Consider the following 70,600-nt stretch of genomic DNA (forward strand, 5'->3'; position numbering starts at 1 on the left):
GTGAATACGCCCTGCCTATCCATTTTCAGTACATATTCCATCTGTCATCATACCATATTTATCCATTCAAATGTTGTTCTTGTGTATCAGACGTTCAAAAGGAAGAGGGCGATTGCTGATCATGGAGGAGCACAAGCAAAGTATTTGGAAAAGGTAGTGGCAACTGATAAATCAAATAGCCCATTAGGTGTAGTTGCAATATCACCTGACCCACAAAATACCCCAACTCTAGCAGACTCTAGCCCTACTACACTGGTCATTTCTGATGCCCCAACTCAGCAGACCCCAGCTGCAGCAAACAGTATGATTATGCCAGTTGACATAGCACCAGTTGTACGACGCAAAACCCCCATTCCAGCAAAGAGTACACCAAATCCAGTTGCCAAATCCCTTTTCGAACCAGAGAGAGCCCCAATTGCAGCAAATAGGACCCCTGTTCCATTTCTTCCCAGTTTAGAAGAGGAAGCTTATGTTGTTGTCAGGAACTTTGTGCGCATCTTCCCTTCATGGAAAGATTATACCGCAGACACAGAACAATTTCCAGTCTTCCTCCGCAACTTACGCGTAAGTAATGTACTAATGTTATTCATGGTCATTACTGCATATGTTTCTGCTGACAGAAGACACAAGATTTCATTCTTTTTAAATAGGCGAGGCGCAAACTGGATTGTGATGACGAGCAAGGGTTGGTTGCTCTTTTCAAGCACTCGTTGGTGAAGTATCGTTCCTACCTGAGGCAAGCGCACTTCGATGGCAAGCCTCTAAATGAAATTTCTGTAAAGTCTCCGGTGCTACATTTATTCGACGGTGACTGGAATAATCTTGTTACACATTGGTCTCGGCTGCAGCGTAAGGTACTGTCTATGATATCACATCACAATTTGAACTACATTTCTTCATTTTCCTTAATGTCTCACTTGTACGAAAACTGTTAGCAGAAGAACATTCGTTCTCAAGGGACCACAGAATCTCGCAACTATACTGCACACTGCATTGCTCTTGTGAGTATCTCTTGCCCTGTATGACCATACTTACTTTCATAGCTGTTTGATTATGTAGCATCGCTGCACATGTTAGCCCCGTAATCATCCATTTGGTGGACATTAGAAGATCCGTATGGACTCTTACATCAATTTAGAATCAACCCAATGCTTTTGAAGAGGTTTAGCTCTGCAGTCCTCTTGTAAGGACTGAACGTGGTCTATCACTGTACTTACATTAACAGCTACTCCCTCCGTCCCATAATATAAGAACGTTTTGTACAGTACACCAGTGTTCAAAACACTCTTATATTATGGGAAGAGGGATTGGTTCATTTTGTAGCATTCTGCATCTTATCTCCCTCGCTCACCATTTACTAAAAAAGATCAGATCTATATTTAGTCTTACCAACAAGTAGAATATACAGAGAATGCCAGTGTAGAAGTGTAGCCCATTGCTCTTGTCAGTACATTTTGTCATGTAACACTTGTACTTCCAGGGATTGGTAGTTGATTATGTAGCATCAATCTGCATCTACTCTTCATTATCCTCTATCCCTTCTAGTATTATCATATCTATAATTACTCTCTACAAAATGTAGAGTACAGGCAATGCTTATGAAGAATATTCTGTGCTGAAATTCTTGAGTTATCCTTCCCTTGCCATGGAGAAGGGCATTATAAAGCCGGTGTTAACTGTTAATGTAAGTCAGTCCTTCTAAAGCCTTTATCCTCAACTGCTGTTTAATTTGCTCATACTCCCTATCGTTTACTGCTGTTTAGTTTGTTGTTTCTACCAAAATGCATGTTCGTAAGAACCGTAAGTTCTAAGTTTTACTTGTAAAACCAAATTCCTTATTCATACCATGCACATTACTTAATACTCCCTATATGTATGCTTGTTTTTGTGGATCTATAATCTAGTGTGTGGTGAAGCAGCCCACGTTTGCACCTTGTCATCTCCTATTTTATCTTATTGATGTGGCTGATGATATGAACAACATGCCATGCACATTATCCAAAATATATACAATGATTTTCTTTGCCCTTCATCTATGCTTGTTATGTTAACATGGTAATCCAGTAGTGTGGTGAAGCTCCCCGCATTATGAACAATGCCAAATTATGCTATTGATATTTTGAACATACTCTTTATTTTCTAATTTGAAATTGGATAGAATTGACAGAACAGTTATCATCTTTGTTTATACACGTGCAAAACCTGTCATCTCTCTACTTTGTTTCAGGGTGATATGCCTGATGGCATGCACAAGTCTGCTGAAGGCTGTGAGACAAACCCAACATATATTGCAACAAAGAAGGAAAAACATCTTGAAGATAGCGAGACAACACCAAAGTCTTGTCTTGATGCAGTGTTCAAGTTACTTGAGACTAACAGTCAGACAAGCTCACAAAATTCATTGTCTGAATCAGTTTGCCTTCTTCAGTCCCAAGTTCTAGCAGAAAGGCATTCTGCAACTCAACTTCGACTTGAAGTCCTATCTCTAAGAAAGATTGCGGAGAACACCAATGAGAACCTCATCGCTAAACAGCTACACCTGGAAGCTATGACCGACATGCTAGGCCAGTCTCACAGCCTTGCTCAGCAGCTTGCGCATCAGTTCCCTCGCAAGGCTAACCTTTCTTGAACTTTCTTGGAAGTCGTCTCGGTTCAGTATTATTTTGTTACGCTGCAATGGTGCCCAGTTTTTGTAATCTGCTTCTTTGCTGCGCTTTATGATCACTGGTGGCGAACTTTGATGTCCAGTGGATGTAATATACCTTAAATCCTTTATTGTGTAGTGTAGGTTTATTCTTAGTTACTATGTCGTAATTTCTTTATTGTATAGAGTAGGTTTGTTCTTAATTCCTACTAGTTACGCAGCAGCCCGAAATGAACCCCGGCCCATGATTGTGCGAATCAAATCACGGGCTTTTAACAGGCCAAAATTGTCTAGGTCCTTGTTTGGCCCAATCAGATATCGGCTGCGAGCAGGCCGGATGCAAACCGGGCCGTAGTTAGGCCCAACTATATGACAGGCTTTTAACAGGCCGAAATTAATATAGGGTCGAAATGTTAAACGGGCCCTTAACAGGCCAAAACTAATATCGGGCCGAATTACTAAGTGGGCCTTTAGCAAGTGGGCCCAAAAGCATAGTGTCCAGTTAACGGGCCAAATCTGATATGGGCCATAATTGAGCCCAAAGCCTCTTAAAGGGCCGGACCTGATCTGGGCCGTAATTTGGCCCAGAACGTGGTAGGATTTTAACGGGCCGGATCTCATATGGGCCACTATTAGGCCCGGAGCGTGGCACGCCATTAATGGACCGGATCAAATATGGGCCGGCATTTGGCCCAAAACATGGCAGCCAGTTAATGGGCCGGCCTACTAGGGTCCTCAAAATCTTATGGGCCTACAGCTGGGCTGGCCCATTAATGTCGGCGAAATCTCGTGGGCCTTTAGCTGGGCTGGCCCATTATGACCCGCAAGAATCTTGTGGGCCTTTACCTGGGCCGGCCCATTATGGCACACAAAAATCTTGTCAGCCTTTACCTGGGCCGGCCCATTATGGCCTGCAAAATCTTGTGGGCCTTTAGCTGGGCCAGCCCATTATGGTCCGCAAAATCTCATGGGCCTTTAGCTGGGCCGGCACATTATGGTCCGCAAAATTTTGTGGGCCTTTAGTTGGGTCGGCCCATTTAAACTTGTTGGGCCGTGCCACGTGTCGACGTATCATAGGCGCCTTCTATCCAGTGAGTGGATGACATATGTCCCGACGATGAGCCTACACGTGTTTCCTCTAGCCAATGATGATTTTACACATGGAAAATCCCCATTGGTCGGGGCTGTTAACGGGTTATCAGATCCAAAACCTGACCCGATAGCTTAACAGCGTTCCGTTACGGTGGATGCCACATGTCGGTCACCCTTGACGAAAGCACTTCTGTGACGCGCGATTTATCGTCATGGAAGTGGACACTTCCGTGATGATAATTTTGGTAATGTCATGGAACACTTCTACGACAGCACAGGTATGACTATCTTGATTCTGTCATAAATTTTTCATGGATGTACATGCATGACAAAAAAAGCGACCTACTGTGACAAACATGTATCATCACGGAAGTGTATTTTTTTTGTAGTGTTAGGTCCAGACTTGGGCTTCTTCACTTGAGCACCAACTTGCTTGTCGTTCTTCTTAAAGTTCCCCTTCTTCCCTTTTCCCTTTTCTTGAAACTAGTGGTCTTGTTAACACTTGATGCTTTTCTTGATTTCTACCTTCATCGATTTCAGCATCACGAAGAGCTTGGGAATCATTTCCGTTATCCCTTGCATATTATAGTTCATCACGAAGTTCTAGCAACTTGGTGATAGTGACTAGAGAACTCTGTCAATCACTATCTTATTTGGAAGATTAACTCCCACTTGATTCAAGTGATTGTAGTACTCAGACAATCTGAGCACATGCTTACTGGTTGAGCTATTCTCCTCCAGCTTGTAGGCAAAGTAATGTCAGAGGTCTCATACCTCTCGACACGGCATGAGTATGAAATACCAATTTCAACTCTTGGAACATCTTATATGCTCCGTGGCGTTCAAAACATTTTTCAAGTCCCGATTCTAAGTCGTAAAGCATGGTGCACTAAACTATCAAGTAGTTAAAATACTGAGCTTTTGTCAAAACATTCAAAACGTCTGCATATGCTCCTGCAATAGTTCTGTCACCTAGAGGTGCATCAAGGACATAATACTTCTGTGCAACAATGAGGATAATCCTCAGATCACGGAGCTAGTCCGCATCTTTGCTACTAACATCTTTCAACTTATTTTTCTCTAGGAACATATCAAAAATAAAACAGGGGAGCTAAACGCGAGCTATTGATCTACAACATAGATATGCTAATACTATCAGGACTAAGTTCATGATAAATTAAAGTTTAATTAATCATATTACTTAAGAACTCCCACTTAGATAGACATCCCTCTAATCATCTAAGTGATCACGTGATCCAAATCAACTAAACCATGTCCGATCATCACGTGAGATGGAGTAGTTTTCAATGGTGAACATCACTATGTTGATCATATCTACTATATGATTCACACTCGACCTTTCGGTCTCAGTGTTCCAAGGCCATATCTGCATATGCTAGGCTCGTCAAGTTTAACCCGAGTATTCTGCGTGTGTAAAACTGTCTTACACCCGTTGTAGATGAGCGTTGAGCTTATCACACCCGATCATCACGTGGTGTCTCGGCACGATGAACTTTGGCAACGGTGCATACTCAGGGAGAACACTTTTACCTTGAAATTTAGTAAGGGATCATCTTATAAAGCTACCACCGAACTAAGCAAAATAAGATGTATAAAAGATAAACATCAGATGCAATCATAATATGTGACATGATATGGCCATCATCATCTTGTGCTTTTGATCTCCATCTCCAAAGTACTGTCATGATCTCCATTGTTACCGGCATGACACTATGATCTCCATCATCTTGATCTTTTATCAACGTGTCGCCACATGGTCGTCTCACCAGCTATTGCTTTTGCAACTATTGCTATCGCATAGCTTTAAAGTAAAGCAACTACATAGCACTTGCATCTTATGCAAATAAAGAGACAACCATAAGGCTCCTACGAGTAGCTGATAACTTTAACAAAACATGATCATCTCATACAACAATTTATATTTCCTCACGTCTTGACCATATCACATCACAACATGCCCTGCAAAAACAAGTTAGACGTCCTCTACTTTGTTGTTGCAAGTTTTACGTGGCTGCTACGGGCTGAGCAAGAACCGTTCTTACCTACGCATCAAAACCACAATGATAGTTCGTCAAGTTAGTGTCGTTTTAACCTTCACAAGGACCAAGCGTAGCCACACTCGGTTCAACTAAAGTTGGAGAAACTGACACCCGCCAGCCACCTATGTGCAAAGCACATCGGTAGAACCAGTCTCGCGTAAGCGTACGCGTAATGTCGGTCCGGGCCGCTTCATCCAACAATACCGCCGAACCAAAGTATGACATACTGGTAAGCAGTATGACTTGTATCGCCCATAACTCACTTGTGTTCTACTCGTGCATATAACATCTACGCATAAACCTGGCTCTGATATCACTGTTGGGGATGATACGTCTCCAGAGTATCTATAATTTTTCATTGCTCCATGCTATTATATTATCTATTTTGGATGTTAATGGGCTTTATTTTACACTTTTATATCATTTTTGGGACTAACCTACTAACCGGAGGCCCAGCCCAAATTGTTGTTTTTTGCCTATTTTAGAGTTTCGCCGAAAAGGAATATCAAACGGAGTCCAAACGGAATGAAACCTTCGAAAACTTGATTTTCTCAACAAACGTGACCCAGGAGACTTGGAGTGTGCGTCAAGAAACAAACGAGGCGGCCATGAGGCAGGGGCGCGCCTACCCCCCTGGGCGTGCCCTCCACCCTCATGGGCCCCTCGTTGCTCCACCGACGTACTTCTTCCTCCTATATATATCCATGTACCCCCCCAAACATCCAGGAGCACCACGAAAACCTAATTCCACCGACGCAACCTTCTGTACCCGAGTGATCCCATCTTGGGGCCTTTTTCGGAGCTCCCAGAGGGGGCATTGATCATGGAGGGCCTCTACATCAACTCCATGGCCTCTCCGGTGATGTGTGAGTAGTTTATTTCAAACCTTCGGGTCCATAGTTATTAGCTAGATGGCTTCTTCTCTCTCTTTGGATCTCAATACAAAGTTCTCCTCGATTCTCTTGGAGATCTATTCGATGTAATCTTCTTTTGCGGTGTGTTTGTCGAGGTTTGATGAATTGTGGGTTTATGATCCAGATTATCTATGAACAATATTTGATTCTCCTCTGAATTCTTTTATGTATGATTGGTTTATCTTTGCAAGTCTCTTCGAATTATCAGTTTGGTTTGGCCTACTAGATTGATCTTTCTTGCAATGGGATAAGTGCTTAGCTTTGGGTTCAATCTTGCAGTGCTCGATCACAGTGACAGAAAGGGAACCGACACGTATTGTATTGTTGCCATCGAGGATAAAAAGATGGGGTTTATATCATATTGCATGAGTTTATCCCTCTATATCATGTCATCTTACTTAAAGCATTACTTTGTTCTTATGAACTTAATACTCTAGATGCATGCTGGATAGCGGTCGATGTGTGGAGTAATAGTAGTAGATGCAGAATCGTTTCGGTCTACTTGTCGCGGACGTGATGCCTATATACATGACCATACCTAGATATTCTCACAACTATGCTCAATTCTATCAATTACTCGACGGTAATTCGTTTACCCACCGTAATACTTATGCTCTTGAGAGAAGCCACTAGTGAAACCTATGGCCCCCGGGTCTATCTTCCATCATATTATTCTTCCAATACTTAGCTATTTCTATTGCCGTTTATTTTACTTTGCATCTTTATTTCTCTTTATCATAAAAATACCAAAAATATTATCTTATCAGATCTCACTCTCGTAAGTGACCGTGAAGGGATTGACAACCCCTTTATCGCGTTGGTTGCGAGGTTCTTATTTGTTTGTGTATGTGCGTGGGACTTGAGCGTGATCTCCTACTGGATTGATACATTGGTTCTCAAAAACTGAGGGAAATACTTACGCTACTTTGCTGCATCACCCTTTCCTCTTCAAGGGAAAACCAACGTAGTGCTCAAGAGGTAGCAAGAAGGATTTCTGGCGCCGTTGCCGGGGAGATTCACACCAAGTCAAGTCAAGATTTCACTCCCGACAGCGAGCCATTACTGGCACCGTTGCCGGAGTCTATGCACAAGTCAAGACATACCAAGTACCCATCACAAACTCTTATCCCTCGCATTACATTATTTGCCATTTGCCTCTCGTTTTCCTCTCCCCCACTTCACCCTTGCCGTTTTATTTGCCCTCTCTTTTCCTCTCTCCTTTCTTTCGCTATGTCAGAATCAAAAAGAGTTGGGGGTTCTCTCCCGAGTTTTAGCACTTTGGACAATCCTTCTATTCTCTCTAAACTCATAAATAATGATGCTATGGAAAGACCTACCGGAGTTACCAATGAGAATCTTAATAATTTTGATGAAGATGATTCCGGAATTTTTCGTTATTTACTCGATGAATCTTTGAAAGATGCTTGGGATATACTATTAAGGATCCGGGCTAGCTATGTGCCGCAATACCAAATTGAAATTTACTTGAAGAGCTTTTATGTTGCCCTACCTTCGTCGTTTAAGCATGTCTTAGATTCTATGTTTGAAGAAGGTTTTATTGAAGGGGATGCCATAGACACTTATGAAAAGATGAAAACCATATTTGGGCACCCCATGAATGAGAAGGTTGAATCCACATCTCTTTTGCTCTCCTACCAAAACGAATCTATGAAAGAGATGAAAGCCAGCTTAGATGCAAATTTCCGTAAAATGCTTAATCTTTCTTCTACCATTAACGGCCATGTGCTTCATCAAAATAGAAAGATTCATGCCATAGATAATAAGTTTGCTCTTTTCTTCCCTAAAACCAAAGATGACAATACCTAGATCTATCCTTGCTTTTATGCCTAGCTAGGGGCGTTAAACGATAGCGCTTGCTGGGAGGCAACCCAATTTTATTTTTATTCCTTGCTTTTTGCTCCTGTTTAGTAATAAATAATTTATCTAGCCTCTGTTTTGGTTGTGTTTTTGTGTTTAATTAGTGTTTGTGCCAAGTAGAACCGTTGGGAAGACTTGGGGAAAGTCTTTTTGATCTTGCTGTAAAAAACAGAAACTTTAGCGCTCACAAGAATTGCTGCCATTTTTATTTTGAAAGTGATATTTAGTTAATTATTTTTGAAAATGATTAATAGATAAATTCATCACGTCCAGCAATTTATTTTAGAATTTTTGGGGTTCCAGAAGTTGCGTTAGCTACAGATTACTATAGACTGTTCTGTTTTTGATAGATTCTGTTTTTCTTGTGTTGTTTGCTTATTTTGATGAATCTATGGCTAGTAAAAGATTTTATGAACCATAGAGAAGTTGGAATACAGTAGGTTTAACACCAATATAAATCAAGAATGAGTTCATTATAGTACCTTGAAGTGGTGTTTTGTTTTCTTTCGCTAACGGAGCTCACGAGATTTTCTATTTTGAGTTTTGTGTTGTGAAGTTTTCAAGTTTTGGGTAAAGATTTGATGGATTATGGAACAAGGAGTGGCAAGAGCCTAAGCTTGGGGATGCACATGTAACCCCAAGGTAAAATTCAAGGACACCTAAAAGACTAAGCTTGGGGATGCCCCGGAAGGCATCCCCTCTTTCGTCTTCGTCTATCGGTAACTTTACTTGGAGCTATATTTTTATTCACCACATGATATGTGTTTTGCTTGGAGCGTCTTGTATGATTTGAGTCTTTGCTTTTTAGTATACCACAATCATCCTTGCTGTACACACCTTTTGATAGAGACTCACATGATTTTAAATTTATTAGAATACTCTATGTGCTTCACTTATACCTTTTGAGCTATATAGTTTTTGCTCTAGTTCTTCACTTATATCTTTTAGAGCACGGCGCTGGTTTTATTTTATAGAAATAATTGATCTCTCATGCTTCACTTATATTATTTTGAGAGTCCTTCAGAACAACATGGCAATAATAAAAACTTTCATACAAGTGCATTGAATACTATGAGAAGTTTGATACTTGATAATTGTTTTGAGATATGGAGATGGTGACATTAGAGTCATGCTAGTTGAGTAGTTGTGAATTTGAGAAATACTTGTGTTAAAGTTTGTGATTCCCGCAGCATGCACGTATGGTGAACCGTTATGTGATGAAGTTGGAGCATGATTTATTTATTGATTGTCTTCTTGCTACCTCTTGAGCACTGCGTTGGATTTCCTTGAAGAGGAAAGGATGATGCAGCAAGGTAGCGTAAGTATTTCCCTTAGTTTTTGAGAACCAAGGTATCAATCCAGTAGGAGGCTACGCGTGAGTCCCTCGTACCTGCACAAAACAAATAACTCCTCACAACCAACGCAATAAGGGGTTGTCAATCCCTTCACGGTCACTTACGACAGTGAGATCTGATAGATATGATAGGATAATTTTTTTGGTATTTTTGTGATAAAGATGCAAAGTAAAATAAAAGCAAAGGAAAAAGCAAAGGAAATAACTAAGTATTGGAAGATTAATATGATGAAGATAGACCCGGGGGCCATAGGTTTCACTAGTGGCTTCTCTCAAGAGCATAAGTATTTTACGGTGGGTGAACGAATTACTGTTGAGCAATTGACAGAATTGAGCATAGTTATGAGAATATCTAGGTATGATCATGTATATAGGCATCACGTCCGAGACAAGTAGACCGACTCCTGTCTGCATCTACTACTATTACTCCACTCATCGACCGCTATCCAGCATGCATCTAGAGTATTAAGTTCATGAAAACAGAGTAACGCCTTAAGCAAGATGACATGATGTAGAGGGATAAATTCATGCAATATGATAAAAAAACAGCTTGTTATCCTCGATGGCAACAATACAATACGTGCCTTACTGCCCCTACTGTCACTGGGAAAGGACACCGCAAGATTGAACCCAAAGCTAAGCACTTCTCCCATTGCAAGAAAGATCAATCTAGTAGGCCAAACCAAACTGATAATTCGAAGAGAATTGCAAAGATAACCAATCATACATAAAAGAATTCAAAGAAGATTCAAATATTTTTCATAGATAATCTTGATCATAAACCCACAATTCATCGATCTCAACAAACACACCGCAAAAAGAAGATTACATCGAATAGATCTCCACAAGAGAGGGGGAGAACATTGAGATCCAAAAAGAGAGAACAAGCCATCTAGCTAATAACTATGGACCCGAAGGTCTTAGGGAAACTACTCACACTTCATCGGAGAGGCTATGGTGTTGATGTAGAAGCCCTTCGTGATGGATGCCCCCTCCGGCGGAGCTCCGGAACAGGCCCCAAGATGGGATCTCGTGGATACAGAAGGTTGCGGCGGTGGAATTAGGTTTTTGGCTTCGTATCTGATCGTTTGGGGGTACGTAAGTATATATAGGAGGGAGGAGTACGTCGGTGGAGCAATAGGGGGCCCACGAGGGTGGAGGGCGCGCCTGGGGGAGTAGGCGCGCCCCCTACCTCGTGGCTTCCTCCTTTATTTCTTGACGTAGGGTCCAAGACTCCTGGATCATGTTCGTTCCGAAAATCACGTTCCCGAAGGTTTCATTCCGTTTGATATTCCTTTTCTGCCAAACTCTGAAATAGGAAAAAAAATAGCAATTCTGGGCTGGGCCTCCGGTTAATAGGTTAGTCCCAAAAATAATATAAAAGTGGATAATAGAGCCCAATAATGTCCAAAACGGTAGATAATATAACATGGAGCAATCAAAAATTATAGATACGTTGGAGACGTATCATCTTCCTTATGAGTGGCGGTCGGGGACGAGCGATGGTCTTTTCCTACCAATCTATCCCCCTAGGAGCATGCGCGTAATACTTTGCTTTGATAACTTGTAGATTTTTGGAATAAGTATGTGAGTTCTTTATGACTAATGTTGAGTCCATGGATTATACGCACTCTCACCCTTCCACCATTGCTAGCCTCTCTAGTATCGCGCAACTTTCGCCGGTACCATAAACCCACCATATACCTTCCTCAAAACAGCCACCATACCTGCCTATTATGGCATTTCCATAGCCATTCCGAGATATATTGACATGCTACTTTCCACCGTTCCGTTATTATGACACGCTTCATCACTGTCATATTGCTTGCATGATCATGTAGTTGACATTGTATTTGTGGTAAAGCCACCGTTCATAATTTTCATACATGTCACTCATGCATCATTGCACATCCGGTACACCATCGGAGGCATTCACATAGAGTCATATTTTGTTCTAAGTATCGAGTTGTAATTTTTGAGTTGTAAGTAAATAAAGTGTGATGATCATCATTATTACAGCATTGTCCCAGTGAGGAAAGGATGATGGAGACTATGATTCCCCCACAAGTTAGGATGAGACTCCGGACAAAAAAAAGAGCATAGCCAGACTATATGATTTTCATCGGGGTTGATAAATCAATGTAATTATGCCAACTAGCATTCCACATCAGAAGCTCCGGACAAGAATTGCTTGGCTTTTCATCGGGGTTGTGCATGATTTAAATATTTTGTGTGGTGGAGATAGAGCATAGCCAGACTATATGATTTTGTAGGGATAACTTTCTTTGGCCATGTTATTTTGAGAAGACATAATTGCTTAGTTAGTATGCTCGAAGTATTATTAGTTTTATGTCAATATTAAACTTTTATCTTGAATCTTATGGATATGAACATTCATGCCACAATAAAGAAAAATTACATTGAGAAATATGTTAGAAAGCATTCCACATCAAAAATTCTTTTCTATCATTTACCTACTCGAGGACGAGCAGGAATTAAGCTTGGGGATGCTTGATACGTCTCCAACGTATCTATAATTTTTGATTGCTCCATGCTATTATATTATCTATTTTGGATGTTAATGGGCTTTATTTTACACTTTTATATCATTTTTGGGACTAACCTACTAACCGGAGGCCCACCCCAAATTGCTGTTTTTTTGCCTATTTTAGAGTTTCGCCGAAAAGGAATATCAAACGGAGTCCAAACGGAATGAAACCTTTGGGAACGTGATTTTCTCAACAAACGTGATCCAGGAGACTTGGAGTGTGCGTCAAGAAACAAACGAGGCGGCCACGAGGCAGGGGGCGCGCCTACCCCCTGGGCGCGCCCTCCACCCTCGTGAGCCCCTCGTTGCTCCGCCGACATACTTCTTCCTCCTATATATATCCACATATCCTCCAAACATCCAGGAGCACCACGAAAACCTAATTCCACCGCCGCAACCTTCTGTACCCGAGAGATCCCATCTTGAGGCCTTTTTCGGAGCTCCACCGGAGGGGGCATTGATCACGGAGCGCCTCTACATCAACTCCATGGCCTCTCCGGTGATGTGTGAGTAGTTTATTTCAGACCTTCGGGTCCATAGTTATTAGCTAGATGGCTTCTTCTCTCTCTTTGGATCTCAATACAAAGTTCTCCTCGATTCTCTTGGAGATCTATTCGATGTAATCTTCTTTTGCGGTGTGTTTGTCGAGATCCAATGAATTGTGGGTTTATGATCCAGATTACCTATGGACAATATTTGATTCTCCTCTGAATTCTTTTATGTATGATTGGTTTATCTTTGCAAGTCTCTTCAAATTATCAGTTTGGTTTGGCCTACTAGATTGATCTTTCTTGCAATGGGAGAAGTGCTTAGCTTTGGGTTCAATCTTGCAGTGCTCGATCATAGTGACAGAAAGGGAACCGACACGTATTGTATTGTTGCCATCGAGGATAAAAAGATGGGGTTTATATCATATTGCATGAGTTTATCCCTCTACATCATGTCATCTTACTTAAAGCGTTACTATGTTCTTATGAACTTAATACTCTAGATGTATGCTGGTTAGAGGTCGATGTGTGGAGTAATAGTAGTAGATGCAGAATCGTTTCGGTCTACTTGTCGCAGACGTGATGCCTATATACATGATCATACCTAGATATTCTCATAACTATGCTCAATTCTATAAATTGCTCGACAGTAATTCGTTTACCCATCGTAATACTTATGCTCTTGAGAGAAGCCACTAGTGAAACCTATGCCCCCCGGGTCTATCTTCCATCATATTGATCTTCCAATACTTAGCTATTTCTATTGCCATTTATTTTACTTTGCATCTTTATTTCTCTTTATCATAAAAATACCAAAAATATTATCTTATCATATCTATCAGATCTCACTCTCGTAAGTGACCGTGAAGGGATTGACAACCCTTTATCGCGTTGGTTGCGAGGTTCTTATTTGTTTGTATAGGTGCGTGGGACTTGAGCGTGATCTCCTACTGGATTGATACCTTGGTTCTCAAAAACTGAGGGAAATACTTACGCTACTTTGCTGCATCACCCTTTCCTCTTCAAGGGAAAACCAACGCAGTGCTCAAGAGGTAGCAGAGAACGTAGTAATTTCAAAAATTTCCTCCGCACACGCAGGATCATGATGGTGCATAGCAACGAGAGGGGAGAGTGTGTCCACATACCCTCGTAGACCGGAAGCGGAAGTGTTTAGCACAACGTGGTTGATGTAGTCGTACGTCTTCACGATCCGACCGATCCAAGTACCGAACGCATGGCACCTCCGAGTTCAGCACACGTTCAGCTCGATGACGTCCCACGAACTCCGATCCAGCAGAGCTTCGAGGGAGAGTTTCGCCAGCACGATGGCATGATGAGGGTGATGATGATGCTACCGACGCAGGGCTTCGCCTAAGCACCGCTATGATATGACCAAGGTGGATTATGGTGGATGGGGGCACCGCACACGGCTAAAAGATCAATGATCAATTGTTGTGTCTCCAAGGGGTGCCCCCTCCCCGTATATAAAGGAGTGGAGGAGGGGGAGGGCCGGCCCTCTCTATGGCGTGCCCTAGGGGAGTCCTACTCCCACCGGGAGTAGGATTCCCCCTTTCCTAGTAAAACTAGGAGCCCTTCCAAGTAGTAGGAGTAGGAGAGAAGGAAAGGGAAAAGAGAAGAGAAGGAAGGAGGGGGCGCCGCCCCTACCCCTAGTCCAATTCGGACTAAGCATTGGGGGGGCGTGCAACCTCTCCTCTCTCTTTCCCCTAAAGCCCAATAAGGCCCATATACTCCCCGGCGAATTCCCGTAACTCGCCGGTACTCCGAAAAATACCCGAATCACTCGGAACCTTTCCGATGTCCGAATATAGTCGTCCAATATATCGATCTTTACGTCTCGACCATTTTGAGACTCCTCGTCATGTCCCCTACCTCATCCGGGACTCCCAACTATCTTCGGTACATCAAAACACATAAACTCATAATATAAATCGTCACCGAACGTTACGCGTGCGGACCCTACGGGTTCGAGAACTATGTAGACATGACCGAGACACGTCTCCGGTCAATAACCAATAGCGGAACCTCGATGCTCATATTGGCTCCTACATATTCTACGAAGATCTTTATCGGTCAAACCGCATAACAACATACGTTGTTCCCGTTGTCATCGGTATGTTACTTGCCCGAGATTCGATCGTCGGTATCTCAATACCTAGTTCAATCTCGTTATCGGCAAGTCTCTTTACTCGTTCCGTAATACATCATCCCACAACTAACTCATTAGTTACAATGCTTGCAAGGCTTATAGTGATGTGTATTACCGAGTGGGCCCAGAGATACATCTCCGACGATCAGAGTGACAAATCCTAATCTCTAAATACGCCAACTCAACAAGTACCTTCGGAGACACCTGTAGAGCACCTTTATAATCACCCAGTTATGTTGTGATGTTTGGTAGCACACAAAGTGTTCCTCCGGTAAACGGGAGTTGCATAATCTCATAGTCATAGGAACATGTATAAGTCATGAAGAAAGCAATAGGAACATACTAAACGATCAAGTGCTAAGCTATCGGAATGGGTCAAGTCAATCACATCATTCTCCTAATGATGTGATCCCGTTAATCAAATGACAACTCATGTCTATGGTTAGGAAACTTAACCATCTTTGATTAATGAGCTAGTCAAGTAGAGGCATACTAGTGACACTATGTTTGTCTATGTATTCACACATGTATTATGTTTCCGGTTAATACAATTCTAGCATGAATAATAAACATTTATCATGAAATAAGGAAATAAATAACAACTTTATTATTCAGGCTCGTCAAGTTTAACCCGAGTATTTCTGCGTGTGCAAAACTGGCTTGCACCCGTTGTATGTGAACGTAGAGCTTATCACACCCGATCATCACGTGGTGTCTCGGCACGACGAACTTTGGCAATGGTGCATACTCAGGGAGAACACTTGTACCTCGAAATTTAGTGAGAGATCATCTTATAATTCTACCGTCAATCAAGCAGAATAAGATGCATAAAGGATAAACATCACATGCAATCAATATAAGTGATATGATATGGTCATCATCATCTTGTGCCTTTGATCTCCATCTCCAAAGCACCGTCATGATCACCATCGTCACCGGCGCGACACCTTGATCTCCATCGTAGCATTGTTGTCGTCTCGCCAAATATTGCTTCTACGACTATCACTACCGTTTAGTGATAAAGTAAAGCAATTACATGGCGATTGCATTGCATACAATAAAGCGACAACCATATGGCTCCTGCCAGTTGCCGATAACTCCGTTACAAAACATGATCATCTCATACAATAAAATATAGCATCATGCCTTGACCATATCACATCACAGCATGCCCTGCAAAAATAAGTTAGACGTCCTCTACTTTGTTGTTGCAAGTTTTACGTGGCTGCTACGGGCTGAGCAAGAACCGTTCTTACCTACGCATCAAAACCACAACGATATTTCGTCAAGTTAGTGCTGTTTTAACCTTCAACAAGGACCGGGCGTAGTCACACTCAGTTCAACTAAAATTGGAGAAACTGACACCCGCGAGCCACCTGTGTGCAAAGCACGTCGGTAGAACCAGTCTCGCGTAAGCGTACGCGTAATGTCGGTCCGGGCCGCTTCATCCAACAATACCGCCGAACCAAAGTGTGACATGCTGGTAAGCAGTATGACTTGTATCGCCCGTAACTCACTTGTGTTCTACTCGTGCATATAACATGTACTCATAAACCTGGCTCTGATACCACTGTTGGGGAACGTAGTAATTTCAAAAAAAAATCCTACGCACATGCAAGATCATGGTGATGCATAGCACCGAGAGGGAAGAGTATCGTCCATGTACCCTCGTAGACCTTAAGCGGAAGCGTTATGAGAACGCGGTTGATGTAGTCGTACGTCTTCACGATCCGACCGATCCAAGTACCGAACGTACGGCACCTCTGAGTTCAGCACACGTTCAACTCGATGACGTGCCACGAACTCCAATCCAGCAGAGCTTCACAGGAGAGTTCCATCAGCACGATGGTGTGATGACGGTGATGATGTTGCTACCGATGCAGGGCTTCGCCTAAGCACCGCTACGATATGATCGGGGTGGATTATGGTGGAGGGGGGCACCGCACACGGCTTGGAACAATCAACTTGTGTGTCCTAGGGTGCCCCCCTGTCCCCGTATATAAAGGAGCAAGGGGGAGGCCGGCCGGCCCTTGTAGGGCACGCCAGGAGGAGGAGTCCTCCTCCTAGTAGGAGTAGGACTCCCCTTTCCTACTCCTACTAGGAGGGGGAAAGGAAGGAGGATAGGGAGAAGAAAAGGGGGGCTCCGCCCCCCTTTCCCTAGTCCAATTCGGACAAGAGGGGAAGGGGCACGCGGCCTGCCCTGGTCGGTCCTCTCTCTCTCCACTAAGGCCCATGTGGCCCATTACTTCTTCCAGGGGGTTTCGGTAACCCTCCGCACTCCTGTTTTCTACGAAATCACCCGGAACACTTCTGGTATCCGAATATAGTCGTCCAATATATCAATATTTATGTCTTGACCATTTCGAGACCCCTCGTCATGTCTGTGATCACATCCGGGACTCCGAACTACCTTCGGTACATCAAATCACATAAACTCGTAATACCGATCGTCACCGAACATTAAGCGTGCGGACCATACGGGTTCAAGAACTATGTAGACATGACCGAGACACGTCTCCGGTCAATAACCAATAGCGGAACCTGGATGCTCATATTGGTTCCTACATATTCTACGAAGATCTTATCGGTCAAACCGCATAACAAGATACGTTGTTCCCTTTGTCATCGGTATGTTACTTGCCCGAGATTCGATCGTCGGTATCTCAATACCTAGCTCAATCTCGTTACCGACAAGTCTCTTTACTCGTTCCGTAATGTATCATCCCACAACTAACTCATTAGTTGCATTGCTTGCAAGGCTTATAGTGATGTGCATTACCGAGAGGGCCCAGAGATACCTCTCCGACTATCGGAGTGACAAATCCTAATCTCGATCTATGCCAACTCAACAAGTACCATTGGAGACACCTGTAGAGCACCTTTATAATCACCCAGTTACATTGTGACGTTTGGTAGCACACAGAGTGTTCCTTCGTAATCGGAAGTTGCATAATCTCATAGTCATAGGAACATGTATAAGTCATGAAGAAAGCAATAGCAGTAAACTAAAACGATCAAGTGCTAAGCTAACAGAATGGGTCAAGTCAATCACATCATTATCCTAATGATGTGATCCCGTTTATCAAATGACAACTCATGTCTATGGTTAGGAAACATAACCATCTTTGATCAATGAGCTAGTCAAGTAGAGGCATACTAGTGACACTCTGTTTGTCTATGTATTCACACATGTATTATGTTTATGGTTAATACAATTCTAGCATGAATAATAAACATTTATCATGAAATAAGGAAATAAATAATAACTTTATTATTGCCTCTAGGGCATATTTCCTTCAGGTAGGTCCCAAAATATAGATTTCTTCTTCCACATAGGTGTGGGTCCCTCAGCGTCATTCGGAACAGATAGTCCGCCGGGACCCTTTCCAAGGATTACGTGTAAATCATTGACCGTAGCAAGTACGTGATCACGGTACGCATGGCGGGCTTCTTCCGGTGATCTGCCTCGCCTTTGAAATGCTTGCCTTTCTTTCGACATTGATGGTTGGTCGGAAGAAATCGATGATGGCCCAGGTACACATTCTTCCTGCATTTGTCCAGGTATATACTTTTGGTGTCAGCTAAATAGTGCGTGCATGCGTGGTAACCTTTGTTTGTTGATAACCCACAAGTATAGGGGATCGCAACATTTTTCGAGGGTAGAGTATTCAACCCAAATTTATTGATTCGACACAAGGGGAGCCAACGAATACTCTCAAGTATTAGCAGCTGAGTTGTCAATTCAACCACACCTGGAAACTTAATATCTGCAGCAAAGTATTTAGTAGCAAAGTAATATGATAGTAGTGATAATGGTAACAAAAGGTAACAGTAGTAAAAGTAATGTTTTTGGTTTTTTGTAGTGATGATAGCAATAGCAATGGAAAAGTAAATAAGCAAAGAACAATATATGGAAAGCTCGTAGGCAATAGATCGGTGATGGATAATTATGCCAGACGCGGTTCATCATGTAACAGTCATAACCTAGGGTGACACAGAACTAGCTCCAGTTCATTGATATAATGTAGGCATGTATTCCGAACATAGTCATACGTGCTTATGGAAAAGAACTTGCATGACACCTTTTGTCCTACCCTCCCGTGGCAGCGGGGTCCTTACGGAAACTAAGGGATATTAAGGTCTCCTTTTAATAGAGAACCGGAACAAAGCATTAACACATAGTGAATACATGAACTCCTCAAACTACGGTCATCACCGGTAAGTATCCCGATTATTGTCACTTCGGGGTTAACGGATCATAACACATAATAGGTGACTATAGACTTGCAAGATAGGATCAAGAACACTCATATATTGATGAAAACATAATAGTTTTAGATCTGAAATCATGGCACTCGGGCCCTAGCGACAAGCATTAAGCATATCAAAGTCATAGCAACATCAATCTCAGAACATAATGGACACTAGGGATCAATCCCATCCAACCCATCACTGTCCAGCAAGCCTACGATGGAATTACTCACGCACGGCGGTGAGCATTATGAAATTGGTGATGGAGGATGGTTGATGATGACGATGGCGACGGATTCCCCTCTCCGGAGCCCCGAACGGACTCCAGATCAGCCCTCCCAAGAGGTTTTAGGGCTTGGCGGCAGCTCCGTATCGTAAAACGCAATGATTTCTTCTCCTTGATTTTTTTCTCCCCGAAACTCAATATATGGAGGTGGGGTTGGAGTCGGAGAGGCAACAGGAGGCCCACGAGGTAGGGGGGCGCGCCCCCACCCTCGTGGCAAGGTGGTGGGCCCCCTGGCCTTCATCTTTGGCCGGTATTTTTCTTATTTTCTGAAAAGTGTCTCCGTGAAGTTTCAGGTCATTCCGAGAACGTTTGCTCGTGCACATAAATAACACCATGGTAATTCTGCTAAAAACAACGTCATTCCGGGTTAGTTCCATTCAAATCATGCAAGTTAGAGTCCAAAACAAGGGCAAAGTGTTTGGAAAAGTAGATACGTTGGAGACGTATCATTTGTCTGTCCTGAAAGGTTACTGAGAGCGGGCCAATCGCTGATGGTTACAAACAGCAACGCGTGCAGGTTAAATTCCTCTTGTTTGTGCTCATCCCACACATGTACACTGTTTTCATTCCACAGCTGTAAAAGTTCTTCAATTGATGGCCTTAGGTACACATCAATGTCGTTGCCGGGTTGCTTAGGGCCTTGGATGAGAACTGGCATCACAATGAACTTCCGCTTCATGCACATCCAAGGAGGAAGGTTATACATACATAGAGTCACGGGCCAGGTGTTGTGATTGTTGCTCTGCTCCCCGAAAGGATTAATGCCATCCGCGCTTGAACCAAACCATACGTTCCTCAGGTCACCTGCAAACTCAGCCCAGTACTTTCTCTCGATTTTTCTCCACAGCGACCCGTTAGCGGGTGCTCTCAACTTCCCATCTTTCTTACGGTCCTCTCTGTGCCATCGCATCAACTTGGCATGCTCTTCGTTTCTGAACCGACGTTTCAACCGTGATATTATAGGAGCATACCACATCACCTTCGCAGGAACCCTCTTCCTGGGGGGCTCGCCGTCAACATCACCAGGGTCATCTCGTCCGATCTTATACTGCAATGCACCGCATACCGGGAATGCATTCAAATCCTCGTACGCACTGCGGTAGAGGACGCAGTCATTAGGGCATGCATGTATCTTCTGCACCTCCAATCTTAGAGGGCATACAACCGTCTTTGCTGCGTACGTACTGTCGGGCAATTCGTTATCCTTTGGAAGCTTCTTCTTCAATATTTTCAGTAGCTTCTCAAATCCTTTGTCAGGCACAACATTCTCTGCCTTCCACTGCAGTAATTCCAGTACAGTACCGAGCTTTGTGTTGCCATCTTCACAATTGGGGTACAACCCTTTTTTGTGATCCTCTAACATGCGATCAAACTTCAGCTTCTCCTTTTGACTTTCGCACTGTGTCCTTGCATCAACAATGACCCGGCGGAGATCATCATCATCGGGCACATCGTCTAGTTCCTCTTGATCTTAGCAGCTTCCCCCGTTGCAGCATCACCGTATTCAGGGGCACATAGTTTTCATCATCCTCTTCTTATTCGTTGTCTTCCATCATAAGCCCTATTTTCACGTGCTTGGTCCAAACATTATAGTGTGGCATGAAACCCTTATAAAGTAGGTGGGTGTGAAGGATTTTCCGGTCAGAGTAAGACTTTGTATTCCCACATATAGGGCATGGACAACACATAAAACCATTCTGCTTGTTTGCCTCAACCACTTCAAAAAAATTATGCAGGCCCTTAATGTACTCGGAGGTGTGTCTGTCACCGTACATCCATTGCCGGTTCATATGCGTGCATTATATATAATTATGTGGTCAAAAACCATTACAGATTCACATGGATAGATAAGTGACCAAATTAATAGAAGTTCATCATCACATTAAAACCAAAGTATATACATAGTTCTCATTGAACAACATATAGCTCTCCAGAGCATCTAATTAAACCATACATTGAAACTATGTAAAACCTTTCAATGCAACAACAAATGCGATCATAATCACAACCAAGGTAACAATTGATCCAACGGCATAATGATACCAAGCCTCGGTATGAATTGCATATTTTCTAATCTTTCTAATCTTCAACCGCATTGCATCCATCTTGATCTTGTGATCATCGACGACATCCGCAACATGCAACTCCAATATCATCTTCTCCTCCTCAATTTTTTTATTTTTTCCTTTAAGTAATTATTTTCTTCTTCAACTAAATTTAACCTCTCGACAATAGGGTCGGTTGGAATTTACAGTTCACATACCTCCTAGATAAATAAAATCTATGTCACGTTGGTCGGCATAATTGTCATAAACAATAAATGAACCAAATAGTTATAAAAATAATATATATACCACATCCGAATCATAGACAGGACGAGGGCCGGCGGGGGCGGATACCAAAACCATCACACTATATAATAACAAGCAATAATAAAAGTAATAAAATTAGAAAAGTATCTATCTAAAGTAAGAACTTTTTTTCTTTTAGAAAGAAGATAAGAACAAGAGGCTCACCACGGTGGTGCCGTCGACGAGATCGGCACGGGCGATCGACGGCGGTGAAGCCGGGGACGGGACGTGACGGACCACTAAACCTAGAAAAATCTCGGGGAAAATGGAGCTTGGAGGTCGAGCTTCGAGAGGAGAAAGCTTAACTAGTGTGGTTCGGGCATTTCATCGAACACCTCATGTGCATAGGAGGTGAGCTAGAGCACCACAAAGCTCTCCCTTCGCCGGCCAGAAAAACAGAGCACCGTGGAGTGCTCTGCCGCGGCGATGGGGTATATATAGCACCTCATTGGTCTCGGATCGTGGCTGGAACCGGGACTAAAGGCCCCCCTTTGTCCCGGTTCTAGGCACGAACCGGGACCAATGGTTGTGGGCCAGGAGCGAGGACCATTGGTTCCGGTTCGTGCTTAGAACCGGGACAAATGGGTCCACACGAACCGGGACAAATGCCTCCCGAGACTCGGCCGCCCCCCTGGGCGCATGAACCGGGACGTATGCCCCCTATGGGTCCCGGTTCGTGATAGAACCGAGACTAATGGGATAGCCAGGCCCCAACCAAAGCCCTGTTTTCTACTAGTGAAGAGAATGTAGAGAGGATCGACGCCGGTGTGCTAGTGCAATAGCACGCGGGAGAGGAGGTCGAGAGGAGCAACACCAGCGGTGACACGTGTGTAGTAGGACACCGGAGAGGAGACTGAGATTAAGGAGTGTCATTAAAACCATACATATGTGTATATACTTTTCACGAGGAAGAAGTTAGATCTAATCGTCTACGATCGTTGAAGCAGAAAATGCGCAACATGAAAGTCATGTGAAACTATAACATCGTTATGCATCCAAAATAGCAAAGGAGATTTCGAACGGTCGACCATGCGCGACGAATTTGAAAATATTCATCCAAAATAGCTCCAAACATGAACACGAAATTGAATATTTACGGTCGACGAAACTTTCAACCGATCGCAAAAATGGAACCATAATATTGATATGCATCTTTTTCATGTAGAGCTTATCTCGATTTGATGCACCGTTGTGTAGATTAGAAGGGACTAATAAGTGAACAAGGTTAGAAGTTAAACCAACACACCACGTGCAAACTCACGTACACCTAGTGCAATAACACGCGGGAGAGGAGGTCGAGAGGAGCAACACGGGCGGTGACACGTGTGTAGCAGGACACTGGAGAGGAGACTGAGATTAAGGTGTGTCATTAAAACCATATATATGCGTATATGCTTTTCACGAGGAAGAAGTTAGATTTAATCGTCTACGATCGTTGAAATAGAAAATGCGCAACACGAAAGTCATGAAAAACTATAACATCACTATGCATCCAAAATAGCAAAGAAAATTTCAAATGGTTGACCGTGCGCGACGAATTTGAAAATATTCATCCAAAATAGCTCCAAACATGAACACGAAAATGAATATTTACGGTCGACGAAACTTTCAACCGATCGCAAAAATGGAACCATAACATCGATATGCATCTTTTTCATGTAGAGCTTATCTCGATTTGATGCACCATTATATAAATTATAAGGAACTAATAAGTGCACAAAGTTAGAAGTTAAACCAACACACCACGTGCAAACTCAGGTACACCAACTAACGAGGCTGCATCCATCGAGCCACCCACCTGCCCTGGCCTCGGAGCGTTTCCAGGGATGCAGGTTCAAAGGCATGTTAAAGTCCGTACTATGTAGGCCCAACGTGAATGTGGGCAATTAAACGAGCCAAATTCTTCCTACACGAGTCTGGCTGAACCTAATGCAGCCAACCAAACACGTCTATAGTGTTTGAGTTGAGCATATGTAACTCTGGACTTTCTAGAAAAACAAATATCAAGATAACCAATTATTTGTTAGATGGTTAGGGTGTTACTCTATCCCACTAGGGATGAAACCACATGTTTAATGCTTTGGTGTTATGTGAAATATCCTCTATTTACCAGTCTTGAATCTATGTAACTCTTGTCTTTAGTAGGCATTACATGAGTACATGAGTGTTCATGCGTGCCTACACTGTATTTGGTCGTTCCAACCGATCATGAATCAAACATGTAATTACAATTCTTGTTGTTACTTTTGTGAAGAAATAGCAAGAGAGCGCCAATTTTCAAGTTATACCAAAAAACTGTCAATCAGTTTTCTCTTGCATTGGATTAACATATAGTGAGGAAGTATTTGACGAAAAAATCACTCTGCTTCATTCGATTTTATTTCCTTTTGGACCTAGACAAAAGGGTTAAAACAAAATAGGCTTAAAAACAGTCAATATCATTAAATGCGTTGTAACATGCATCCAAACTACTATAATCATAAAATAACTTAAGGAAATCAAAGAATAAACGAGTCTACAATTTAAAACAAAAATAGAGAAGGGACAAAATCACACATACACAAACAAAAAAGATCTATAATTGGAAAAGGTAGTGCTTCCATAAAGTATTAAACATAGGTATACAGAATAAATTAAGACATAACCAATCAATGCCATAAAATTATGACATAGGTGATAGGTATAAAGTATAAACATAGGTATATCTTTTCCCTAATAATAAAGCACGGGTTGAGTTTATCGGGTTCATGGTGATTTTACACAAAAGTCCCTGTATTGTTTAGGAATTGAACCCGCAGTACATAATTAATCTATCACGCAAAAGAAAGAAATGGTTCACTGGAAAAAACACACCCATACTCATCTGCCTCCTCGACCCCTCACATGTGCCCAAGCCGAGCCATCCTTACGCCATCGCCACCAGACCTCCGCCAGCTCGCCCCGTGGCCGCCGCACCTCCGCCAGCTCGCCGCCGTAGCCGCACCTTTGCCATCTCGCCGCTGCGGCCTCACCTCCTCCAGATCTTGCCGCCGCGGCCTCAACGGCGGCCTTGTATGGGCTTGCGGTCGCGCGGTCGGCGAGGACCTGCCGAATCTCGCCGGATCCGATGGGAAGTGGTGCTCAGGCGGTGGATCTAGAAGGAAGGCGACTGAAGCTCGGAGCACAACAGTAGGCGGGCGCGGCATGACGTCGGGTAATTGTGAGAGAAGAGAGAGATGAGCGGGAGAGAAAAGGGAGCACATGAGGAAGGAGATGGGAGGCCGGAGGGAGAGAGAAGGGAGCGGTGAGGTGCGGCGGTGGTCCTGCTGCTGATCGTCGGCCATCTGCGAGCCGGAATTGCGGCCCCATGCGAGGGAAAGATCGGTGTTGCTGCAACCACGGCAAGACGCCCGCCATGAGCGTACCTTACAAGCAGCAGGAGCCTCACTTCGCCTAGGACGACATGACGATTACGAAATATTCAGTCATCCCTCTTGCGTCTGCCTGTTGGATACTTGGACCTGCTCGTGTGTTTGAGGTAATTCTTAAATAAGATAGCTATGCAAATTGTTGTTTTTGTTTAGATGAATGTCGGGATTTGGTAATGCTTAAAGAAAAGATCTACTCTATGGTTTTTTCTCTGCATTGTGCAGAAAAGTTGAAAACGGGGTATAATGATGCTTGGACTTAACAAATTGGGCAAATGATGTGTCGTCAACAAAGCACCAGGAAGTAGTGTTACGATCAAGCATTCAAAAATCATAGGTATAGAAATAAAAGAATGAAACAATCACCCACGAAATAAAAACAGAAATAACCCAAATGTGACCTCCGCCAGCTCGCCCCGTGGCCGCCGCACCTCGGCCAGCTCGCTGTCGTAGCCGCACCTCTGCCATCTCGCCGCCGCGGCCTCACCTCCTCCAGATATTGCCGCCGCGGCCTCAACGGTGGCCTTGTAGGGCCTTGCGGTCGCACGGTCGGCGAGGACCTGCCGAATCTCGCCGGATCCGGTGGGAAGTGGCGCTCAGGCGGCGGATCTGGAAGGAAGGCGACCGAAGCTCGGAGCACAACAGTAGGCGGGCGCGGCATGGCGTCGGGTAATTGTGAGAGAAGAGAGAGATGAGCGGGAGAGAAAAGGGAGCACATAAGGAAGGAGATGGGAGGCCGGAGGGAGAGAGAAGGGAGCAGTGAGGTGCGGCGGTGGTCCTACTGCTGCTCGTCGGCCATCTGCGAGCCGGAATTGCGGCCCCATGCGAGGGAAAGATCGGCGTTGCTACAACCACGGCAAGACACCCACCATGAGCGTACCTTACAAGCAACAGCAGCCTCACTTCGCCTAGGACGACATGACGATTACGAAATATTCAGTCATCCCTCTTACGTCTGCCTGTTGGATACTTGGACCTGCTCGTGTGTTTGAGGTAATTCTTAAATAAGATAGCTATGCAAATTGTTATTTTTGTTCAGATGAATGTCGGGATTTGGTAATGCTTAAAGAAAAGATCTACTCTATGGTTGTTTCTCTGCAGATGATTATGCAGAAAAGTTAAAAATGGGGTATAATGATGCTTGGACTTAACAAATTGGGCAAATGATGTGTCATCAACAAAGCACCAGGAAGTAGTGTTACGATCAAGCATTCAAAAATCATAGGTATAGAAATAAAAGAATGAAACAATCACCCACGAAATAAAAACAGAAATAACCCAAATGTGACCTCCGCCAGCTCGCCCCGTGGCCGCCGCACCTCGGCCAGCTCGCTGTCGTAGCCGCACCTCTGCCATCTCGCCGCCGCGGCCTCACCTCCTCCAGATCTTGCCGCCGCGGCCTCAACGGTGGCCTTGTAGGGGCTTGCGGTCGCACGGTCGGCGAGGACCTGCCGAATCTCGCCGGATCCGGTGGGAAGTGGCGCTCAGGCGGCGGATCTGGAAGGAAGGCGACCGAAGCTCGGAGCACAACAGTAGGCGGGCGCGGCATGGCGTCGGGTAATTGTGAGAGAAGAGAGAGATGAGCGGGAGAGAAAAGGGAGCACATAAGGAAGGAGATGGGAGGCCGGAGGGAGAGAGAAGGGAGCAGTGAGGTGCGGCGGTGGTCCTACTGCTGCTAGTCGGCCATCTGCGAGCCGGAATTGCGGCCCCATGCGAGGGAAAGATCGGCGTTGCTACAACCACGGCAAGACACCCACCATGAGCGTACCTTACAAGCAACAGCAGCCTCACTTCGCCTAGGACGACATGACGATTACGAAATATTCAGTCATCCCTCTTACGTCTGCCTGTTGGATACTTGGACCTGCTCGTGTGTTTGAGGTAATTCTTAAATAAGATAGCTATGCAAATTGTTATTTTTGTTCAGATGAATGTCGGGATTTGGTAATGCTTAAAGAAAAGATCTACTCTATGGTTGTTTCTCTGCAGATGATTATGCAGAAAAGTTAAAAATGGGGTATAATGATGCTTGGACTTAACAAATTGGGCAAATGATGTGTCGTCAACAAAGCACCAGGAAGTAGTGCTACGATCAAGCATTCAAAATCATAGGTATACAAAAAAAAAGAATGAAACAATCACCCACAAAATAAAAACAGAAATAACCCAAATGTGACCTCCGCCAGCTCGCCCCGTGGCCGCCGCACCTCGGCCAGCTCGCTGTCGTAGCCGCACCTCTGCCATCTCGCCGCCGCGGCCTCACCTCCTCCAGATCTTGCCGCCGCGGCCTCAACGGTGGCCTTGTAGGGGCTTGCGGTCGCACGGTCGGCGAGGACCTGCCGAATCTCGCCGGATCCGGTGGGAAGTGGCGCTCAGGCGGCGGATCTGGAAGGAAGGCGACCGAAGCTCGGAGCACAACAGTAGGCGGACGCGGCATGGCGTCGGGTAATTGTGAGAGAAGAGAGAGATGAGCGGGAGAGAAAAGGGAGCACATAAGGAAGGAGATGGGAGGCCGGAGGGAGAGAGAAGGGAGCAGTGAGGTGCGGCGGTGGTCCTACTGCTGCTCGTCGGCCATCTGCGAGCCGGAATTGCGGCCCCATGCGAGGGAAAGATCGGCGTTGCTACAACCACGGCAAGACACCCACCATGAGCGTACCTTACAAGCAACAGCAGCCTCACTTCGCCTAGGACGACATGACGATTACGAAATATTCAGTCATCCCTCTTACGTCTGCCTGTTGGATACTTGGACCTGCTCGTGTGTTTGAGGTAATTCTTAAATAAGATAGCTATGCAAATTGTTATTTTTGTTCAGATGAATGTCGGGATTTGGTAATGCTTAAAGAAAAGATCTACTCTATGGTTGTTTCTCTGCAGATGATTATGCAGAAAAGTTAAAAATGGGGTATAATGATGCTTGGACTTAACAAATTGGGCAAATGATGTGTTGTCAACAAAGCACCAGGAAGTAGTGCTACGATCAAGCATTCAAAATCATAGGTATACAAAAAAAAAGAATGAAACAATCACCCACAAAATAAAAACAGAAATAACCCAAATGTGACCTCCGCCAGCTCGCCCCGTGGCCGCCGCACCTCGGCCAGCTCGCTGTCGTAGCCGCACCTCTGCCATCTCGCCGCCGCGGCCTCACCTCCTCCAGATCTTGCCGCCGCGGCCTCAACGGTGGCCTTGTAGGGGCTTGCGGTCGCACGGTCGGCGAGGACCTGCCGAATCTCGCCGGATCCGGTGGGAAGTGGCGCTCAGGCGGCGGATCTGGAAGGAAGGCGACCGAAGCTCGGAGCACAACAGTAGGCGGGCGCGGCATGGCGTCGGGTAATTGTGAGAGAAGAGAGAGATGAGCGGGAGAGAAAAGGGAGCACATAAGGAAGGAGATGGGAGGCCGGAGGGAGAGAGAAGGGAGCAGTGAGGTGCGGCGGTGGTCCTACTGCTGCTCGTCGGCCATCTGCGAGCCGGAATTGCGGCCCCATGCGAGGGAAAGATCGGCGTTGCTACAACCACGGCAAGACACCCACCATGAGCGTACCTTACAAGCAACAGCAGCCTCACTTCGCCTAGGACGACATGACGATTACGAAATATTCAGTCATCCCTCTTACGTCTGCCTGTTGGATACTTGGACCTGCTCGTGTGTTTGAGGTAATTCTTAAATAAGATAGCTATGCAAATTGTTATTTTTGTTCAGATGAATGTCGGGATTTGGTAATGCTTAAAGAAAAGATCTACTCTATGGTTGTTTCTCTGCAGATGATTATGCAGAAAAGTTAAAAATGGGGTATAATGATGCTTGGACTTAACAAATTGGGCAAATGATGTGTCGTCAACAAAGCACCAGGAAGTAGTGCTACGATCAAGCATTCAAAATCATAGGTATACAAAAAAAAGAATGAAACAATCACCCACAAAATAAAAACAGAAAATAACCCAAAAGTTAATGCGTGGAAAGCATAGAGACCTAAACAACACATGCTAATTTCCCTGTGGTTTTCTTACACGAATGTTTTCTCCTCTCATCAAGTTGCTTCCAGCATTTCCCCTCAATAAAGTCCGTCTACCTTTTTATCGCCCCCTGCTAGAACTCTTACGCCATAGCCATGGGTGACTCATCGTCGCCTCTATTTCTTTTCTCTTTGGTTTATGATATGAAAACGTATCAACCCCAACAATAATAACATTAAACAAACCCAAAACGAGTCAATCATTGAATCGTGCCTTAACAACCCACATACATGCTCCACTTTACTTAATATGGTGACCAAAGCGAGCAAGACAAGAAGTTCAATCACCACAACCCCATCTCACATCCCCAATTGCCATCCACACAACCCCCTAACCACACCTCGCCACACATCTCCACCGGAAAGCCAAAGACGCATCACCCCCCAACCTAACAAAGCAACAAAGCCGCGCAAACGAGCTGTCCTCAACAAACCAAATCCAGCCTCATCGTCGCCAAACCGCCAAACAGCACGTAAAACGGGAAAGGAAACGATGCCCGGCCCGACGGCCGCCCCTCCCCCTCTCCCTATCGGAGCGGGCGCGCCTCCGAACCGAACGAGGCCAAGCGATTTTCTTTTCTCGTTTTATATATATAAATATAAACGGAAGATAAGCAGAGGCAGGCCCGGAAATCTAGTTAAACAAAGAGAGAAATAAATCTCGGGTATAAATTCCGAAAGCGGAGGCCACCGGTGGCCTTCTCTCTCCTGACCTCCCAGCTACCACCGCCCCCTCCCCCCTCTGTCCTCGAGCTTCGCCTTGGATCGCAGCGCAGCGCAGCGCAGCTGGACTCCTCCCCTCGGCCGCGTCCCCCTCGTCGTGCGCGCGCGTGAGCGAGTGAGCTCCCTTCCCTTCCCTCCCCGCCCTGCTCCCCCCTCTCTCTTGCTGGATCGGGGGTGCTCAAAGATCTCGCCTTTCTCGCGCAAAAGATCCCCTCTCCTCCGGGGAGAGATCTGCCGTGAGGAGGCGGCAGGGGCGGGCGAAGAAGGCCGCGCCCCTCTCTCTGTTCCGCTGAGCGTTCCTGCCGCCCCCACGCTCTAGTGCCGTGCGGGGAGTTAGTAGCAGCCTTCTTTCTTTTCTTGGAGTGGATTGGTAGTGTTCTTGGTTCGGGATCTTGGTGCGCTTGGAGCTTTTGCTCCCCGAATCGCGAAGCCCCGCGGTCCTGGTGGTAGGCTTGTTCCCCGCCGTAAAACCTGGCGGCTAGACGGATCTACTCGATTTGGAGTTGAGTTGCTTTACAGATTCGTGGGCGTAAGATGCTCGTACGTTTTGGTGGAAAGAATTGACGTCGGCTGCTTGGTTTCGTAGGTCTCGTCAGTTCCTCTTGTAAATTCATGCCCGGCAGTAATGGCGCTACTGTTCATTTATTCACAACCCTCTCAGTTCGAGCTATGGACTTGACTTGAGTAGTTGTGCTGTCGTGTTCATATTTCTACCCACCTCTCTGTGCGGCAATATGCATGCTTCATGCCATCCCAACAATTCCATCGTTTGGGCAAAAAGTTTCAACTTGTTTTGGAGAACGAAAGTAATGCCCCCTAGACATCGTTGCATCACGTGGTTCTAGTGCTTTTCTTTTGCTTCCAAGCAGCTTTTTTCAGATAAAATTTGTTACTTGACGATTGAGACCGTGCTAGTTTGCGTTGTATGAATTCTCCATGGAACTTAATTTCCTATGTGGTCATTTTCGCGTAATATTTGGCTAGTGTCTTTTTGTACATAGTCCTCGTCGCTTGCCAAATTACGACTCTAATATCTATTTTGAGTGTCACCATCTCACCATGTCATACTAAAGAACGCAATTCATCAGTGCTCAAGCTGACTCGTATTCTGTTTTGTGTGACACAGACATCTCAAATGGACTTTTTTACCGAGTATGGTGAGGGAAACAGATACAAGATTGAAGAGGTTATAGGGAAAGGGAGTTATGGCGTGGTCTGCTCTGCTTTGGATACTCACACGGGTGAGAAAGTTGCTATCAAGAAGATAAACGACATCTTTGAACATGTGTCTGATGCCACACGGATACTCCGCGAGATCAAGTTGCTTAGGCTCCTAAGACATCCCGATATCGTGGAAATTAAACATATTCTTCTTCCTCCGTCGAGGAGAGAGTTCAAGGATATATACGTTGTTTTCGAACTCATGGAGTCTGATTTGCACCAAGTTATAAAGGCGAATGATGACTTGACTCCAGAGCATTATCAGTTTTTCTTGTATCAGTTGCTCCGAGGATTGAAATACATACATACAGGTAACCGATTTATTTTCGCATCAAAGATGGCTCTTTTGCATATTACAACAGCTGGATATCAGGCATCTCAATTTACTAATAAATGGTCAATGTGTTTAAAAGGCATACACATGTCAGTAGATAACAATGCCATGTCAAATTCGAAACAATATTTCTAGTATCTGGCGACGATGTATTGGTCGTGTTGGTATTTGTGAAAACCTTTAAAACCCATGGTATGTTCCACAAACTTTGTAGTCACGAGAGCAATATGGACCTGTATAGTACTTTGATACAGGTCACACAGTTCGCTATAGTGCTCAGAGAACTCTGGAAATCCAGATCTTATTTGTGATTTGTTCAATTTGTGCTAGCTTGTCACAGCCTGAGTTGTGTGTTCTAGTCTAATCACCTAGTAACTGATCAATTCTGTGATGGAAAGTTACTGTTAATCATTTACGTAGCTACAATCTGGACGTGCTCCCAAAGCTTCTTGTGATGCTACAACAGAACTGTGGTCCTAGTGAGGAGCTCTTTGTGCCAAAAGTCAGCAACTAGATAGGCATACTAATCTTGTGAAGCACTGTTTGAGGCTAGAGAACTTCTGTTTAATCTTTTTTATAAATATAAATAACTTATTTGTGATCAAGTAGGTATTTTCAGTTCTCTTTTTTGGCATGCTAAGAAATAATATTTTGCTGGTATAATAACAATGAAAAACACATGCTCATCTCTCCATTCAAAGAGCAATACTGTAGAAATCCCTATTGTTCAGATTATTTAAACAAATGAGTATTAATACTTTTGCTATAGATACAAATGTGGCATTGTGAGTTGATTGGCAATAATATAAAACAAGACTCATAGAAAAATCATTTTGGCTGATGCATCTTCCAATAGCTTCTTGCAGCAAATGTATTTCATCGAGATCTCAAACCAAAGAATATCTTGGCTAATGCTGATTGTAAGCTCAAAATATGTGATTTCGGTCTTGCAAGGGTAGCTATAAGTGATACTCCAACCGCAATATTTTGGACGGTATTGCTATTTCCCCCTACCATGCTGACCATTTCTTTTGGCTACTCAATATCAATAACAGCAGCTAATTTCTTATCCTGTTTTTAGGATTATATCGCAACAAGGTGGTACCGAGCACCTGAACTATGTGGATCTTTTTTCTCCAAGGTTTGTATATGTTAAATTTCATATGAATCATGGTATCAACAGTATTTTTCATTATTTTTCCCTCATATGAATCTGATTTACTTCGTTTAATGTTTAAGGCTTTAAGGGTGCTGCAACTTTGTGACAGCAAAGCAAAGTAACCTCCCCCTGGCATTTCCTTAGTAGTTCTTTTCCTATTTCATAACAGGTTATGTTCTAATATATATTAGCTATGGGAAACAATGCCAATCAGCCAGCATGGTTAAAAAATAAATGTTTAAGAACACATTCCAACATCTGGCACAGTTTATGTTTTTTTTTTGTCTTCCACCCTCAACGGACAAATATTTTTTAATGTGCATATTGTTTTGATATTCAGGGTAATCATATTGCTTCAATGTCATTCAGGAACGACCTTGTTTTCTGTATTTCTTTTTGCAAACCGAATGATTAAGCTGTCAAAGGAATAAGGGCACCTCTAGTTGTAACTCAAGTACTCTATGTCTAGGTTTGATTAATCCAGCTATACATATTCTGGAATATCTGGAACGCTGTATAACATTATGTTCTTCAATTTCTTGCAGTACACACCAGCAATAGATATATGGAGTATTGGATGTATATTTGCGGAACTTCTAACTGGCAAACCTCTTTTTCCTGGGAAAAATGTGGTGCATCAACTTGATATAATCACAGATCTCCTGGGAACGCCTGCTCCAGAAACAATTGCTAGGGTCAGTATGGTTGGCATAAAACAGTGTGTTGTTTCCAATATAACCTCTGATGTTTATAGCTATCCTACAGATTCGAAATGAGAAGGCCAGGCGCTACTTGAGCAGTATGAGGCGGAAAAAGCCTGTACCGTTCACGCATAAGTTTCCAAATGCAGATCCACTTGCATTAAATTTGTTAGAGAGAATGCTAGCATTTGATCCAAAAGACAGGCCAAGTGCTGAAGAGGTAGTTTGTTTTAGTACCATGCCTGCCAGCATTTTTTCCTGTGTTTCTTCTTTCCTTGTAACCTTGAATACCATTAGCTAATGTATTAGGCATGTTGACAGGCTCTTGCTGATCTTTATTTCAAGAACATTGCGAGTGTGGATAGGGAGCCTTCTGCACAGCCCATTACTAAGCTTGAGTTCGAGTTTGAGAGACGAAGAATTACGAAGGACGACATAAGGGAACTCATATACAGAGAAATTCTGGAATATCATCCAAACATGCTGAGGGAATTCCTTGAGGGGGCTGAGCCAACTAATTTCATGTACCCAAGGTGCGAAGTTCTCTTTCAATACTTTAACATCGTGGAGTGCCTTGTTTAATTCCAGAGACAATGCAGTGACATTATTCTTGGTCAGTCTAGTTCTACAATTTTTTTTTGGTATCATTAATGTCTGTGCAGGTTCATGAATAAATATCAAGTGTTTATACACACACTATTATGGTTATTTTTCTACTCTTTTGGTGATGGTGATATTGATAAATAAAGCATGCGGAAATTGTTTTTGTTTATTGTTGATTAGGTAGTGCATACCTATTCTGTGTTCTTATTTGTTGCTTGGAGTCAGTCGCGCACTGCATAAGATACTGACCGATTCATCGATCTAACATTGTTTGCTCTATTCGGATTTCAGTGCAGTAGATCATTTCAAAAAGCAATTCACATTCCTTGAAGAGCATTATGCAAAGGGATCAACAGCAGCACCGCCTGAGAGGCAACATAATTCATTACCAAGGTATGATATTGACTTTGCTTTAACATTGTATGATGGACTGATGTCACTTTAGCCACAAATTGGAAGTGTGGTTCTTGACTATCTAGTTTTCTGTTAACAGGCCGAGTGTTATCTATTCGGATAACCGGCCACAGTGTTCAGATAGCCGACCACAGGGTGCTGCCAACATTACGGATGATCTTTCCAGGTGTATAATCAGAGATAATGCACAAAAGCCACGCAGAGATCCTGCTTCAGTTGGTGCAAACAGAGTTCCTCAAGGTAAGCACCTGGGTCGTCCAATACTTTTGAATCTGCAAACAAGCCTGCATGACTGTATCCTTAACTGTATCTATCGGGCCTTGTAACTCGAGGGTAACTTGATACACCACTTCATCATACAGGTGCTGCCGTTGCAAGGCCTGGTAAAGTGGTTGGTTCGGCACTTCGTTATGGTAACTGTTCAACATCTGGTACTGAGCAATATGAACAGCGAAGGGTCGTCACAAGCCAAGGAATTGTTCCAAACGGTGTTCCTTCGGGCAGCTCATACCCTAGAAGAAATAACACCTGCAAGAGCGAAACAGGTGAAGCTGAAAGGATTGACGTGAGCCAAGCTGGGCCACCAAAGCCATATACCGGAAATAAACTACCTGCAACCGTGGATGGCCGCAACGGGCACTGGTAGGCTGCTGTGGCAATGCCAGAAAATCCTTGCCATTGGATCAGGAAGGGTTACTCATTCCAAGGACACGCCTTCAAACATGCCATTCTGTACAGAGTTATATTATCTGTCATGCTTACTTCTCCCGGAGACGATAAAACTGTATGCGAAGTTGTTGCGGCAGGCTAGTCTCCTGTTAAGCTCAACTCTGGTCTGGTTACCTGCAATTGGGTAGATCCAGTTCAACTGTTCAACAAGTATAACCAAAAAACTGGAAACTTTGAGCGGCATTCGCGACAAAGGACTGTTACTGACCTGACTGATGGTGTTCCGCAATTCGTTTCTCCAAGCTGGTGACCCTGAGGGAGGTTCAGAGAGCCCACTGTACACTATCTAATGTTGTAACACGGAGTTTAATTAATTGACTTTAAAGTATGTTCTTGTTGCTTGTAGTCTGTCATCCAGCTGTAGTATTGAACTATTGAACACTGCTATTTCTGATAACACATTATTTGGACCCTGCTCGCTATTGAAACCCCAGGTTTTTTGTGCGGAATTTGTAATGTGATATGCAGTAAGTTAGTAGCCCGAGCAAAACGGAGTTGCGACGTATGTTTCCTGAATTGCGCAACATGTTTACTGTCCTGTTTTTCAAGAAATTACATAGTGCCTGGTTTGTAGCATGTCCAGTAGAAGCTTTCCTGGTTACCGATGCTTTGGCCCACCTCCAAATCCATTAAACTGTAGCGTGCGAATGGGATGCCCCTGTTTTGAATGCATTCTCTTTTTTTCCCTTCGTAAAATTCATTTGAAATTCATGTATTTCAAATATTTACTGCATATTACCGGAAAAAAACTGTTTGGGAAAACATGAGCAATCACTAAGGTCACTCGGTTGAAACTGCAACAAAATGTTATATATGTGCAACAAATGCCCATTTGTTGCAACAAATTGTCATGCATATGTAGGATGGGAGCAAACTTTTACCAAAAACACTTGCATAACAAAAACACAATGTTTGAAGTAGATACCATTGAGTCATTGCAACACGTCTCACACCCGAGTTTGCAACGTGTCGAGAAAACGTTTGAAACTTTGAAAAATTGCAAATCACTAACCTTATTTTTAGCATCGACTTTGCCGGATTGAACTCGTTGACAACAAATCCATCTCGCCAATGCCCCACTGAATCTAACACCCTTGGTCCACCGTCTCCCCTGGGCTTGGCATGGTGAAGAATCTTGAATCTGAGCTACATCGTGGTTGTGTCCATTGCGACACAGTGAGCTCCAAGGACCACCATCAGCAGCGATGGAAGACAACAACGAGGGAGCGGAGTGAGCAAATCAGGATGGGAGAGGTGACATGTGGAAGGAGAGAGGAAGCCGCTTTTGCGAATGAGCGACGTGACCCAACTGATCCATTCACTCAATCTGTTGGCGGGCACATATATTCTGATAGGGAACATCGCAGTTGTATCTAATCGTTTTCCAACATTTGGATCCAAGAATTTTTTTAAAAAAATGCATGGTGTGTGTTTCCTTCTAAGTCCACCTTTGGTCCACATGATTCTAAAATTGCAGGAAAGGGAAAACGCGAGGATTGAATAGGAATGCGTGTGTAAAACAAGGATTGGAAAACGTAAGAATTTTGCACACTTGGATGTTTAGTCCACAGGAATAGGAAAAAAACACTGGAACTCAAAACAAGGATTGAAAAACGTAAGAATTCTGCACACTTGAATAAATATAGGCAAATCAAACTCAAAACACTGGGAAAAGGTATAATTAGCATGCTATTATGCCGCCAAGGAACTTAATCGTGTTCTTCATGTGTAGATTTTTTTTTAAAGTGTCCAAGTGAATTATGGAATTCCTGCAATTTTTTGTCTGAAACCGAGACAGGAGGAAAATTTCTTTCATTTTCTTTGCTATATTCTTTTATCTAAACCAAAGGCTTAAATAGTGTCACCATAACGGCAAGCCTAGTAAGCTATAAAAATAAATAAATAGTGTCACCATAAGAAAATTTCCTATTGTGTGTTTCCTTCATTTTCATGTTTTTTTTGAAACAAACCTTCATTTTCATGTGAACCAGAGAAGGAGGCCTCATAGAGCCGGTCCCACAACTCGGGGACCCCACCTGGCAGAACACCAGCCCTCTCCAAATAACCCAACCCGACGAAGGCCAGAAACCCTAATAACTTCCCCGCCTCCCTCCAAGACCCTTCCCGCTTCCCCGAGGCGGCGGCGCGAGCGAGCGAGCAAGCAACCGGCGGCGATGGGTAAGGCGGCGAAGAGCTCGCGGAAAGGGAAGAAGGCGTGGCGGTCCAACATCAGCACCGACGACATCGACGAGTTCTACGAGAAGCAGACGCGCGACGCCCACGCCGGCGCCGCCGCCATTCCCTCCCTCCCGTCCGGCTCCCTCTTCTTCGTCGACAAGCCCGCCTCCGCGTCCACCTCCTCCGCCGCCAACGCATCCGACCCGGCCCCCAAAGGTCGGTCAGTCAGTCAACCCCTCTTTGTTCTTCTGCGTGTTAGTTTGAGGTTTGGTGGTCTAGCTCCGGACTAGGATTGAGGCACCAGTCGCGAATTAGAGGCTAATATAAAGTTTGTGATACCACTAGAATGCAGTGACGTGAAAAATGCTGATCATATAGTTTTGTTAGTTTTGTTAATCTAGTTACCTAATGTTGTAGCTGCTCCTTTCAATGTTAAGCACTTGGTACTTGGAATCCTTGATGGAATTGTTTACATTAGTTTCATATCGGGGCTCAAAGTATGCATCACTGCATTATACTCCCTCCGTCCGAAAATACTTGTCATCAGAATAAGCAAAAGGGGATGTATCTAGACGTATTTTAGTTCTAGATACATCTCTTTTTATCCATTTTGATGACAAGTATTTTCGGACGGAGGAAGTATGTTTGATGTACTGAATCGTAGAAGTTGCCATGTTCAGTAAGCTGCAAAAGGTCGTCTAAATCACTAGTGGTGCTGAACATTTGTTGCTGTTTGTAGATGTTCCTGTCAAAAGGAAGATTGAGAAAAACAGGGAGAAGGTCCTTCACCATGAGAGTGTGTTGAAGCGGAACCCTTATATACAGACGATTCCATCTTCTTTGATGTCAAAGAAGGATAAGAAGAAGTTCAAGAAGCATGCAAAGAAAAAGGAATTGCAGGAGTCACGGGAAGAAAAAAGTGTTCCCATGGTATTAACTGTTGGAGAGTTGTGCAACTCCTTTTCTCTTTGAGGCCCAGCTTGCTAATTGCTGGATTTATTTCGTTTACAGGAAGAGGATTCAGCTGAGAAGAACCTCGACATCTGGGGTGGAGATGCTAAAGGGGCTGCTTTGCCCAAAAAAGGAATGAAAAGGCTTAAGAAAAATGTAAGTCTGAATGCGCAAAGCTTGCAGTCATATTTGTGCAAATTTGCAAACATATCTTCTTGCCAAATGCTGCACCTGGTAGCTTCTGCATTTTTGTAGGTCTTAACATGTCTAGGTTTAATGGATTACTTCTTGCAGAAATCTACCACATCTGTGATTCCTGCAGTTGAAGTTGAGCCTCAAGGATGTTCATTTAATCCTCCACATGAAGCCCATCAAGTATGTGCTTGAAGATATGTTCTAAGTTCAGGATATTTGTAATATTATCCACTTCTTAATTCTAAGTTCAGGATATTTGTAATATTATCCACTTCTTAATTGCTAAAACCATTGGCTGTTGGATGTCTGGGTGCTTTTAATAATAAGTTCTTTTACTCATGTTGTTTGTGTTGGTGTTTGTAGGACGCTCTTGCTCTAGCTGTTGCTGATGAAATGCGCAAGATCTACACGAAAGAGTTAGGCCCCACACCAGTGCCACTTACTGTTCTTGGTCAAGCAGTAGCTGAAGAAGATGTAAGTTCTACGACTGCCTTTACACATAGCCCCTCTAGGAGATGACTGGAATTTGGACAATATCCCAACCTTCTATCTGCTTTTGAATACTTACTCACTTGTTATATTGGTATATTGCTTCTGATGAACATAGGCATGCACTATGATTTTTTTAGAGACTTAGGTTCCAAGGAAGTGGACTGTTGTATTCTCGCAAGTCTACCTTGCACCAAGTAATAGAAAAAAAATCCTTGTAATTCTATTGACGGAGGTTGTCATCCAGGCACAATTAACATTAGTATAAAGACTGAGATTATTCATCTAGTCTTTTTAAGGTGCTATCTTACTATCTTATTGTCTAGTTCATTCTGAGATTTTTCATTCTAGTCTATAGGGGTTTTTCGTAAGTATATCATGAAATGACAAGTTATTTGATTCACATATATCCATACCCAGGTTCGTGCCATCTAGGCTGTAACGAGCTATGTAAGCAATGTAACATGAATTCCATTTTTGCAAGTTGTGTTCTGCAAATCATTTGACCTGTATATATATTGGAATTTTATCAAAACCATTTCGGAGTACTTGTCAGCTGCTGACTTTAGTCTCGGAACAGTATGTATCGTTCCATGCTGTATTACTGGATTGTGTTCTTGTGATTCGACATGCTTATCCCTTTTCTTTCACCTGGCCTGCAGAAATTTTTTCTTGATGCTGCTGATGATGGAGATGCTGCTGTTGATGGAGATGTAGATGCTGCAGAAGGTGATAAAGACCAGGATGCTGATGCTCTAACTGGAGAGAGGTTACACTCGACTATGTTATGAAAAATATATAGTTATTATGAAATAAAGTATTTTGGCTTAAGTACATCATACTTCTATCCTCATGGCTTTTGTGAGTAGTACTCCCTCCGTCCGGAAATACTTGTCAGGTATCCATTTCCCCGACAAGTATTTCCGGACGGAGGGAGTACATGTTAATGATGGTTGAAGCTTAGTGTCACACCGCCATTCACTATTTTTGACATGTTTATATATTATGCAAAATGAGTTAGTTTTTCAGAAAGTTGGGTGCTGCTAAGTGTTGTCTTATTCTTCCATTGGTAGCATTAGAAAGCTAGTAGAGTGCAGGAGGATTGCAGCTCACATTTTAGAATCCGATTGGAAGATTATGTGCTTTTTCAGACATACCTTTTTGACGTTTCAATTTAGTTGCTTTGGTGTCAATTTGCAAAATATTATCGGAATAGCTGTTGTGTCCGGTTTATCTTTATAGATATCTTTTAATGGTATGATCTATTAATTTTCAGGAAGAAAACAAAAAGAGTTACGAGAGTGGAACTGAACAAAAGGGCTCGTCGTAAAGAGAGGTTAAGGACAGAAGCAGATGCGAAGAAACTGGAAGTTTTTTCAAAGCAAATAGACAGGTAGGTTTCACATTCCTGTCTCATCAAGCTCCCAAGAATGGTCTACTTTTAGTTCTCTGGTTACCATATTTTTGCTATTCTTTTTTGCAGCTTGCCAAATATATTAGAGGAGATAGCGAAAGAGGACAAGGAAAAGGAGGAAAAGCGCATAAGGCTAACTGTGGCTAAGCAGGAAAGACTCAAGTCAGCCCCACGTCGTCTGGGTAGACACAAGTACATTTCTAACCCGGTTGTTTTTTTTAACAGTTGCAAGTCTTATATTAGTGTTGCTATTTTCATGAAACTTACAACTGCCAGTGTAATTTGGTTTACTTCGGTAGAGGTTTAAATAATAGTTAATCTGCTCATTGAATCGTTTTTTATACCACTCCTTCTACTATGCTGTAAAGTTTGATGACATTACTAATTTTTTGGTGTATATTTTAGTATTCTTTTTGGGCACATGGTGTCATATTTGGCTATGATATTTGATTCTCCGACAATAACTAAAATATGAATGCAACAGGTTTGAACCTGCTCCCGTTCAAGTTCTGTTGACAGAGGAGATTAGTGGCTCGCTTAGAAAGCTGAAGGTAACATTCTCTGGTTTTGTTGCTGTCTACTAGAATTCTGCAGGGGCTAACTGCTATATCTTTGTGCAGGGGTGCTGCAATCTAGCGAGGGATCGCTATAAGAGCATTGAAAAACGTGGCATACTTGCACCAAATAAGAAATTAAGGTCTGTCTTTCTTTGCTTGTCTTGCATACAAATTATGTAAGTTGAAGTAGCTTTGCTGATTACAAAGTATTAGTGAGCATTGTTATCTCCTTTGGTTCGCCTGAAGGCCGAAATCACTGATTAGAAAGCTTCAGCGACCTTGCACTCCATTTGAAGTCCTAAAATATAAGATGTTTTTTGACACACTGGCGCTGACACATTTATTTATCCATGAGCAGCAAGCGTCCTCGCCGCTAAATGTGTGGTGTATGTTCCAACACGGCGAGTACCATGGGCAATCTCACTGGGAGTCGGAAGCAACTTGAATTGACCGGGGAGACCAGTGCTGACAAGGCTATGGAAAATATAGTTCTCCAATTTACCTTGTTAGTATTGCCGAGGGGGTTAAAAGAGTCACCGCTTGAATTTTATTTTGTCGCTCCCTCTCATGTCTGGCCCGACAACGGCCTTCGTCGGGCAGGTTCCGTATATCAGACTTCTTGCTATCTTTGTATCGACTATAATAGATGATTACTTTCTCAGTGAAAGTATGATCTCCTTCACTATGTATACTGCGTTTCAACTGTAAAAGAACATTTCATTGTCAACTGCTCTTAGGTCATCACAAAAGAGTTAATTGACGTTGGTGATACAATAACTTTACCTGTGGGTGCAGTTCCATAGGGCAAGTCGCAAAATGCTCGAACATGTCAAAATCCCCATGTCGTTGCCTCTCCTAATCTTGTGTTTGGAGATCGGTATACATCGGAAACATCTTTTGAGTGCAAGTTCTGTTATATTTGTTAGGGTATGTAACTCGAGTAGGGCATTTTGGAGACTGGAGGCCTTAATCTTGAAAAATTCAAAAATCGAAATGTTTACTTTCAAGTTCTAAGAAAATTACACATGCATAAAAGGTTGTATTGTGTACGTGTGTAAAATTTCACATAAAATACCTTGAATTTTGAGCTGCACAAAAAAACTCATGAACTTTGAGGATGAACAATATATATGCTAAAAAGCCTAGATTTGTCTTCTTTGTGTATCTCTTATTTTTTTTGAAAAAACTTTTAATCTATTCATCATCAATCATGATAGTAAAACGAATATCAGAAATTATAAAAATTACATCCAGGTTTGTTGACCACCTAGCGATGATTAGAAGTACTGAAGCGAGCCGAAGGCACGCCGATGTCATCGCCCTCCCTCCCTGGAGTTGGGCAAAACTTGTTTTGGTAGACAGTTGAAAAGTTATCATGCTAAGGCCCTAGACACATGAACACACAAGAACAAAAAGCGGATCCACATGGATTCACTGAAAATAAACGCCGACCGAATCACGCGAGATTCATCGCCGACCGAATCACGCGAGATTCGCTGGGGACAAATCTCCACACGCTCTCGGATGACACTAGGCCCAGTTCTTTTGCCAGAATCTGGGGATTCTTCCAGAATTCGACCCCTACCCAGCTTCTCCCAGAATCTTTGGGCCTCATTTGTTTTACAATCCTATCTAGTTAGGGTCTAATTACATAGGATTGTAAAACAAACGGGCTCAAAGATTCTGGGAGAAGCTGGGTAGGGATCGGATTCTGGCAAAAGAACTGGGCCCACCACTAGAGCGGGGCTAGGGGCAAAGAACTTTATTTTATCTTCAGAAAGCCGCCGCCGCCTCATCTCTTCGAGTAAGACACAAATCCTAAGAAACTCAGAAAAGCATCTAGAAACAAAGTCCTCCCACCGGCAAGGGCCGAGATCCACCACGCCTCCATGGCCCTAAGGCCATAGGAGACGAGGCAGACCGGCGCTGGTGCCGGCGGAAGGCAGAAGTAACCCTAGCAGTGGCTGGGTACGAGCACCTCCATGTAACTCTCATTTCAACTTATTTTGACCTGAAAATTTACACACATGTACATTATGTCTAGGTATATATGTGTTTTTTCAGATTTTTTTGAAAACTTGAAATTTGAATTTTTCAAATTAAGGCCTTCATGGAGCTCGATCTCCATCTGGCATTTCCGATATGACTCGTCATTTAAATCGGTGGTCAATGTTGGAGTGGACACATGAGGGTGCAATGTAAACTGAAAGAGTAGTTTTTATTTTTTTTCCCAAAATCATGGTCAAATATAATGACATGCCCTTGCAGTCAGGTGCTACTCCAGCTTTACTGTTGTTGCAATGTCAAATATGCAGCCTGCTAGCTACTCCATAGGCGAAAAAAGCTACTCCATAGGGATGCAGAGTTTCTTATCAATGAGCTCGAGTGAATAGTAAAATAAATAAAAAATTCAAGAAAATCTGATTTTTTTCGTGACAAACATTGACAAAAGTTTCAAGTGCTTACAAAAAATTGTCATGGAATCACATTCCTAGAAGGCGTGGCAAAAAAAAAATCGGTTCTCTGAAAATGCTACTTTCAAAAGCATTTTGAAGCACTAAATTTGTTTTTTTTGCCACACTTTACAGGAATGTGATTCTATGACGAATTTTTGCAAGCACTTGAAACTTTTATCAGTGTTTGTCACAAAAACTAAAATCAGATTTTTGATTTTTCTGTTCACCGAGCTCATTTGAGCTCAGGAGCATAAGAACACTTTTGAATCCATTGGCCGTACACGCTCGCAAATTGTTTACAGAGGGAGTACTTTTTGTTGCCTTCTTTCGCAAGGCCGTACATGCTCGCAAATTCAATGTTTCACCATTACATGTCTTACAACCGAAGCTCAAAAACTGAACATTAAAGAATACGACAACACACATAAATGAAATCAATTTGCAAGATGATATCAGTTTATGAATTTATTTCATGAGCTAACCATAGCTCCCTGGCTAGCTCGCTTAGCTAGCCAACCTTTGGGGCGAGGACGACGGTCACCACGCTGGCGATGGTGCCGACGAAGACGCGGACGCGGTTTAGGCTGAGGTCCTGCTGCACCCCCGCCCCGAAAGGCACGAAGATCACGTCGGCGTCGGGCTTGTCCTTGAGGATGACGGCCTTGGCCTCACCGGCCGGCAGCCCCACCACCTCCGGCCACGACACCTTCTTGCCGCCGCCGGCGACGTTGCCCGTGGAGCTCATCGTCGCACGCACGGCACCACTGCGGATCGCACAGTCGATATCTGTAGTACCAAACCAGACCGTAGGAATGATCGAAGGATTGCAGTTGACCTTGAGGCTTGAGCTTACGTATGTACCGACCGGTCTGACCTGTTCAACTGAATGACTGATGAACGGCCGGCGAGAGAGCGGAGGCGGATATCAGTTGATCGACTTGGACAACGTTGGTTGTTATATATATGCCTCTATTTGTTGGAGTGGGAGATGTGGGTGGTGCTGAGGTGCATGTATGTGTGGTATGTATAAGACGTTCGTGGAATGGTCGAATCATGCGTATGCAGTTGGGTAAGTACAAGCAAGAAGCAAGCTAGACAATTAGTTAGGCCTTGAAGGTTGAAGCTACTTAGGCTCTGTTTGTTTGGGCTTTTGCTTCTGCTTTTATAGCTTTTTTATTTTGGTCAAAAAGCCATAAAAACTTCTAAATAGATGCTTTTGGATTTTTATGGCTTTTGATGAATCAATATAACAATATTTAGCTCCAAGCACGGGCTTCAAAAACTTTGTAAGAATGAAAGATGAGCCATATGCTAATATAATAGTACATCCTTCGTCCCACAATACAAGATGTTTTTGTAAGCTGAGAGAAGTATTTCCTTCCAACTACTATACATGCTGTGGCTTTAAATGACATTGCAACATGCTGGATATATTGTTAGCCATGCTCTTTGCGCGCCTAGAGAGCAACAAGCAAAGTAATTAGCGAATTAGGGCTTAATATAAGTCAACCAAGCAACCTAGGCAGTAAATTAGGGCTTTGCTACTCGTAACGTATACATGTATACAGCTCCGACTCATGCTTCACCTAACCAGATGCTGGCTACACGAACTAACGCGCTACACTCGCGGGTCAACTATCTCCCGCTGGCCTAAGCAATTTTTTTTTTATGAACCGAGAATCTTTTTTTTCTTTTGTAGGTCAAGAACCGAGAATCTTATCGATGCATCAAATTTTTATAGAAATACTCATCAAAGGCTCATCCCTTGTAACAACACAATGATAAGAATCAAAGATGCTCATGGTTTGAACAACCATCTTTGCAGAGTTAACGGAGTGCCCGGTGGATTTCTTCTGATGCATGAAAGGCCGCACCAAATGTACTCTCTCTATAAAGAAATATAAGATTATTTAAATCACTATATTAGTGATCTAAATGATTTTTTTTTACAGAGGGAGTAGTACTAGGATGTACCTATATGAGACAATTATCGAATTGCTAGGAAGTGATCGACCACTCACAGGGACCGAACTCTCCGTCAAGGATGAAGTACGACAAAAGGGGTAGAAGCCTTTTTCGGTAAGAAGAAAGAGGAGGAAGCCCGAGAATGAGTGGAGAAGGAAGAAGGTGAGAGCACTCACGCAACAGAAATGGGTGGGAAAACTAATCAACGACTATGAAGATCTCCTAGGAGCATCACTTCCCCTTGCCCCAATAAAATTCTGATATTGGAGGAGTTGGGCCAAAAAACTGCTCCAACAAGTCTCCTTTACCTAATAAATTATTGGTGATCACCAAAAAAATAGTCCACCTTTTCCTATTTGGTGGGGGAGTTGGCCTTCTCCTAATCCAATCTCCAATACCGCCACGCCAGCACGCCGCCGTCGGACCACGGCGCTGCAGCCCACCGCTGCAACCGAACGTCGTCGGACTGCCGCTGCTACATATTGTTGGAACGCCGCCGCACGTCGCCACAAGTCTTCTCACTACCCGCCGGGCGCTGTAAGAGGATGAGTAGGAGTCGTGTCAGAGTTATGGTGTGCATTGAAATACATTGACCGATTTTCTCCATTTCGAACATTGGGGTGAATGGGGTTTAAATGGAGCATAAATTTAGTTGATCCAGTGGCCAATATTAAATGGCCAACCCAGCGATTTGACACAGTCGCCCCGCACCATCCGTCGGCTGCACAAGGTCGGTCTCTCTCCGTCGCACGAGCGGACTGAGACCCCCTCCCTCCTGACCAAGTGACAATGCAGCCACCCCGTGTCTCCCAAAGGCCATCTACTCAGACGCAAACGGCCGGTTGTATCCTCGTGGACTTGCCCTTCGTCACATAGTAACTCAGTACTTGCCCTTTTTCTCTCCACTGGTAGTTAATTGCTTCATCTTGTCCAATCACAGAAATGAATGGCCCACTTAAGGTGATGTACCATAAAAGATCTCACTAAATATAATATCCAAGCAAGAAGTTTTGAGTTTAAGATCCTGCCAACTTGGTATTAAAAAATATGCGGCCTACATCGATCCATGCCCAAGTAGTTAAAAAAGACTAGACATGTGTGTGTGTTGGTGGTGGTGGTGTGTGTGTGTGTGTGTGGGGGGGGGGGTGTTGAATTATTGGTTCGAATATTTAGACAAATTTACTAGAGCATTAATCTATAAAGTGCCCCTGTTGCAAGTGAAGGGTGGTGAAGGTCTACACCATGATTGATCCTACTCCCATTCTACCGACAATTCAGTATGGCATCATTGATAGCTCCAACAATGCTGGCCATGGTGGTAGCAGTGCGCAAATGCAGTTGGCAGACAGTGGGAGCTAAAGGAATTGATGGTCACGGTGGGGTGGTAGCTAGTAATCTTTGCTACGTTTCATCAGCAGGACAAAAGAACAGAGAGGAGTTAAGAGGTGAAAGATGCAATTGTAGCTGCTGCTAGTGGCCATGATGTGCTACCACATAGGTTGAATGCCATTGTGAGAGTCCTTGTTTGGATTAGGATGCTTTGATTAGGTTAGTGAAGTGGAAGTGAAATGATATGCAATGACTGGGTAATTGCAACTCTTTTGGTGATGCTGCAAAGAAATGATGCATTTGTTATCATATTTGTGCAATTTTTTCAATGAAAGTTAATAGAAGTCAGAGGAAGTTATTGGCAATAGGTTCCTATCCTATTAAACATCATCAAATCAATACTCTTTGCCCGTTACCCTAAGACAGTATTTTGCGCGAATAATTGCATGATGCCACCCTCGGCGAATCATTGCATGCACGCGCAGTACATCTAAAAATTCCTACACTTTCACCTCGCTAAGTATTATGTTTTGCAACTTTACCAAATTGGTAGTTGCACATGAATGCACAACTAGCCCTAAATTGGCAACATGTAACACAAAAGAAGTAAGAACCACCAAATTGCCAGCCTAAACATCATTATGGTCGCATACAACCACCAAATCAACCACAAACCCAACGGTCATGACTGATTAAGGCACTAAACCCCTACCTATTGTGGGAGGGTGGAGCTCTCACCATAGTTGAGAGCAGAGCAATGCTTGCCCTCCACGGTCACCCGCACAATCGCTGGCACGACACCACTGTTTGCTCTTCATCACCCGTGTGATCGTCGGCATCAATCAGGTGAGCCTGACGCCATCGCCTGCCTGCCAACCACCAATGTTCACAACTCACAGACCTCGAACACATCAATGTAACTGGAAGAGCAGGGACAATATTTTGAGGATGAAACCACACCCACAGGTCAAGTTGTTGTATCACCAGCGTTATTTACTTCTGTATGGCAACAGAATGCACATGCATTATTAACTTACATAGTTACAATTCTCTCAACAACAACAAAAAAACTTGTATAGTTACATATGACTTTGTCACTGACACCACCTGATCAACTGCAAACAAATTTACAAAAGCAACGGCTACATCTTTGTTTACATCACTATTTTCTATCAGTGACAGCAAGAGGAGCACAAGTTGCCTCAGATATACAATGCATGACTGCTTGTGCTTATATTGCCATATAAGCACATCAATCATAAACTGCCACAACCCAACACCGGGTGCATCACGAGCTCGCTCCGGCTCTGCTTACTGCGCCAGGTCCTCTGCAACTTACTACAGGGCAAAAGAGAGCCCGTATGTCTGGTCGTAAGGGCTAGTCCTCTGCTCGTCGCACGTGAGCACCGAGGGGTCCTCGTTGTTGCCTGATGCCTCCCACCGGGCCAGATAGCCGTCCCAGGAAGAGCTTACGAGCGTTGGACGGTAAGGATGCCAGGTGCAGTCTCTGATGATCGAACCGTGCCACGAGAGCTTCTTGACGGTCGCCCCTGTTACCTGCACGAGCAGCAGGTTTGTAGTGGATAACAACAATCTGCAAACAGTGAAGTAGGCATGCTATAATTTGGAAAATGTGGGAAGATTGGATTTACATACCACATCGTAAATATGCACTGAATCATCACTTGATCCAGTGTATATGTACCTCTGGCCCGTGCTGCAAAAGATAACACAAGAATTAAAAAGAAAACAATGAGGTGCTGCAAAAGATAACACAAGAAGTAAAAAAGAAAACAATGAGGTCACTTGCGTGGTTACTAGTTACACATGATCTAAATGTCTGTTGAAAATGCTAATTTAGATGCACTGTGGCTAATAATGTGGCATCATCACAAGTTTGATTTCAAGTGGGTACAAACTATAGCAACCAATGTTGTTGGGAACCTAGAAACAATTGAATTAGGTTACTTTGTCCATGGTCCACCAGCTTTTTCACATGGCGATCTCTTGTTGTGCAGCCTACAGGTCAATACTTAATACTTGCAAGATCCATGTACCAGAAGTCCTGACTACCAGACATGCTTTGTTGGCCTCATACCGCCAGTCGTGGCCGGAGTGCAATGCAATGCCAACTTAATTGATGAAGAGGAGCAACCAACAACAGCAAGAGACACTCTAGTGTTTCTTTAGACATTTACGTACGGAGCGGGAAGTACCAAATAAATCAAACATCCCGAACTCAACTTATCGTGTATATTCGTTTTTCAAGCAACCAGACATGATTTGCTTTTAAAAATGCAATCTGATAGGACCACAACTGAATCTTAATTTTAGTGGCCCTGCCTCCCAGATCTGGATCGCAAGCCCAATCCCTTTTTCTCTTTTGTTCCACAGACAAACAGACGCATGGGAGTGCGCCACCTTAACATACGCCTGAATCTGATGGAGACCAAGAACAAATCCACAATTTTCACAAAGTTTCTACTGAAGCCCACCCAAGATTTGAACCATGGTGGCTGGAGTAGTGCCCCCACCACTCCATCACAATGCCAAGAGTCGCTTTCTGGATCACAGGCCCAATCTGATCAGATCACACCAAATACTCCATACCACAAGACCCGGTAGGATCATAGGGTAAACCCAACAATCCAGATTAAAGTGCTAATAACCTTTCCAGCAATAACAAAAGCCATGCTAAATTAGTTAAAAAGCAAATCCAAATTTGAATGTGACAAAGCATAATCCCTAATTCACTCCTAACCTGTGCATTGGAGAGAAGTAGCAGCGGATAAGTGTCCGCAGAACTGAATGACCCCTGTATGTTGCCAGAGATAGATCATTTGGATGCTTATAATATCTAGCGTCTGACGGGAACGACATCCATCTGTAGTCCCAGTCATACAATCTTGGTTGTCGTCTGTGAAAAAGGTAGAAAATTGAGAAATACACAAAATTGGGAGTTGTCATGGTCGAATTGGACTAGAACATTGTTAACGTTATGTACATATGTAAAACAAAAGCATCACCCTTTTACGGTGGCGGACATCTTTCTGATGTCCCAAAGTTTGATAGTCTGATCCTTGCAGTTGGAGATTAGATAACGCCCATCACCACGGCTATCAATACATGTAATCCCATCTAAGTGACCTGTCAAAACACCTGCTGGTTTCTCTCTTACAAGGCAACGCCTATCCCAGACCTAAGGGTTATGAAGTATCGTTAGGCTAATGCAAGAAGGGATAAAAGGGTGGAGCATATATAAAAGGTTGATCAACTTCCAACAGGCACTCAATTGTTTACTTTTGTAGCAGAATCTAAACAATAACAGGCACATTCTGCTCTTTTAAAGCCATCGGAAGCATAAACTTATGCTTTATTAATTACTCTTCAAGTCCAGCTAGGCAACTACATTTATTATACACAAAGTGTATTTTAGTTCTGTTCACCACCGAATAAACTAGAATATAATTACTAGATAGTCATATTGAAGCAAAATAAAAAGAAGGAAGTTTAGTAAAACAGCAATCTAGAGAAATTAACAAGAATACTGACCTTACAGAGATTATCATCACTTCCAGAGTACAATAAATTGCCACTTTCATCAGCAAAGGTGACCGTGTTGACATCAGACTTGCAGAACCAATGGAGAAGAAAATGAGATTGTGAAAAACGAAGTATTACTAATTTACTCCAGGGCATCCAACAATCATATGAATCTTGTACTGCTCAAGCGAGGATGGTTCTAGCTTTGACACCATCAGTACATCATCTACATCCATGTGATTCTAATTTTACATAAAGTCCTCTTATGTAAAATGTAATACATGATTATGCATTAATGCAATGAACTGATGATCCAGTGGTTAGTCACGATACTCCCATAAACCTAGAATACCTCAAACCTGGAATACATACCCATCATGATATACTGTGATGGAAAAATGAAAACTATGTTGCAAACAGTGCTATTTCATTTTGTTTCTTATGTTTCCTCCAAAGCATTTCATCAGTATTCAAGATGGCAGACTCACATTCAATGAAACCGTGTGACTACTTCCAACTTCCCAAAAGAAAGTACGGAAAATCTCAAGGTACAACATAGTACACTTTTATGATGAAAGGATTGAGATATACGGAAATCCGCTTTGGCTCCCGTCCCGAGCACACTTGCACATGAAATCTGGACCATGCAGTCCTCTTGGGATTTGCAACGCACTGTGTATTTCTGCATGTATAGCCAGCTTTTATAGTCATTTCCAGTCGTTCGTGGCCCACACCTGGCTGGCATCCTACTTAAATGTGACAATGGCTATTCATGGAAACGGCGCAGATGGAATTTTACATCCTGGTCTGACATGCTAGACTTTCTGGACGGACTTCTAGCAGGAGCCAAGCTAGCAGTTCGGCAATACTGAAAACTGAAATTGCTTGAGTTAAATGTTCCCCTCCAACCGATTCAGATTTTGGAAGCTCACAAATTGAATTGCTATCATTGTATGAGACTGCACAGATGGAAAATTCCAGTGAAAAATTGAGTGTACGCCTAGGCGCGCTTAAGCGCTGAGGGGAGGCCTACCGCTTCGCTTTTGGGGTAAGCGCTGAAAAAAACGCTCGGACGCCTAGGGTTAGACAAAGGAAAGCAGGGTGAGAGAGACATAGGAGAGCAACGCGACCTTGTGCCGCCAGATCTGGGGCTTTCTTCCCCGACCTAGCGCTGCTCTACCTCGAGTTTTCCTGACCTTGCTGCTAGTCCTCCCTCCTCCTCCCTTATCTCGAGCTCCTCCTCATCTAGGCTGGAGCCTGGTGGCTTCTCTTCCCCGACCTCGCTGCTGCCAGCTTTCTTCCCCCTCCCCGACCTCAGCTCCTCCTCATGTCTCCTTCCCCAACATGCTTGCTATTTTAGGCTTATATATACATGCCTTGCGAGCACTTGGAAACCCGCTTCCTCGCCTCCTCCCGTGAGCGTCCAGGAGGCTTACCCTAGCGCCGCCGCCTCCCCTCCCCTCTTCTCCACTTTCTTGCCGTCACCAGGGGCGTGCGCGGGCGAAGCCCGTGCGTCGCCGGCGACGGCGGGACTCCTTCGTCTCCTCGCGCAGGGGGTGCAACGCGGGCCGAGATGCGGCGCTAGATGCCGGGCGCGGTAGCGGTGCGACAGGCAGCATGTTGGTGGTGACGGCGGCGGCGGCTTCGTGGCGGCGCGTCCGGATCCGCCTCTCACGCTGCGGGTTGCGGGCGGCCTGGGCCGTGGGAGACCTAGGCCGTGGGCGGCCTCTCTCACCGTGGCGCGATGGTGAGGGGGCGCGTGCGGCAGCAGTGGAGTTGGGCAACACTCGTCCAGTCGGGCCCTTGCGGCTGGACGGCGGCGCTCGGCGCGGGAGGGCCTCCCTAGTGGGCTACTTTGGATGCGGCTGCAGGTCAATTTGGTATCCCTCGTCGGTGGGCATGCAATTGCTGGTGGCCTCGCCGGGATGTGTGCCGGCTGCCATGGTAGGGCGACACGGAGGTGTGTTCCATGGGGAGCTCGGTAGGAGGGATGGGTGGCGTCAATGCGGTCGCGTCACCTGTCGCCGGCACAAGGGTGTGCCGGTCCGGATGCGTCCGCTCCTCCCCCCTTCCTCGTGTTCGGCGGGGAGCTCGGTAGGAGGGATGGGTGGCCTCGATGCAGTCACATCACCTGTCGCTGGCACAGGGGTGTGCCGGTCCGGATGCGTCCGCTCCTTCTCCCATATGGGTGGCCTCGGTCGCGGACGTGTTGGCGCAGGTCCGCCGATGTTCGGGGCGGAGCGTCTGCTGTGGCTCCATCGGTCGGGGGCTACCAGTTGGGCCAAAGCTAGGGACTTTGTGTGGTCTCGGGGTTGTCTGGTTGCAGGGCGGCGGCTCTGGCGGTGGGAGGCGCGGCGTTTGGGGGTGGAGCGTGCATCTAAGGTGCAGGCGGGCAACCATGGCCACGCGGGTGGCGTGGTTGCGGGTGGTTGACAGAGCTAGGGTGCGACAGAGGGGGTGAGCGCCGGGGTACACCACTTGCTCAGTCCTTTGACTGGCCGACAGTAGCGGCAGCCTTGACGCCTTATCCTTCCTGAAGGCTCCGTCGTGGCGTTCCCTCTCCTGTCATCTTGCTCCGGGTGAAAACCTGATCTTCGGGATTGAGCGGTGGCGGCTATCCATGGTCGTACCCTTCTGGGAGGCACCGCTTTTGAGTCCTGGCTTCGTTGTTGTCCAACTCACCTCCCTATTGTGGTTGCTCATGGTGGAGGTCTCCGTCGGCCCGAAGTGGTCTTCGTCGCTCATCTGTAGTTTGCTTGGTGGTCGGTGGGGTGGTGTGTCGGTGCCCGACACCTTTGTATATTGCCTTGGGTGTGTGTTTGTATCGGTCTCTCGGTTGTAATTGGTGATAGTTGCTTTATAATATAAAGGCAGGGGAAACCCTTTTTGGTATACATGCCTTGCATGCTATGAAAACTGATTTTGGGTGCCCTTGTTCCTGTCCATATGACGTCCGTACATAATGCTTAAGAGCACCCAGGTGCCGCTTATGCTGTCATTGAACTAAGCGGAGGCACAACGCTCGCTCAACGCCTAGCGCTTAAAAAACCTTCGAAAATTCTCTACACAAACGGAGCTAATGGAAAATTCTACACATCACCACTACAAGATAAATCTCTTCTCACCTTGCAGACCTTCTCTATAGACGCACGAGCACATATAATAGTTGAACGCATGCTGAAAGTAATTGTTCACACCCACTAATAGCCTAATTGGCATGCCGTAATGGTTTCTATGGTATGTCATGACATCTCTACAAAATTTGTCCTCACATCGACTTTGTCATCTCCACGCTCAACCTGCTCTTGCCGTACCAAATTCCAAACCCAATCTCCTAGGAGTAGAGGATGTAGAGGTCGTATGCTTCACCCAACGAATCGAGGGCCGTCTCTAATGTCCGGCTCTTGGTATTTCAATTCTCTTACCCAAACCCCTGATCGACCTCTTGAGTAATCCGACTCTGTTGGCACATTTCACACAATCACATGGAGCAGACCTAATACGTCAGCTTGTATCCAACATGCTTCAATTCTGGATACTAATTTTCTCCGAAGGAAACAGTGCACACATGTTTTTAACTTTCAGTCCAGCTAACACATCAAAAATGAACTGCATATTTACCATTGCTAGAACAAAGAAAATGTCTCTTGATCTTGGAATGGATTTTTCATTTGCATGTAACGTGCACATTGTTTTATTTCTACTTTGCTATGCCAATCGCCAAATGAATCGAAGATATACTGATTTTTTTTGCGGGGGAATCGAACATATACTAATATCACCGCTAAAGGACCGAAGATACTTCTGAATTAATATGAGCTACGTTTTAATCTGAAATCACATACAAAAATAATGACTAGACACTTGTAAAAACAGGCTGCCATTGACTGAAGATAGGGAGCAGTACTTGACTGAATGCCTGGCGAGCTACAAATCGAGTAGTTACAACTTCCAAGTACTCGATTATCACTTTTCCGGGCGATTGCCCAGATTCACTATGAATTCCAGTGCTCAGATTCACAGCTTCTTCTTCCTCCTACTATGTGCTATTCGTTTGCTCCATCAATCTAATCCAGCTCAGTTTCCGGGCCATTGGTTATATTTGTGTGATACTGTACCATGGACGGTCCAAGTGCAAGGGGCTGCCGGCCTAACATCGCTACAGGCTCTCATAGAGTTATTGGTCCACAGGACGCCTCCGCATACATACATCTTATCTCTACTATTCATTATTGCTGGGACGTAGCCAGGTAAAATACAAGAGATGCAACGCCGAAGACGGCACAACCCTTACATCGCCAAGGATGGCACGACCCAAAGAACACGTCAACACCACAACCCTTTTATGATGTTGTTTAGGAATTTTAAGTGATGGTGATTCGCTTTGACCTTTGAGGCAATAATTGTTCTTGTGTGGATAACAAACATTTTTTTTAGGAATCTTAAACATGGTATGGAATGAGATAGCCGAGACAACATGGAATGGAATGAAAGAAAGAATAAAGCAGCCAGAGAAATGATTGAACCAAGATGCATATGGCTAATCGAGTTATTTCATACCGTATGAGCACGGATACGGTCTGACACTTTATTTCCTCCAAGATCATAGACATATATTGAACAATCATTGTTCCCAACAACTACTTCTCTACCATCTTTCGAAAATTTCACAGAGAATATCCCGAAAGAGTATTCATCGTTATCACAGAATTTCAAACCATCGTGAATTTCCTGCAGAAAAAGAAAAAAATTTAAAACATGGATTACGTGCACATCACTTACATTTTATAAGTACGGCATGACCACATGAGCATGCAGTCATAGTTTCAGAGTGTAGAGCATACAGTAACATTAGCATCCGATTCCCTTCCAGCATTCTGCACATTCACAATGTGAACAATAGGCGACAAACTGGAATAGGCCTGTGAAGGATCGAACGACTTGAGTGAAAAATGAATAGGAAAGCATATAAACGAGCATGAAATAACCAGAATACAACTTGATTAGTCAGCAAACAACTGCATAAAAAAACCTAGAAAGTACACCTCAAGGAAAAATATTCCAGATAAAAAGTGAGTGTTGTGTATAAATTTGATTTAACTTTCAACTTAAAATGGTAATGTAAAGTAGCAAACCTTGAAATGACCGATTGAGTAAATGCTATTAAAAAGCAATAGACATCGTTTGACATCGTGGTGGCTTTTCAAAAGCCTTGTTTTAGGGGATTAACTTTTATTCCCGCAAAAGAAAGGGGATTAACTTTTATTTTTGGATACAGTATGTCTTCAAAGCATTATTTCAAAGTACATAGCGAAGTATTGAATATGTATAGCAATTGGCCAAATTTATGCCTAATTTAATGCGACCATCTCCATGCAATTAACATTGGTACAGATACCGGTGTGCTGCACACCCGAGAGCCGAACGTCTGTGTCTGAATCCAAATGCACCACAAAAATATCTTAAGGGAAAAAACTATTGACCTAACAAAAAACTATTGGACATGGGCTGTTGCGTTCAAACTAAACTCTAAGAGTTGTAGTCTTGCCATAAGTGTTGGATGTAATGGCCTAGTCTTAGGCTTGTAAAAAATGATCGACGCATTGAAACGCAAGCTTCGCGTTTTCTTGAAAAAAAGTGCAGACAAATGCCAGTACTATAAATGATCTGTTTTCCACAACCAAGTAATGCAATCAGTGCTTCAATCTTTAACTATTCATTTTATCTATGTCCAAGAATTATCGAGAAAAATAATGGTTGATCCAACCCAAGGGAGAGAATATGGAAACAAAACAGACTTACAAGATATCGCTGGTCAGGGGAGAGAGCAATATCTGAAACCGTCCACCTCATACTTCTGCAGCTTATGTTCTTATGAACCTTCCACCCTTTATCGACATCGTAAACTCTGATGCGGCTTCCCTTATCATCAAATTTAGGAATGTAGAGAAATATTAGCCACACTTGCGGCACAACTTATCTGTTCGCAGGTTTCCATATGGGTCATCTAAAGAAGAAGAGGAAGCAAAATCACCTACCCTAAACCCGGCAACGAGCAAGGAGCCATCGCTGGAGAACTGCGAGACATAGGCCTCGCTATCCATGTCTTCGACGCACCACGGCCCTTCCGACGGGAGGTGCTTCCCGGTGGCGTAGGCGCGGTCGGCCGAACAGAACCCGCCGCCCCCGGAGCGGCCGGACTCCCTCGACGACACCATCTCGAAAGCCGAGAGGCCCCTCTTCCGCTTGGCGCCATGGATGGCGGCGCGGGTGCCGGGGCACGGCTCCGACCGGACCCGGGTGAGGTGGGACACCTCCTCCTCGATGGTGAACGGCTCGGGCTCGCGCTCCACCTCCTTTGCCCGCCGCCGTCCCCGCAGTCTCCCTGCCGCCGCCATTGCCCCACTCACCAAAGGGCACACGAACTGCTCCTCAACACCGGCTTTGGCAGGATTCGCGCTCGCTGTTGCATCAAACGTCCATGGAGCGGATCAATTCAGGGACAAAATTCGGATATCAGCGTGATTACGGAACACGAAGCAGGCAGGGTTTTGTTCAACCCCGGACCTTCCGCCGCTCGAAATTACGACGGGATGATGGGTAAAAAAAATCTAAAAAAACACGGAGCGGATCCTGCTCGTCCGATTGCGTCGGCGGAGCGCGAAATCGAAGCGGGAGGCCGGAGAGGCAGTACCTGGATTCGATTTCGCGGAGTGGCCGGCGAAGGAAGAACGGTGGGGGGAGTGGGGAGGGGAGGGGGAGGGGACTAGACTGTGGTGAATGGGATGGGATCGGGTTGGGATTGCGGAGAAGGGGAGGGGCGTCTCTGCAAAATACGGGTCCCGCAGTCTCGTCCCGCTCTCCCTGGCGCGTGGGCCCGGCGCGTGGAGGGAGTGCGCTGACGTGGACGTGCGCGCTCCGCGGGACGAGGGCGAGGATGAGGAGGTGGACGCGTGGCCGTCGTGGGGTCGCGCCACTGACGTGGCCCGCGGGTTGGGCCGAGAGGTGGGACTGAAAACGTAGGCCCGCAGAGTGCGTATTGCCGCCCTGAAAGCGGAGACTGGGAATACGCCTCTATAGCTTCAGTTCAGCGATGGCGGCTTGACGGGAGGTGGTTTTGGTCCCAAGTTTTTTAGATCCGACGGCGAGGCACAACCCCGCATCTCCCCCGCCGGCGACCATCAGGGTCGGCCAACCGCGCCGTCCCGCCCCGCGGCCCCATTCCGCCGTAGATCCTCGCCGCCCGCGCCTCTATGACCGTCCCCGGTTCGCCGGTTTCTCCCGGTGCAAGCAAGATGAGCAGCGTGCCGTGGAAGCGGCTGGAGCTCGCCGCGCTGTGCGCCTACGCGGTGGTGTTCTACAGCGCCATGGTCCAGAGGTCGCTTCGCCTCGCCCGCGGTACCAGCCATTCCCACCCCCCTCCGCCTACTCTTCCGTTGACACCATCTCAGTGCTGCCCGCCATCACATCGCATTCTTCTCTCTTGACGCGCAGATTACTCCGGGAAACTCTACGGCCTAAGAGCTGGATCAATCCCCGGCCGTCTGAACGTGTGTAAATTCGCGCCTTCACTCTTTCAGTTCACCTCAAGGATTAACAAGAGCCACCCGGTATGATTTCCTCGTGTGGATGTCGCAGGACTCGTCTGACGCGCAATGGAGAAACTTCCGTGGGAACTTACCTATTCTCACCGTTGTAATGGCTGCATTTCTGATCGTGGCGAACGGGCTGCGATACGGCTGTAGCTTGAAGGGCAGAGGGGCCTCGTTGGTCTGGCTTATATTGTCCCTGATCTATCTATGCTACCTACATGGTGCTTGGTAGGCGACCGACCGATCCTAGTTTTATGCCCCTTCTCTCTCTCTTTTTTTTTAAATAAACGTGCTAACTTGTTTACTTATGTGACAGTGTTGGCTTCATTCTTGTAATAGCAGGGGTTAATTACGCCATAGTCAAGGTCGGTGCTGACATTTTTTTATCAAAGCTATTGTTCTGACATTTTTTCAGTTGTCTAAATTTTTCTCGTCTGTTGTCTGTGTAAGCATATAAAGATACTTTTAGGAAACGAATAATGGAAGGACATGGTAGGCTAATTGGTTCACTAGCTGAAACTCTTGTTCTGAATCATCATCAGTTAAAAGCAACCATTTGTTTCTAGTGGCTCAAGTTCTTCTAGAAACTTTGTCTAGGCACAATACTTGTTTGGTTGGTCCGCTGATGTGTGCATTTAAGTGCAAGCCTGCTGTCTTTATTATTCATGTTCCATTCACGAATGCAAACCTGTTAACCATAACAATTACTCCATTTAAGAATCGAGTAGTTGACATAGTGAACATGGTGAAGAAAGCCAAGCTTACACCTGATCTGCTATGTGAGTCTACATCATCTACCAGCAAGTGGCACCATCAGTTGAACTCGATCATGTAGGCTGCAGTGACCAAATTGATTTCTTCTTTCTACAGGTATAGGTTTGGTTAATGGTTATTTGATGAATCTACTAATTGCTAAGCTAAGAGAATGGTCAAAACAAACAAAGAAACACCATTTATCATTTACTTTGTGAAGCATCAGCACATTTGGTCTCCTGATATGAATCAAATTAGCATCTGTTGTTGATCACAATCTTTTGTTTGTAGTTATTTGCTCGATATAAATATTGCACTGGCATCATATGGAGCTTCAACTTAGCTATGCTTACACTTAACCGGGTCTACGAAGGCTATTCATTCTCATTGTTCGGGTGAGTTTTTAATGTTGCTGTATTGCTTCTTGCACTTTCCCTTAGTAAGATTCCTTTTCATTTAGGTTCTGATGATATTTATGTTCATATAAATAGGCAACAACTGGCTTTCCTTGATAACTATCGGGGTACATTTCGATGGCACATATGCTTCAATTTTGGTACGATTTCCATGTCGTGTTTGTTACTTGGTTTGACTCTGATTGAAAAAGTGTTGACAAATTTTGCTGTTGATGCTTACTGTATGGAAATGTAGGGTTACTCTCACTTGAAATGGTAGTTAGGAGGTTTTGAAAGGCTTAAATTCTGGAGCGTTGTTTGTGTTGAATACTTGAATTGCAAAACTAGACTTATAAGCAGTTCATGTAGATCTCATCTAGAGACCATGAGTTATTACCACATGAACTGTGTTAAATTATATTTTTCAGTTGGTAGGAACAGATTCCTCAGATCTCAGAGTTTCGAACCGATGAGGCAGTAAACTTAAGCTATCGAATTACATGGCTACTTTCCTCCCCTGTATCAAGTCAATGAACACCGTTTCGTTATGGTTGCTTTTGTGGGATCAAGTGTCATAGAACTTGACTACCTCATATAGAAAACTGTCCTGCTGTGTAGGTTTGATCTGGCTATCACAACAGTTACTTCATATATATAGTTCATCATACTGTTTATGCATCATATTTTGTGCCTTTTGTGTTTCTTCTAATTTGTCTGGATTGTTGACATATGCCGTTATCATCAAATTTGTTGTTTTGATGCCCTTCTCCATTTCATGTGACAGTTGTATTACGGATGATTAGCTTTGGATGTGATTACTGCTGGACACTTAGTTCGTCTCACTTTGATCACAAGGTACTATGTACCCTGATAACTTAGCTTTTTGTCCTATGTTATGCATATTAAGTTTTGTATCCATGAGATGCTTTAAAATACACAGATAGCTAGAAACAGGGTTTTTCTAATTTTCACACATTTATTAAGTAGTTTGGATTTGAAATCAAGCTAATCTCGTGAACACGTGGATGTACATCCAAATTCAGATGTGAATTCTAGTCCAAGAAGTATTTGTGGTGTTTTCAACTACTCAAATTCGAACTTAAATTGCCAACATTAACTCTCTAAAAAAATTCGACTCAATTTACTTCTATGAAAATGACAAGAAAGATCCTTCATTTTGTTTTTGACCATACATTGGACATATTTATATCCCTGTCATAGCATCATCTTCCATTTGCACAGCACAGTATCTTGTCTTGTCACATACTGGACTGTGCTGACATGAGTACTCTTGGTACAGAAACACATGCAGAAATGTGAAGTTTGTTATTCCGGCAAGACATGCTACTTTGCTTTGCAGGTACTTCATTATTCCAGTTTATTCGTACCAGTTAAGTTAGAATGTGTATTATCCAGGTGATGTGTAGTATGGCAGTGATAAAAGAGAGACCCACTGTTAGTTTAGATTGTACTTCTTGAGTTTGTCTACAGATTAGGTGTTGACCCATGGAAGAATGGAACTGGGAATTTTATTTAGAGATGTTGGTAATTTCCAAGCATAAATGAATGGTCGATGTCCTGTTGGCCTGAGATTTACCTGTTATTTTCTATAGGCAGATGCATATAAAGCAGGTCTCAATATTACTATTCCCTTTTCTCCTTTTTGCACATCATGGCATTACGGAATTTCAAGCCTCGGTCAATATATTAAACATGTCTTTATCTCAGATTGAGTTAATATTCATTCTTTGTGTCTGGTGATAAGATATTACATTGTTCTTGGCAGGAGAAAGGACTCAGCGTTGACAAATACACATTCCTAACATATTTATGCTACCTAACATATGCTCCACTCTATATTGCTGGACCTGTTGTAAGCTACAACGCATTTGCAGCTCAGGTTAGTCTTTTATCCAGGTAGTTTTCTGTTGTAGCTGATTTGTCTTATTTAAATTTCGAAAGCTGAAAACAACAACTTGAATGATTTTTGGTTATGGATTATGATTTACGAAAGGATTTTTCCACATTACTTGATTCTTAGGCTACATAATCGAAACAATACATAAATAATTTGCAACATTCCGAATGAAACATCTATGAGTCTTAGTAGCTTGAAAAAGGAATGGTAGGTCTTCGGTTCATGTATGGCATCGACCATACATAACACTAACTGATTTCAATTTCGAATTGTACTTGGTGACTTTAAAAACTGTCTTGCAGTAGTCCATAGAAGATTTGATCTGTGTGTTCAAGCAGTGGCTTTACTCTTTGGTGCCACAGAGATCCCCCAGTTACATATTACTAACCGGTTGTTTATGTAGCGACCTTGCAGTTAGATGTACCTCAGAAAAATTATTCAGTTGGGCAGATATGTTGTTATGGACTAAGGTGGATCCTAAATTTCCTTCTAATCGAAGTCATGACACACTTTTTCCATTACAACGCGTTTGTAGTCAGGTACTTCTGTTTATACATTACGATAATCCTTTATTATGATTATCATGATACCCATTCTGAATTTTGAATTAAATACTCTGATGGCAGCCGATTATGGCGGCAGTTGACACCGTTTGAGATCTTCATCATTAGTTATGGGGTAAGATTATACACATTGCAGTTGATATTCATCGGTAGTCACTTAGGGTGAGCGTGTGGCAGTTGATATTCTCACTTGTGCTTATTATTTCTGTTTCAAGCGAAATTCTTATTAATTAAGTGACCTGCATGTAAGTTTTCCATTTCCACTAAAAAGTAAAGAAGTTTCCATTTGCCACTAACCTGTGAATGTTCATGGCAGTGAGGCAAGTGTGATTTTTCTGGGCTCAAGCCCAGTTTTTCAACTTGCAGGCTCAGCCAGATGCCTGGAAAAGCCCAGCAAATTATAACAATAATTTAGATAATGTTTGTTAACTTTATTCAGAAAAAAAGATTTTTGGGTTTGGGCCTGCCTTTTTAGGCTTGTCATCCTTGACACGGCCTTGCTTTTCTAGGCTGGGCCTCTCTAGGCCCTTGCTGGAACCTGCATCAGAGCTTGAACGGGTGTAATCTGAACAGGTTTAGGGCGCGATCGGATCATCGTTTCATGGACGATTACAGGCGTAAAACATCCAGGTCGAAAATTAATACGCACTTCTCGGAGTCAGCCGCTTGGTTGGTTGTCTAGATCCTTAAAAGGGGGCCTTTTTTGCCTTACACCTGGAAAAAGAATACACACCTCCCGCACTCCGTTTCCTTTCCACCCGGATTTTGCGGGTACCCAGTTTAATGCGGATGGAAGAGGTTACGGGTGGAAAATAAATACGGTGGAGAAACAATGAACCAAGCGCGGCCTTAACTGTAACAACATTGCATTTTCATAGGTTTTTGCATGGGTTGTGATGCACTAGACTACCACATTAGTCACTTCTACTATTTCTGTTGTCTCTTTTGTTAGCTAACACACTGGAGCTCCTATGCAGGTGTTGTTCTTTATGTGGTTAAAATTCTTCCTTATTTGGCGCTACTTCAGGTTCTGGTCACTGGTAATACAACATTGAAATTCTGTACTCAATATGCACCATCAGTTCGTTTTGCAGCACTGCATACTTCCTCTTGAAGTGATAACTCTCAGTTTGTTGTATTTTGTGCTAAACTGACTTCACTATGTCCTTTTTGCTGGACAAATGTTCTTGTTTGTGCTGAAATTCAAGTGAACCTAAACAGACAAGGATTTAACCTTAGCATTTTATTACAGGTAGGAGGAGTTGAGACACCTGAAAACATGCCTAGGTGCATAAATAATTGTCCTGACCTGGAGAGTTTCTGGAAAAGCTGGCATGCTTCCTTTAACAGATGGCTGGTCAGGTCTGTGTAGAAGTAGCCAGCTTAAGTATCATGGTACCATGCTAGCAAATTTTCCCGTCTAGTTTACTGTTATTCATAGCATCACTGCACTTTGATGTATATACATATTGTAATGGGATGGGATGTATATAATGATTAACAAATCTTTCCTACTACTTGAATAAAAAGTGCATGAAGTTCAGATATAGTTAATCCCATGGCCCATGCATGGAGCTCTAGAGTTGGTATATGTCTATACAGAGGTGCATTTGCAGTCAATACACAGGCATTGATTAATCCCAGAGTGTAAGTTTCATTATCCATCTCTTGTTGCAGGTACGTTTACATACCTCTTGGTGGGTCTCGAAGAAAACTAATTAGTGTCTGGATTGTATTCACATTCGTAGCAGTCTGGCATGACCTGGAATGGTACCTTTCAAACTATCTCCTTAAGTCTTGTAAACATCCAAGTTGCGAACAAACTTGTGTAACTTACATTGACCATTTGGTTGCTTTCTCTTAAACAGGAAACTTATTTCATGGGCATGGTTAACATGCTTATTTTTTGTCCCTGAAATAGTGATCAAGTCTTTTTCCAACAACTTCCAGGTAATCTCCGAAGGTTATTATTGGCCGCCCTTGCAGTTTATCTGCTTGTTATCAAGTTTCAGATTTTCTGAACCGCTTGCCTGGTGACTAAATTTAGGTTACTGTATCAACTTACTTTTTTTGTTTGGAGAAAGTTGGACACTCTTTAAATCTGAAGTTAAGAAAGACATACAAATTGAATGTCCAAACAACAAAGCTAACATGATGTCTAGGTATCTGCAGTACCACAACAATGTGTGGTCTTGTTCCTTTTATGCTTGATGTTTCAAGTCTATATGTTTGTTCTCTCCTGCACGCATATATCTTTTAGCATTCTTTCTAGACGCTTCAATTTTTCATTGTTAGCAAGTAATACTTCCAAAATAACATTTCCTGCAGGCAAAAAGTACCCTTGGGCGGTTCATTCATCGTGAATTATGTGTAATTGCTGGTGCTGTGACAGTCAGCTCCCTTATGGTACTTCCGTCTTTATATTTGAGTGTTAATTAGTCATGATTTTCTGCACAATCTTGAGACATGGAGAGATTATGAGCTACACACTAGATTAGTCAGCTAGGAGTACTACTTACCTTCTTGGTTGTAAGCAAACTGCTGGTCCTGACATGTCCAATGCTTGTAGGTGGCAAACCTTGTTGGCTACGTTGTAGGGCCGTCAGGCATTAAGGTTCTGATGTCGCGGATGCTCCACAAGGATGGTGAGTTATATGTTCACATCCATTACTTGTAATACAGTTTCGTTGGTGAAATGTACACAAACTATGTAGCTAATACATGACTCCGTTTCTGCAGCCCTTCCTGCACTTGGCATCATATTCTCTACTTTCTATGTGGGCGTCAAGGTGATTATTTGCTAATAAATTCTTTTGAACCCACATAAATGGATCTTCTCATTGTTTGTTAATCTTATTTGCAGCTTATCTTCCATATACGGGACGCTAGAAAGACTTAACGGGTGACAAAACAACTATGCGGGTTTGACTGTGAACTCGGTGACATTGCAGGCATCGTGATAACATAGCAGGCTTCCACCACTGCTTTGTTGGCTTTGTTTGACACAAGCAAAAAGCTCATGTAGGCATTGATCTGGGATTCCTTTGTTGTAGGTTAGGGCCTAGTATGCCTGCTGGTGTTCTTTCCCTGCGTATGATCTTTTGAATTCGGTTGGCCTGGGGTGATATTGCGGAACGTATGCTTGTAACGACGATTCCCATTTTGTTGCTTCAATGCCTACGACCAGCAACTCGTCGTTTCTAGCTACTGTTTATATTCGCACCAATTCAGCGGAGTCACTTGGTTGTAACTTGGACTGAAGATGATAATGCGAAAAGGTTTGCAGCGGAATCCAGAGTTATGTAAAACTTGGCAGGTGAAATCGTTTGTAAAACTTGGATCAGCGTTTCCGTTTCAAATACCAGCCTGTTAGATTAGCCATCGTTTAAGTGTTGTCCAGCAAAGTGTCGTGTGTGAAGTGTTTTCATTCCAAATATGGCTAGTGTCTTTGATCGTTGTTGACAACTGCTGTAGTAATAAAGATGAGCTTTTGCCTTTTTCATTGACAAAAAAAGCCAAAAGCCTCTAAATAGGTGCTTTTTGCTTAGGCTCTTTTTTGTTAAAGTGAGAAAGATGCAAAAGCAGAAGCAAAAACCCAAGCAAACAGGACCTTAAGCAAGAAATTGTAGAGGTTTTCCCGCAAAAAAAGAAAAGAAATTGTAGAGGTTGGAGAGCAAGCGGGATAATTTATTGCCATCTTGAAAACTCAAGTCTTGCAGGGAGCAACTAAAACCTACACGAACTTTGAGTACTATCTTTAATTACTAGTACTCCCTGTAGTGATCTAAACGTTTTTATATTTCTTTACCGGAGAAAAACCGGGTAGAAGAAAACATAAAGAACAAATAGGAGACTGATAAATGTTCAGGCATAAAGGGAGCCACCAGAGAACTATGGTGTATCTTACGACTGATATTTTCAAGACAAACATAAAGGGAGCATTGTAAGTCAAACATAAAGGGGCATTACAGACTTACAATAGTTCTCTGATGGCTTGACTTACAATAGCTTGTAATGTCAAATTAGAGAAATGTGGTAAAGTTGTCTGTAATTTTGAGGAAGATGATAACTAGCCTGACATATATATATATTACATACATAGACATGACACAATAATACGTGGATCCGAAAACCTATTTGACACTAAGTACAAGCTCAAATTTATTTATATATGTTGTCTATATATATCATGGGGTACATTCATTCAGTAGGTACCAACCAGAACGGCGGTCGAACTGGCATCATATAACCCTTGTGCCTGAAAGGCCGCTGCACCTGTTGAGTCCCGTCGCCGACGTCGATGACATGCAGAAAGTTCTCAGTAATGGCCATGTGATTCAGAAAATATATGCAGTTGCCTCGCAGACCACCACCACCAGTGTGATAAGCAGTGGAGCACGACGCCCCGAAACTGGAGATCCCAATCCTATCTCCACCAAGAGAGTAAGGAACGCTCTATCATCACCGATGCTGTCCACCTTGCGCCACGCCGGTTTCGAGAAGTCCATCCTGTAGACCGCATGCTCCGCTATCTTGTGCACGTTGTCGCCGTCGAAGAAGATGACGACGAGGAAGAGGTCGCCGCAGGATTCAACCAAGCAGGTCGCCGCCGTCGGCATGCTCAGCGGCAGATCGACCATGTCGACAGCTATGGCGTCGAGCTCCGGACTACCATCATCATCGTTGAAACGGATGAACCCGAGCTCGTCGCCGGTCATCTCGTAGTAAATCTTGCCGCCGACGGCCGCCATGCCATGGCACTTGGCCATGTTCTTGTCCCGGGGCACGTCGCCGTCGAGGAACACGGTGAGCTGGTAGCGGTAGCTGTCCCACCTGCTTGCCGCCCCGATGCTGCACGTCCACATCTTGCTGTCGTCGAGATCAAAGACCACGACGACGGCGCAGCCTGGCTTCGCGGTGGGACTGTCGGAGAGCAAGCACTTGCAGCGCAGCGGGAGCGCCTCCTCCAAGGGCGGCAGCCGGACCCTCTCGCCGTCCTGAGGGCGGAACAGGAACGTCTGCAGGGAGGCAGGGTCCAGCGCGAGCACCCAGCCCTGCGGGGTCTCGAAACACCGGTGGTCTCGCAGCACGCCGCCGGCTGCCGCGCTCGAGGCTTGGCTTGAGATGCTGTACTGCGTCTGCGAATCTTCGGCACGGGTTCCAAGATCGTGCACGAGCACCGGCAGCGGCAAGATCGCTGATGGTTCGCCTTCCATCTCCATCGATCGGCGAGAAAAGACTGACCGGATTTTCGTGAGAAGTGCTTCCGATCTACAGTAGGAGCTAGGATGCTCTCGCCTGATTGCGATGGCTTCTCCTTGATTCTCTGGGCGCGCTTATGTAGGCACGGGACTGCTAAATCGAATTGAGTACTGAGAGAGACTGCATTCTTCTCGGAATCGGTCTCTTCTCTCCTGCTCTGCTCTGCGGTGCGAGGCTAATGAGATTGGCAAACGCACAAACGAATTGGCAATCCGATACGAATTCGTACGCTGCAAAGCTCTGCCGCGTCCAGCTCGGTTGAGGATTGGGCGGCATGTCCAGGGGAGCACGGCGCCGGCGGGCAGACTGGCCCTGACACTTTTCTCGTCCACTAAAACCGCCGGCGGGCGGCGGACTGGACCACGAGGGATGGAGTGGGGCGGGGATGTGCTTGGGTCAAGACACTACTTTTTTTTTAGAACCTCAATAAGTCCCGAAACGTTCGGAATTTAAGCATGCTATATAATCCGAACTTTTTTCATGGCAACTTTGATCAAGACGTTGTTGACAAACATGGCAATTTTCGGACAAAAAATCGACCTGAAACAAAGTTGTTATGTGTTAACAACTAAAGTTGCCACCTCTTAGCAAAGTTGCCATCAAAAAAGTTCAGGATGACATGCTTAAATTCCGAACGTTCGGGATTTATCTATTCCATTTTTAAAAACTGGTCAAAGATGCCACTCCATCGGTCTCATGATGTAAGACATTTTTTCTTTTTCTTTTTTGAAACTTCAAGACACAAACAACGGACGAAGATTGGATTCGAATAGATCTATCAAAGACAACCACCGACCGAATCTTGCGAGATCCACCGAAGACACACCTTCACACACCCTGTGACGATGCTAGATGCATCATCAGAGAGGGGCTAGATAGGGAGAACATTATTTCATCTTCAGGGAGCCGTCACTGTCTCGTCTTTCTAAGCAGGACACAAACCCTACAAAGAAACATCTAAAAATGAAGGTCTTTCACTGGCAAAGACCAGGATCCATGGTGAGCCGCATGCCATGCCGAAGGGCAATGTTTCACCGAGACGGCTCTGCACTCTTCTGGGCCACACCACGACCAGCATCACAAATAGAGACAACCAGGACACTATGAGGCAACCAAACCTCAAACTTCATCGAAGGGCACCAAACTCCGAGAGCTCACCACCACCACGAGCCCCCAACAGAGAGGTAGACCAACAACACCAGAATGGCCAAGGCAAAGACCGCTGCAATAGATTAGATCCACCGCCACAACCAGACACCCCAAAACACCCACCATGCTTCAACCGAGACATCAAAACGACCAATAGCGGACCAATGACTCTAAGACAATGCCTCCAAGGAGGAAAGCGACATCGCAGATGTCGTCGTCATCCAATCTAAAGATAGATCTTAGGCTTTCGCCCAGAGCACACCAAGAGCGGTTGACGAAAGCTCACATGCCCGATGGTATCACCATCATCGACGTCGACCAAGTCGGCATTAGGCTTTCGCTTGAAGCGTCATGATTGTGCCTCACCTCGACACACTGTCCTTCGAGTCCGGCACATGAGCACAAGACTTTACCACCCTCCTTGCAGGCCATGATGAGCGTCCTCGCCATGTCCAAAAGGAGACCCTCTGCAAATGCAATCATTCACCTCGAGCACAAGAGTCAATGGAAGGTAGGATCGGTCCTGACCGCCGCACTGGTACGTCTATCACCCGCCAACCGCCACCCGCGCAAGCCCTTGCCCCTCCCCACCGTCGGAATATGTGGGTAGCACCCTGTTGTCGTCGACGTGGACACCTAATCCCCCACCAGCGGCCAAAAATACATCCACCGCCATGAACCCAACCACGCCGTCCATAACCACCACCACCATCCTCATGACCAGCCCGTCCAGTTACGGCCACGGTTAACGTTGGCTTAGCCGAGCCCGGGGTGGTCATATCCGGTGATAAATGCCCCCGGCGGCCAGCCCGTCCAGTTGCGGCCACAAACAACCGTTAGCTTAGCCGAGCTTGGGATGGATATATCTGATGAGAAATGCACCCGACAACCAGATGTGTGGTCCCCAAGAGTGGGCGCCCGTACCTCGTGTGTCAGGCCAGAGCCCAACTACCAGCCCGCTCCCGCCTCACTTCCACGATCACCTGGCCACCATGCCGAGTCCATTCCCGGCAGCCGCCACCAGCCACACACTCGAGGGATGTCCACTTCCACCTTGCGACTGCTGATGCAGCGCCTCGCCAACGTCGTCCCTGAATCCAGTTGAGTGGCGACGGCGGCGAGAAGAGGGAGGGCTGTGGCGGCGCTATGGTTTCGCCCCCGAGTCACCAGGGAGGGCGTCACGGGGGTCCAGTATAGAACAAATTTTCATCTGATTCCCCTCATTCTATGGTATTGGCGTTGGTGAATCTCGGGTATGATCTTTCTCGAGACTTGCACACAATTCCCTCTTTTCCCAACGAATCCGCGTTTAGGGACATGTAGTTGTAATTTTAGCCATGGTCTTTCTTAAGACTTCCACTAACACCCGTTCTCTCTGTAAATGTATATAAGACGTTCTTTTCTCGACAAATGCAACAAGACAGAAAACGTTGGTATTTACTTGAAATAAAAATGATGTAGACAAACATGCAAAAAAAAATGCCATGTGCTAATGTCTAGCACACTCATCTATCTGTACATGCTACATACTGTACAACATTTTCTTTTGTACATTTGTACAATTTATAATTTATTCATAATTTATAATATACACCATTTTTTTTTTGCATTTGCACCCTTGCCGGGTGCGAGGAGATATGACCAGCCGTCTATTTTAAATTGACCCTATGTCATCCTACTAAGCAGTACGGTATAATTGTTTCAGGGCGACCCACCGATGAAAATTAGGCAGGAAAACCGATGCTAGTCCTATAGTCCTCCGCCAACGATCGCCCCGCCTCGGTGGCTTCGCTCCACGCCGTGCTCCCGCCGACCGCTGGTACGGTACCTCCGACGGCGTGCGATTGCCATGCGCGCCGCCAACGCCGTGCAATCGATCGGATGCACGCAGCACGGCCTGCCATGGGACACCAGGCGCTGCGCACTCCTACCCTGTTTTCTCCTGGCAGAAAGCCCCATGATGACCTAGATCTTTTCCGGCTCAGTTCCTTAATGCTTGATTAATGACCTCTGCCAATGCCAGCACCAAGAACATAGAGCATATGTCTTCAAAAGTGGAGAGGTGAGTGCAAGAGCTGAATCTAGAGTGGCAACAATGGAGCTAGGATGATCATGAGCTACAGGAAGCGATGCGTATGCAGTGGAAGCATCTAGTGTATGCACGTGTGATGTTCAATGAAAAGATCGCAATGTAATGTTTGTGTTTTGCGCAATGTGGAGATCAGCAATCTTGCTCCATTTTTCCTAAACTATTCAAGTTCCAAGAATGTCAATATTCTGTGGTCATGAAAGAAAGCAATCCCGAGAGCTCACAAGATCCAGTTTCTAAGGGAGCTTAGAGCATCTACGACCGGAGTTGCCTAATCCGGGCCCCTATACGTCCGCGGAGGGCACATCCGCCGACAGTTACCGGGCAAGCATCCAAAGTATGCGTCCACAACCGAATCCATCAAACCAAATCCTCAAATCCATACTAGTCTCATGCAACGTTAAACATGTGTAGTTCAACACATGTCATCGAACTATCAAAAATTGACATGTTCTACTAAGT

General features: G+C 44.3%; 5 protein-coding genes and 1 pseudogene across 5 annotated transcripts; 3 read left to right on the forward strand and 3 right to left on the reverse strand.

The window, feature by feature from the left end:
* The first annotated feature begins 30,090 nt into the window (after positions 1-30,090).
* MPK16 (mitogen-activated protein kinase 16) lies at positions 30,091-35,789 on the forward strand. The gene is made up of 10 exons (XM_048712233.2): positions 30,091-30,294; positions 31,306-31,711; positions 32,601-32,728; positions 32,816-32,875; positions 33,439-33,588; positions 33,659-33,814; positions 33,916-34,127; positions 34,489-34,590; positions 34,691-34,851; positions 34,974-35,789. Exons 2-10 carry the CDS (start codon positions 31,315-31,317, stop codon positions 35,255-35,257), a joined length of 1,650 nt encoding a protein of 549 aa, XP_048568190.1. The 5' UTR covers positions 30,091-30,294; positions 31,306-31,314; the 3' UTR covers positions 35,258-35,789.
* A 1,612-nt stretch (positions 35,790-37,401) lies between these two features.
* On the forward strand, positions 37,402-41,851 carry LOC125548706 (Nop53 protein). The gene is made up of 11 exons (XM_048712261.2): positions 37,402-37,734; positions 38,258-38,448; positions 38,530-38,625; positions 38,764-38,844; positions 39,028-39,138; positions 39,816-39,922; positions 40,430-40,546; positions 40,637-40,759; positions 41,052-41,118; positions 41,188-41,264; positions 41,483-41,851. The coding sequence occupies exons 1-11, from the start codon at positions 37,515-37,517 to the stop codon at positions 41,499-41,501; spliced, it is 1,209 nt and encodes a 402-aa protein (XP_048568218.1). The 5' UTR covers positions 37,402-37,514; the 3' UTR covers positions 41,502-41,851.
* A 1,983-nt stretch (positions 41,852-43,834) lies between these two features.
* LOC125548716 (subtilisin-chymotrypsin inhibitor CI-1B) lies at positions 43,835-44,607 on the reverse strand. The gene is made up of 2 exons (XM_048712270.2): positions 44,455-44,607; positions 43,835-44,366 (listed from the first exon to the last, which is right to left on the reverse strand). Exon 2 carries the CDS (start codon positions 44,323-44,325, stop codon positions 44,089-44,091), a length of 237 nt encoding a protein of 78 aa, XP_048568227.1. The 5' UTR covers positions 44,326-44,366; positions 44,455-44,607; the 3' UTR covers positions 43,835-44,088.
* A 3,234-nt stretch (positions 44,608-47,841) lies between these two features.
* LOC125548695 (LEC14B protein) lies at positions 47,842-57,252 on the reverse strand. The gene is made up of 10 exons (XM_048712250.2): positions 57,112-57,252; positions 56,456-56,880; positions 56,220-56,339; positions 55,262-55,339; positions 54,978-55,148; positions 50,427-50,504; positions 49,901-50,073; positions 49,636-49,791; positions 48,531-48,591; positions 47,842-48,431 (listed from the first exon to the last, which is right to left on the reverse strand). Exons 2-10 carry the CDS (start codon positions 56,813-56,815, stop codon positions 48,213-48,215), a joined length of 1,416 nt encoding a protein of 471 aa, XP_048568207.1. The 5' UTR covers positions 56,816-56,880; positions 57,112-57,252; the 3' UTR covers positions 47,842-48,212.
* Positions 57,253-57,478: 226 nt separating this feature from the next.
* LOC125548683 (MBOAT (membrane bound O-acyl transferase) family protein) lies at positions 57,479-65,020 on the forward strand. Its single transcript, XM_048712242.2, has 19 exons — positions 57,479-57,815; positions 57,912-57,967; positions 58,056-58,237; positions 58,326-58,374; positions 59,054-59,157; positions 59,254-59,318; positions 59,942-60,012; positions 60,458-60,517; positions 60,944-61,057; positions 61,490-61,614; positions 61,702-61,753; positions 62,616-62,678; positions 62,891-63,000; positions 63,316-63,408; positions 63,507-63,588; positions 63,967-64,044; positions 64,208-64,283; positions 64,378-64,427; positions 64,502-65,020. The coding sequence occupies exons 1-19, from the start codon at positions 57,671-57,673 to the stop codon at positions 64,535-64,537; spliced, it is 1,611 nt and encodes a 536-aa protein (XP_048568199.1). The 5' UTR covers positions 57,479-57,670; the 3' UTR covers positions 64,538-65,020.
* Positions 65,021-65,694: 674 nt separating this feature from the next.
* On the reverse strand, positions 65,695-67,218 carry LOC125527694 (uncharacterized; annotated as a pseudogene).
* Positions 67,219-70,600: the final 3,382 nt, after the last annotated feature.

The sequence above is a fragment of the Triticum urartu genome, chromosome 1A (assembly GCF_056163025.1).
Source record: "Triticum urartu cultivar PI428250 chromosome 1A, HENAU_Tu73, whole genome shotgun sequence".
Taxonomy (NCBI): Eukaryota; Viridiplantae; Streptophyta; class Magnoliopsida; order Poales; family Poaceae; genus Triticum; species Triticum urartu.

Excerpts from the sequence above, each read along its gene's own strand:
- MPK16 (XM_048712233.2), top strand. The coding sequence starts at position 31,315 with ATGGACTTTTTTACCGAGTATGGTGAGGGAAACAGATACAAGATTGAA. Across the intron at positions 32,876-33,438 it reads GTGGATCTTTTTTCTCCAAG|TACACACCAGCAATAGATAT; the intron begins GTTTGTATATGT and ends AATTTCTTGCAG. Across the intron at positions 34,591-34,690 it reads CAACATAATTCATTACCAAG|GCCGAGTGTTATCTATTCGG; the intron begins GTATGATATTGA and ends TTCTGTTAACAG.
- LOC125548706 (XM_048712261.2), top strand. The coding sequence starts at position 37,515 with ATGGGTAAGGCGGCGAAGAGCTCGCGGAAAGGGAAGAAGGCGTGGCGG. Across the intron at positions 37,735-38,257 it reads ATCCGACCCGGCCCCCAAAG|ATGTTCCTGTCAAAAGGAAG; the intron begins GTCGGTCAGTCA and ends TGCTGTTTGTAG. Across the intron at positions 39,139-39,815 it reads AAGCAGTAGCTGAAGAAGAT|AAATTTTTTCTTGATGCTGC; the intron begins GTAAGTTCTACG and ends CCTGGCCTGCAG.
- LOC125548716 (XM_048712270.2), bottom strand. The coding sequence starts at position 44,325 with ATGAGCTCCACGGGCAACGTCGCCGGCGGCGGCAAGAAGGTGTCGTGG.
- LOC125548695 (XM_048712250.2), bottom strand. The coding sequence starts at position 56,815 with ATGGCGGCGGCAGGGAGACTGCGGGGACGGCGGCGGGCAAAGGAGGTG. Across the intron at positions 55,149-55,261 it reads AATCGGATGCTAATGTTACT|GAAATTCACGATGGTTTGAA; the intron begins GTATGCTCTACA and ends CTTTTTCTGCAG. Across the intron at positions 48,592-49,635 it reads TACTTCTCTCCAATGCACAG|CACGGGCCAGAGGTACATAT; the intron begins GTTAGGAGTGAA and ends TATCTTTTGCAG.
- LOC125548683 (XM_048712242.2), top strand. The coding sequence starts at position 57,671 with ATGACCGTCCCCGGTTCGCCGGTTTCTCCCGGTGCAAGCAAGATGAGC. Across the intron at positions 57,968-58,055 it reads CAATCCCCGGCCGTCTGAAC|GACTCGTCTGACGCGCAATG; the intron begins GTGTGTAAATTC and ends TGGATGTCGCAG. Across the intron at positions 59,158-59,253 it reads TATTCATTCTCATTGTTCGG|GCAACAACTGGCTTTCCTTG; the intron begins GTGAGTTTTTAA and ends TCATATAAATAG.